We start from the raw sequence: 72,089 nt of genomic DNA on the forward strand, positions 1-72,089 counted from the left end.
GCATACCTAAAAATGAGGTGCCAACCTGGTGACGCTACAACTCAGGACTACATGCATGCTAAACAGCGGAAGCAACATGGTATAGACAGAGCTAAGCGATTCCACAACCAACGGATCAGATCAAAGCTCTGCAGTCCTGCCACATCCAGTCGTGAATGGTGGTGGACAATTAAACAACTAATGGGAGGAGGAGGCTCTGTAAACATCCCCATCCTCAATGATGGTGGAGTCCAGCACGTGAGTGCAAAAGACAAGGCTGAAGCGTTTGCAACCATCTTCAGCCAGAAGTGCTGAGTGGACGATCCATCTCGGCCTCCTCCCGATATCCCCACCATCACGGAAGCCAGTCTTCGGCCAATTCGATTCACTCCACGTGATATCAAGAAACGACTGAGTGCACTGGATACAGCAAAGGCTATGGGCCCTGACAACATCCCAGCTGTAGTGCTGAAGACTTGTGCTCCAGAACTGGCTGCGCCTTTAGCCAAACTGTTCCAGTACAGCTACAACACTGGCATCTACCCGACAATGTGGAAAATTGCCCAGGTAATACCTGTCCACAAAAAGTAGGACAAATCCAATCCGGCCAATTACCGCCCCATCAGTCTACTCTCAATCATCAGCAAAGTGATGGAAGGTGTCGTCGACAGTGCTATCAAGCGGCACTTACTCACCAATAACCTGCTCACCGATGCTCAGTTTGGCTTCCGCCAGGACCACTCGGCTCCAGACCTTATTACAGCCGTGGTCAAAACATGGACAAAAGAGCTGAATTCCAGAGGTGAGGTGAGAGTGACTGCCCTTGATATCAAGGCAGCATTTGACCGAGTGTGGCACAAAGAACCCTAGTAAAATTGAAGTCAATGGCAATCAGGGGGAAAATTCTCCAGTGGCTGGAGTCATACTGAGCACAAAGGAAGATGGTAGTGGTTGTTGGAGGCCAATCATCTCAGCCCCAGGACATTGCTGCAGGAGTTCCTCAGGGCAGTGTCCTAGGCCCAACCGTCTTCTGCTGCTTCATCAATGACCTTCCCTCCATCATAAGGTCAGAAATGGGAATGTTCGCTGATGATTGCACAGTGTTCAGTTCCATTCGCAACCCCTCAAATAATGAAGCAGTCCGAGCCTGCATGCAGCAAGACTTGGACAACATCCAGGCTTGCGCTGATAAGTGGCAAGTAACATTTGCACCAGACAAGTGCCAGGCAATGACCATCTCCAACAAGAGAGAGTCTAACCATCTCCCCTTGACATTCAATGACATTACCATCGCCGAATCCCCCACCATCAACATCCTGGGGGTCACCATTGACCAGAAATTTAACTGGACCAGCCATATAAATACTGTGGCTACAAGAGCAGGTCAGAGGCTGGGTATTCTGCGGCGAGTGACTCACCTCCTGACTCCCCAAAGCCTTTCCACCATCTACAAGGCACAAGTCAGGAGTGTGATGGAATACTCTCCACTTGCCTGGATGAGTGCAGCTCCAACAACACTCAAGAAGCTCGACACCATCCAGGACAAAGCAGCCCGCTTGATTGGCACCCCATCCACCACCCTAAACATTCACTCCCTTCACCACCGGTGCACAGTGGCTGCAGTGTGTACCATCCACAGGATGCACTGCAGCAACTCGCCAAGGCTTCTTCAACAGCACCTCCCAAACCCGCGACCTCTACCACCTAGAAGGACAAGAGCAGCAGGTACCTGGGAACAACACCACTTGCACGTTCCCCTCCAAGTCACACACCATCCCGACTTGGAAATATTTTGCCGTTCCTTCATCGTCGCTGGGTCAAAATCCTGGAACTCCCTTCCTAACAGCACTGTGGGAGAACCTTCACCACACGGACGGCAGCGGTTCAAGAAGGCGGCTCACCACCACCTTCTCAAGGGCAATTAGGGATGGGCAATAAATGCCGGCCTTGCCATTAATGCCCACATCGCATGAACGAATAAAAAAAATATTAACAGCGCAGATAGATATTAACAGTTATGATATCGTTGTGATTACGGAGACATGGCTGCAGGGTGACCAAGGATGGGAACTGAACATCCAGCGGTATTCAATATTTAGGAAGGACAGGCAAAAAGGGAAAGGAGGTGGGGTAGCGTTGTTAGTAAAGGAGGAAATCAATGCAATAGTGAGGAAGGATATTTGCTTGGAAAATCACGATGTGGAATCTGCGTGGGTGGAGCTAAGAAACACCAAGGGGCAGAAAACATTGGTCGGGTTTGTCTATAGGCCCCCAAACAGTAGTGGAGATGCAGGAGAGGGCATTAAACAGGAAATTAGAGACGCATGCAAGAAGGGTACAACTCTAATCATGGGTGACTTTAATCTACATATAGATTGGTCAAACCAAATTAGCAATAATACTGTGGGGGAGGAATTCCTGGAGTGTGTACGTGATGGTTTTCGAGACCAATACGTTGAGGAACCAACTGGAGATCAGGCGATCCTAGACTGGGTATTGTGCAATGAGAAAGGATTAATTCACAATCTTGTTGTGCGGGGTCCCTCAGGGAAGAGCGACCATAATATGATAGAATTCCTCATTATGATGGAGAGTGAAGTAGTCGAATCCGAAACTAGGGTCCTGAACCTAAATAAAGGAAATTACGAAAGTATGAAGTGTGAGTTGGCTATGATAGATTGGGGAACTTTACTAAAAGGGATGATGGTGGATAGGCAATGGCTAATATTTAAAGAACATCTGCAGGAATTACAACAATTATTCATTCCTGTCTGGCGCAAAAAGAAAAAAGGAAAGGTGGCTCAACCGTGGCTTACAAAAGAAATTCGGGATAGTATTAGATCCAAAGAGGAGACATATAAAATTGCCAGAAAAAGGAGCAAGCCTGAGGATTGGGAGCAGTTTAGAATTCAGCAAAGGAGAACAAAGAGATTGATTAAGAGGGGAAAAATAGAGTATGGGAGTAAACTAGCAGGGAACATAAAAACTGACTGTAAAGCTTCTATAAATATGTCAAGAGAAAAAGATTACTGAAGACAAATGTAGGTCCCTTACAGTCAGAAATGGGGGAAATTATAATCATAGAATCATAGAAGTTACAACATGGAAACAGGCCCTTCGGCCCAACATGTCCATGTCGCCCAGTTTATACCACTAAGATAGTCCCAATTGCCTGCACTTGGCCCATATCCCTCTATACTCATCTTACCCATGTAACTGTTCAAATGCTTTTTAAAAGACAAAATTGTACCCGCCTCTACTACTGCCTCTGGCAGCTCGTTCCAGACACTCACCACCCTTTGAGTGAAAAAATTGCCCCTCTGGAACCTTTTGTATCTCTCCCCTCTCACCTTAAATCTATGTCCCCTCGTTATAGACTCCCCTACCTTTGGGAAAAGATTTTGTCTATCTACCTTATCTATACCCCTAATTATTTAATAGACTTCAAGAAGATCACCCCTAAACCTCCTACTCTCCAGGGAAAAAAGTCTCAGTCTCTCCAACCTCTCCCTATAAGTCAAACCATGAAGTCCCGGTAGCATCCTAGTAAATCTTTTCTGCACTCTTAATAGTTTAATTATATCCTTACTATAATAGGGTGACCAGAACTGTACACAGTATTCCAAGTGTGGCCTCACCAATGCCCTGTACAACTTCAACAAGACATCCCAACTCCTGTATTCAATGTTCTGACCAATGAAACCAAGCATGCTGAATGCCTTCTTCATCACCCTATCCACCTGTGACTCCACTTTCAAGGAGCTATGAACCTGTACTCCTAGATCTCTTTGTTCTATAACTCTCCCCAACGCCCTACCATTAACGGAGTAGGTCCTGGCCCGATTCGATCTACCAAAATGCATCACCTCACATTTATCTAAATTAAACTCCATCTGCCATTCATCGGCCCACTGGCCCAATTTATCAAGATCCCGTTGCAATCCTAGATAACCTTCTTCACTGTCCACAATGCCACCAATCTTGGTGTCATCTGCAAACTTACTAACCATGCCTCCTAAATTCTCATCCAAACCATTAATATAAATAAGAAATAACAGCGGACCCAGCACCGATCCCTGAGGCACACCACTGGACACAGGCCTCCAGTTTGAAAAACAACCCTCTACAACCACCCTCTGTCTTCTGTCGTCAAGCCAATTTTGTATCCAATTGGCTACCTCACCTTGGATCCCATGAGATTTAACCTTATGTAACAACCTACCATGCGGTACCTTGTCAAAGGCTTTGCTGAAGTCCATGTAGACCACGTCTACTGCACAGCCCTCATCTATATTCTTGGTTACCCCTTCAAAAAACTCAATCAAATTCATAAGACATGATTTTCCTCTCACAAAACCATGCTGACTGTTCCTAATCAGTCCCTGCCTCTCCAAATGCCTGTAGATCCTATCCCTCACAATACCCTCTAACAACTTACCCACTACAGATGTCAGGCTCACCGGTCTGTAGTTCCCAGGCTTTTCCCTGCCGCCCTTCTTAAACAAAGGCACAACATTTGCTACCCTCCAATCTTCAGGCACCTCACCTGTAGCTGTCGATGATTCAAATATCTCTGCTAGGGGACCTGCAATTTCCTCCCTAACCTCCCATAACGTCCTGGGATACATTTCATCAGGTCCCGGAGATTTATCTACCTTGATGCGCGTTAAGACTTCCAGCACCTCCCTCTCTGTAATATGTACACTCCTCAAGACATCACTATTTATTTCCCCAAGTTCCCTAACATCCATGCCTTTCTCAACCGTAAATACCGATGTGAAATATTCATTCAGGATCTCACCCATCTCTTGTGGTTCCGCACATAGATGACCTTGTTGATCCTTAAGAGGCCCTACTCTCTCCCTAGTTACTCTTTTGCTCTTTATGTTTTTGTAGAAGCTCTTTGGATTCTCCTTTGCCTTATCTGCCAAAGCAATCTCATGTCCCCTTTTTGCCCTCCTGATTTCTGTCTTAACTCTACTCCGGCAATCACTATACTCTTCAAGGGATCCACTTGATCCCAGCTGCCTCTGCATGTCATATGCCTCCTTCTTCTTTTTGACTAGGGCCTCAATCTCCCGAGTCATCCAAGGTTCCCTACTTCTACCAGCCTTGCCCTTCACTTTATAAGGAATGTGCTTACCCTGAACCCTGGTTCACACACTTTTGAAAGCCTCCCACTTACCAGACGTCCCTTTGCCTGCCAACAGACTCTCCCAATCAACTTCTGAAAGTTCCTATCTAATACCATCAAAATTGGCCTTTCCCCAATTTAGAATTTTAACTTTTGGGCCAGACCTATCATTCTCCATAGCTATCTTAAAACTAATGGAATTATGATCACTGGTCCCAAAGTGATCCCTCACTAACACTTCTGTCACCTGCCCTTCCTTATTTCCCAAGAGGAGGTCAAGTTTTGCCCCCTCTCAAGTCAGGCCATCCACATACTGAATGAGAAATTCCTCCTGAATACACTCAACAAATTTCTCTCCACCCAAGCCCCTAATGCTATGGCTGTCCCAGTCAATGTTGGGAAAGTTAAAGTCCCCTACTATTACCACCCTATTTTTCTTGCAGCTGTCTGTAATCTCCTTACATATTTGCTCCTCAATTTCCCATTGACTATTTGGGGGTCTGTAGTACAATCCTATCAAAGTGATCTCTCCCTTCTTATTTTTCAGTTCTACCCATATAGACTCAGTGGGCGAACCCTCGGATATATCCCCTCTCACTACTGCCGTGATGTTCTCCCTAATCAAGAACGCAACTCCCCCTCCTCTCTTACCTCCTGCTCTATCTTTCCTATAGCATCTGTACCCTGGAACATTGAGCTGCCAGTCCTGCCCCTCCCTTAGCCATGTTTCAGTAATAGCTATAACATCCCAGTCCCATGTACCCATCCATGCCCTGAGTTCATCTGCCTTGCCCATTAGACTTCTTGCATTGAAATAAATGCAGTTTAATCTAGACTTCCCTTGGTCTTTGCCCTGCTTTCTCAGACCATCTGTCCGGTCATGTTCTGTACACTCTCCCTTACTGCCTTTTGTTTCTGTCACCACTTTACTTCCCACTGACTTCCTGCATCGGTTCCCATCCCCCTGCCACTTTAGTTTAAACCCTCCCCTACAGCACCAGCAAACACTCCCCCTTGGACATTGGTTCCAGTCCTGCCCAGATGCTTTGCACCATCTTGCACCATCTCTCAAGCCACGTATTCATCCTAGCTATCCTGTCATTCCTACTCTGACTAGCCCTGGGGAACAAAGAAATGGCAGAACAATTAAACACATACTTTGATTCTGTCTTCACAAAGGAGGACACAAATAACCTCCTGGAAATGTTAGGGAACCAAGGGTCTAGTGAGAAGGAGGAACTGAAGGAAATCAGTATTAGTAAATAAATAGTGCTAGGGAAATTAATGGGGCTAAAGGCTGACAAATCCCCAGGGCCTGATAATCTACATCCCAGAGTACTAAAGGAAGTGGCCCTGGAAATAGTGGATGCATTGGTGATCATCTTCCAAAATTCTATAGACTCTGGAACAGTTCCTACAGATTGGAGGGTGGCAAATGTAACCCCACTATTTAAAAAAGGAGGAAGAGAAAAAGCAGGGAATTGCAGACCAGTTAGCCTAACATCAGTAGTGGGGAAAATGCTAGAGTCTATTATAAAGGATGTGATAACAAAACACTTGGAAGACATTAATGGGATTGGACAAAGTCAGCATGGGTTTATGAAAGGGAAATCATGCTTCACAAATCTACTGGAGTTTTTTGAGGATGTAACTCGTAGAATAGATAGGGGAGAACCAGTGGATGTGGTGTACTTGGATTTTCAGAAGGCTTTTGATAAGGTCCCATACAAGAGGTTAGTGTGCAAAATTAAAGCACATGGGATTGGGGGGAATATACTGGCATGGATTGAGAATTGGTTGACAGACAGGAAACAGAGAGTAGGAATAAACGGGTCTTTTTCCGGGTGGCAGGCAGTGACTAGTGGGGTACCGCAGGGATCAGTGCTTGGGCCCCAGCTATTCACTGATCTCCTTGTCTGAGGAAGGATGTCCTTGCCACGGAGGGAGTGCAACGAAGGTTTACCAGACTGATTCCTGGGATGGCAGGACTGACGTATGAAGAGAGATTGGGTAGACTAGGCTTATATTCACTAGCGTTCAGAAGAATGAGAGGGGATCTCATCGAAACATATAAAATTCTAACAGGACTGGACAGACTAGATGCAGGGAGGATGTTCCCGATGGCTGGGGAGTCCAGAACCAGGGGTCACAGTCTCAGGATACGGGGTGTGCCATTTAGAACCGAGATGAGGAGAAATTTCTTCACTCAGAGGGTGGTGAACCTGTGGAATTCTCTACCACAGAAGGCAGTGGAGGCCAAGTCATTAGATGTATTCAAGAAGGAGATAGATATATTTCTTAATGCTAAAGGGATGAAGGGATATGGGGAAAAAGCGGGAACAGGGTACTGAGTTAGACGATCAGCCATGATCATTTTGAATGGCGGAGCAGGCCCAAAGGGCCGAATGGCCTACTCTTGCTCCTGTTTTCTATGTTTCTATGTTTCTATGACCCAGTGTAATAATACAGTGAGGGAGGGGTAAGTGACCCAGTGTAATAATACAGTGAGGGAGGGGTATTGGACCCAGTGTAATAATATAGTGATGGAGTGGTATGTGACCCAGTGTAATAATACAGTGAGGGAGTGGTATGTGACCCAGTGTAATAATACAGTGAGGGAGGGGTATGTGACCCAGTGTTATAATACATTGAGGGAGGGGTATAGGGCCCAGTGTAATAATACAGTGAGGGAGGGGTATGTGACCCAGTGTTATAATACAGTGAGGGAGGGGTATGTGACCCAGTGTTATAATACATTGAGGGAGGGGTATAGGGCCCAGTGTAATAATATAGTGAGGGAGGGGTATAGGGCCCAGTGTTATAATACAGTGAGGGAGGGTTTTTGGGCCCAGTGTTATAATACAGTGAGGGAACGGTATAGGGCCCAGTGTTATAATACAGTGAGGGAGGGGTATGTCCAGGTCATTGGAAACCTGATCAGCGGGCGGACTGCGCACCCGCATCATAGGCTGTCAGCTGGAGGAGCTCTACTTAAAGGGGCAGTCCTCCAATGCTACTCCTGCAGCAAACATCCAAAATTATAGAATGGAGCAGACCAGGGGAAAGGCTGTTCCCAGATTTACCGATGCCTCACTCCAGGTCCTACTGGATGGGGTGAGGAGGAGGAGGGAAATTTTCTACCCAGCCGACGGGAGGAAGTGGCCTCCCTCTGCCACCAGGAAGGCCTGGCTCGAGGTGGCAGAGGAGGTCACCAACAGCAGCAACATCTCCCACACCTGGATCCAGTGCAGGAAGCGCTTCAATGACCTAACTCGGTCAGTCAAAGTGAGTACACTTACTCATTCTCCTACACTCCGTCTGCCACATCACCGCCCCCACCCCACAACTCATTCTGCACTGCCAACACTACTCTATCACATCACTCCCCACACCCACTCAAAGCTCATCCTCAACTTACCTGCACTTCCTCACCTCCCCAGTACTCATCCCACCACTACCACTCACCCCAATCCTCATACAATCTCATGGCTCTGTCTCATACTCACCCTCTGATGCATCTCTTTCACGGTCGCCCTCACTCAACCTAATGCATTCAGCGGTTGGCCACGTCACCATCACTCACTCACGCCTCTCTACTTTCTCCCCTTATAGGAGAGAGCCCAGAATGCATGGGAGAGGGCGAAGACCGGAGGGGGGCCGCAACATCTGGTCGTCCTCACGGACGCGGAGCAGGAGGCTCTCGAATTGAGCCGCACCCTCGAGCGCCTGTCCGTCGGGGACGCTGAGACTGCCACCCGACAAACGGCTGGTGACAGAACTTTAACATTCAGCACTCACAATAGCAAATGATGTTAACCTGCCTTGCCATCTTCAGCACCTCAACATCTGTCATCATGCTTAATATTGCGTTCTGTTCTCTTACAGGGCCTTCAGCGACCGCCGTGACGGTGGAGGGCGATTCCTCAGAGGACCTGCCGGCCTCTGAGGGGCACCGTCACATCTGAGTGAGCCATCCACAGATACACACACCTCGGTGGGTCCCCATCCTCACTTAGTTGGTGTCGCACATAGTGAGTCACCACACACACAGGAGCACGAGCAGACACTGGTGGCAGGGGCAGCTGTGGAGAGTCCGAGTCGGTGGGAGCTCTCTTCTCCAGGCTCTACTCAGCTGGGCACAGATGCTGAACCCTGGGGGCCATCCATGAAAAGGAGAATGATCGAGGGGCAGCAGCACATTTGCGAGGTGCTGGAACAGGTGCCATGCGCACTCTCCACAATCGCGCAGAGGATGAGGAGTCCAACTCTTGCATGAGTGGAATGGTGGCACAGGTAAGGGAGGGAATCTGTGCGATACTGTCACAGGGACTTGAGGGAATCTCTGAGATAGTGTCACAGGGACGTGAGGGAATCTCTGAGATACTGTCACAGGGACGTGAGGGAATCTCTGAGATACTGTCACAGGGACGTGAGGGAATCTCTGAGATAGTGTCGCGGGTAAGTGCGGGAATGTCTGCGATGGAGGGAAGGCTAGCCTCCATCGAGCTTCGAGCACGGCTCAACAATGAGTCCATTAGAGGCCCTGACAACGGCCGTTTGGACTCAGGGTGAGCAACTTTCTGCCACTTTAAACAGGCAGGCAGATACTCTGGCACTGGCCTTACACATGTCCTCCAAACTGCCGTCCAGCAGGGTAGTAGGAGTGATGTGGGCCTGGCCCAGGGGAGGGATGATGGCGATAGGGGACATGAAAGTGGGGACGCCACTCAAAGCGCTCCCACGTCTCACCCATTTCCCCCCTCTCAACCAGTACCCCCAATGCTGCCTCCTCTCCAGGTGGCCGAGTCTGCCCCTGCACAGGTGCAGGTGGAGCAGTCTTTGGAGGGGCCCTCACGGGCACCGAAACCCAGAGGGCATAGGCCCAAGGCATCTAATTGGTCAGGGCATGAACAAGAGCAACCTGCCACCACCTCTGCTGCAGCCACAGGGGATGCACCACGTAGGAGTAGTCGGAAGTGTAATATGAAGGTTTTGTGAGCACAAAGGGGATGCACAAGGGTGTTTGACGGTTTGTCATGTTTTTTATTTATATTTGATTTTTGTTAATGGCACATTAAATATTATTATTGTCACCACTACTGCCACGTCTTAGCCATTCTTCACTGGCTTGTGTAATAAGTCCCTTTCATGAGGTTCACCATGAACACCCACACTTGATGCCACCCATTGGGACACTCTACAGTGGGTGTATGTGTCGTTGCACGACTATTTTGTGCAGGTGCCTGTGGTGCAGCACTGTGTTGTGGAGCTCCACGTGGCGGAGGTGGACGGCGTGCCTGGCGAGGCTGGTGATGTTGCTCCTCCGGGGATGAAGTGATGAATGCAGCAATGGCGCCCCCCATCCTGACGGTGTGAGTTTGAGCGAGTCCGCAAAGTCGGTGTTTGCACAGCAGAGTTTTGGGTATAAATTAAAAATTTTGAGTGGAAAGACAAAGGTGTCAAAACTTTGAAGTGACAGAGTTCCCTGCTGCAATAAATGAGGTTTTCCCCCCACCTGTCAAATAATCCTTTGCATCTCCCACTGGCTGCTGGCTGAAACACGTCTGCTCCAACAGGGAGTGTTTCCCACAGCACGGGAAACACGCTGAGGATCCTTCAAAATTTACCCCTGCCAAAATCTCCACTCAACGAGGTCTCTCAAGTACCTCAAGTATCTAAATAACTATGTGAATGATCATCCCGCCGGCTTTAATTGCCGGTGGGAGTCCCGCATGCGGGAGCTGTGTGCGCACCCGAACACATCACTGGGAACCCGGGGGTGAGCTGGTTGGAGCCGGGCTCAGAACCCGCTCAGGGATTCTGCCATTTTAGGAGCCCCCCCACCCCCAACACACCCGCTCTGCCATCCCAAAATCGGCCCCAGTGAAGTACTTTTTGAAGTGTAGTCACTGTTGTAATGTAGGAAACGCAGCAGCCAATTTGCGCACAGCAAGATCCCACAAACAGCAAATGAGATAAATGACCAGATAATCTGTTCTTGATCATGTTGGTTGAGGGAGTATTATTGGCCCCAGTCCCACTGTCTCCTGGCCTGTGGTGGTGGGGGTGGGGGGCGGTGGAAGAGTTCCCAATTTGGGGGTCCAGGTCAGCACCCCATAAAAAAGGTGATGCATTTTTTTAAATTTCTTGATCGACCCTCTTACCCTGACTGGGGTTTCGAGTGAGCTGGGTTGGCCAGTGAAGGGCAGGCACCAGATTTTCTGGCCACATGAAAATTAGTCACCCTCCCACTGATCCCAAGAACCCCAGCAGGGTCAGCTGAGGAGGGTAAAGACTGCCCCATTCCCAGCACAACCAGTAGAATCCCAGCATCATTGGTAGGATCCCAAAATCACCAGTAGGATCCCAAAATCACCAATAGGATCCCAGCATCACCAATAAAATCCCAGAATCACCAATGGGATCCCAGCATCACCAGTAGGATCCCAGCATCACCAATAAAATCCCAGCATCACCAGTAGGATCCCAGCATCACCAATAAAATCCCAGAATCACCAATGGGATCCCAGCATCACCAGTAGGATCCCAGCATCACCAGTAGGATCCCAGCATCACCAATAAAATCCCAGCATCACCAGTAGGATCCCAGCATCACCAATAAAATCCCAGCATCACCAGTAGGATCCCAGCATCACCAGTAGGATCACAATCCATCGATTCTCAGGGTCACAATATTAAACCAAGTTATAAAAAACATAGTAACGGTTTAAAACCAGATAGAGACTGTGCCACAAGCTTTTTATTGCATCGTACTTACAGTAACATAAGAGCATTGAGAATGAGGGCCAGACAAAGAATGAAGGACACTTCAAATTAAAACAAGCTAAACTCCGGACAGAGAACTAAAGATTTGTTTATAATTCAGATTAATTGGAATTACTGTCAGATAGCTTTGGGGTACAGTGGGAAAGGGTCAGTGTTTGACTGGGGTACAGTGGGAAAGGGTCAGGGTTTCACACTGGGGTACAGTGAGAAGGGGTCAGTGTGTTACACTGGGGTACAGTGGGAAGGGGTCAGTGGGTTACTTTGGGGTACAGTGAGAAGGGGTCAGTGGGGGTACAGTGGGTTCCTTTGGGGAACAGTGGGTTCCTTTGGGGTACAGTGGGTTCCTTTGGGGTACAGTGGGTTACTGTGGGGTACAGTGGGTCACTGTGGGGTACAGTGGGTTACTGCAGGGTATAGTGGGTTACTGTGGGGTACAGTGGGTTACTGTGGGTACAGTGGGTTACTGTGGGGTACAGTGGGTTACTGTGGGGTGCAGTGGGTTAGCACAATGTATAGGTCTTCCAGAAGAAGTTTTTGCAATTTTTCCGCTCCCTCATTCCCAGCTGACGATGCTGGAATTTCAGTGGTGTCTTGTGTTCCGCTGGAGTCTCAACTTCGGAGGTATCCAACTCGAGAGCCTTGCTGTCCGCATCAGCCACCATTTGTCGCAGCTGGACCATCGTGTCCTCCAGAAGATCCTTCAAGGAAGCATCAAATGTGTGGTCAAAGAGGGAAGTGTCGATCCTCTGTCTGTGTTTACATTGCCTGCACCACCTCGCCCTGGCATCAGGCACCTTATTCTTAGACATCCTTTAGTTCTACATTCTAATTCTGAATGTTAAAAAGGATAAAATTATTTCTCATTTTTCTCAATGGTGCAGTGAGTAATTGCCCCACCTGGGTTGTACCTGTGCTATACTGACCAAAAAATCCCAGGATCCATCGCCAGTCCGTACAGGTTAGAGCCAGGTGGTGGGGGGCTCGGGGAGGGCAGGAAATCAGCCAGGGTTCACATTCCTCGTCACTGTTCAATGACTTACGTGTGGATGTTTGGTGAGGATAGGGGTGTGTTCAGCTGTGGTGTCCCTCCACAGTTGAATAGCCTGCCAATTTTCCTTTGCGATACCGCTCAAAAATAGATGGGGTTGTGGCAGAAATGGCAAGAAAGTGTACACTCGCCACCATCATGGACTCTCAGCACCCATTTAATCACCTTCCACAGCCCATGTACACTCTCCCCTATCATGGACTCTACCAACCCATTTAAGCAAAAGCTAAATGTTGAGGTGGAAGATCAGCCATGATCTTGTTGAATGGGGGAGCAGGCTCGAGGGGCCGTGCGGCCTACTCCTGCTCCTATTTCTTATGTTCTTACTGCAGATGCTGGAAATCTAAAATAATTGTAGAAAATGCTGTGAGTGAGGCAGCTTCTGTGGAGAAAGAAACAGAGTTAACGCTTCAGGTCGAAGACCCTTCTTCAGAACTGGAAGATGTTAAAGATTAAACAGTTTTTAAGCAAGTACAGAGCGAGGGAAAGGGGGGTTGGGGGGGGAGATCAAAAGAGAAGGTCTCTGATAGGGGAGAGGGGAGGAATGATTACATTTTTTTTATTATTCGTTCATGGGATGTGGGCGTCGCTGGCGAGGCCGGCATTTATTGCCCATCCCTAATTGCCCTTGAGAAGGTGGTGGTGAGCCGCCTTCTTGAACCGCTGCAGTCCGTGTGGTGAAGGTTCTCCCACAGTGCTGTTAGGAAGGGAGTTCCAGGATTTTGACCCAGCGACGATGAAGGAACGGCGATATATTTCCAAGTCGGGTTGGTGCGAGGCAAGGAAGGTGGGAATGGGACAGGTAAAGAAACAAAGATGGGTCTAGAGAAGCTGTAAATGGCAACAGCAGAACCAGCACTTGCTGTCCGAAGAAATGGGAGCAGTGGTTATGATCTGAAGTTATTGCAATCAGTGTTGAGTCCGGAAGGTTGTAAAGTGCCGAAACGAAAGATATGGGGCTGTTCCTCGAGCTTACGTTGAGCTTCATTGGAACAGTGTCAGAGGCCGAGGACAGAGAGGTCAGAGTGGGAGTGGGCCGGGGAATTAAAATGGCAAGTGACCGGCAGGTCAGGGTCACATTTGTGGATAGAGCGGAGGTGTTCAGCAAAGCGATCACCCAATCTGCGTTTGGTCTCCCCAATGTAGAGGAGACCGCATCGTGAGCAGAGAATACAGTATCGTAAATTGAAAGAAGTACAAGTCAATTTCTGTTTCACCTGGAAGGAGTGTTTGGGGCCCTGGACGGTGGGAAGGGAGGAGGTGAAGGGGCAGGTGTTGCATCTCCTGCGCTCCCATGGGAAGGTGCCGTGGGGAGGAGGGCGGGTGTTGGGGGTGATGGAAGAGTGGACCAGGGTGTCGTGGAGGGAGCGGTCCCTCGGAATGCTGAAATGGGAGGGGAGGGGAAGATGTGTTTGGTGGTAGGATTGCGCTGGAGATGGCAGAAATGGCGAAGGATGATCCGTTGAATGTGGAGGCTGGTGGGGTGGAAGGTGAGGACAAGGGGGACCCTATCATGGTTCTGGGAGGGAGGGGAAGGGTGAGGGCAGAAGTGCGGGAAATGGGACAGACAGGATCGAGGGTCCTGTCAAATACAGTGGAGGGGAATCCTCGGTTGAGGAGAAAGGAAGACACATCAGAAGCACTGGTGTGGAAGGTGGCATCGTCAGAACAGATGAGACGGAGACGGAGAAACGGGGAGAAAGGAATAGAGTCTTTACAGGAAGCGGGGTGGGAGGAAGTGTAATCAAGGTGGCTGTGGGAGTCAGTGGGCTTATAATAGATATTGGTTAACAGCCTATCCCCAGAAATGGAGATAGAGAAGTCGAGGAAGGGAAGAGTCGGAGATGGACCATGTGAAGGCGAGGGAAGAGTGGAAATTGGAAGCTAAGTTGATGAAAAACCCTGGTTAGACTGCACTTGGAGTACTGTGAGCAGTTCTGGGCACCGCACCTTCGGAAGGACATATTGGCCTTGGAGGGAGTGCAGCGTAGGTTTACTAGAATGATACCCGGACTTCAAGGGTTAAGTTACGAGGAGAGATTACACAAATTGGGGTTGTATTCTCTGGAGTTTCGAAGGTTAAGGGGTGATCTGATCGAAGTTTATAAGATATTAAGGGGAACAGATAGGGTGGATAGAGAGAAACTATTTCTGCTGGTTGGGGATTCTAGGAGTAGGGGGCACAGTCTAAAAATTAGAGCCAGACCTTTCAGGAGTGAGATTAGAAAACATTTCTACACACAAAGGGTTGTAGAAGTTTGGAACTCTCTTCCGCAAACGGCAATTGATACTAGCTCAATTGCTAAATTTAAATCTGGGATAGATAGCTTTTTAGCAACGAAAGGTATTAAGGGATATGGGCTAAAGGCAGGTATATGGAGTTAGATCACAGATCAGCCATGATCTTATCAAATGGCGGAGCAGGCATGAGGGGCTGAATGGCCTACTCCTGTTCCTATGTTCCTATGAAATTTTCCAGTTCAGGGAGATAGCTGAAAACAGATACAGTCATCAGTGTACTGGAAAAAGAGGTGAGGGAGGGGCCCTGAGTAGGACTGGAACAAGGAATGTTCCACATATCCCACAAAAAGGCAGGCAGAGCTGGACACATACAGGTTCCCATAGCAACACCTTTTATTTGGAGGAAGTGAGTGGAGTCAAAGGAGAATTTATTCAATGTAAGAACAAGTTCAGCCAGGCGGAGGAGGGTGGTGGGAGATGGGGACTGGTTGGGCCTCAGTTGAAGGAAGAAGCGGAGGGCCCGCAGGCCGTCCTGGCGGGGGATGGAGGTGTAGAGGGACTGGGCGTCCGTGGTGAAAAGGGGACAGTTAGGGTCGGGGAACTGGAAACTGTTAAAATGGCGGAGGGCGTCAGAGGAGTCGAAGATGTAGGTCGGTAGAGACTGGGCAAGGGGAGAAAAAATAGAGTCGAGATAGGAGGAAATAAGTTCCGTGGGGGAAGAACAGGCTGAAACGATGGGTTTCCCGGGGCAGTCCTGTTTGTGGATCTTGGGGAGGAGGTAGAAGTGGGCTGTGTGTGGTTGGGAGACGATGAGGTTGGAGGCCGTGGGGGGAAGATCTTCAGAGTAGATGAGGTCAGTGACGGTCTGGGAAACTATGGCTTGATGTTCGGCAGTGGGGACATGGTCCAGGGGGAGGTAGGAGGAGTTGTCGGAGAGTTGGCGTTCAGCCTCCACGAGGTAGAGGTCTGTTCACCAAGCAACAACAGACTGCCCTCGTCAGCAGGTTTAATAACAATGTCAGGGTTGGACCTGAGAGAACGGAGTGCTGTGAGTTCAGAGGGAGGGAGGTTAGAGTGAGTGAGTGAGGGGAGTAGAGAGAGTGCTGTGAGTTCAGAGGGAGGGGGGTTAGGGTGAGTGAGTGAGGGGAGTAGAGAGAGTGCTGTGAGTTCAGAGGGAGGGGGGTTAGAGTGAGTGAGTGAGGGGAGTAGAGAGAGTGCTGTGAGTTCAGAGGGAGGGAGGTTAGAGTGAGTGAAGGGAGTAGAGAGAGTGCTGCGAGTTCAGAGGGAGGGAGGTTAGACTGAGTGAGGGGAGTAGAGAGAGTGCTGCGAGTTCAGAGGGAGGGGGGTTAGGGTGAGTGAGTGAGGGGAGTAGAGAGAGTGCTGTGAGTTCAGAGGGAGGGGGGTTAGGGTGAGTGAGGGGAGTAGAGAGAGTGCTGCGAGTTCAGAGGGAGGGAGGTTAGACTGAGTGAGGGGAGTAGAGAGAGTGCTGCGAGTTCAGAGGGAGGGAGGTTAGACTGAGTGAGGGGAGTAGAGAGAGTGCTGCGAGTTCAGAGGGAGGGGGGTTAGGGTGAGTGAGTGAGGGGAGTAGAGAGAGAGCTGTGAGTTCAGAGGGAGGGAGGTTAGAGTGAGTGAGTGAGGGGAGTAGAGAGAGTGCTGCGAGTTCAGAGGGAGGGAGGTTAGACTGAGTGAGGGGAGTAGAGAGAGTGCTGTGAGTTCAGAGGGAGGGAGGTTAGAGTGAGTGAGTGAGGGGAGTAGAGAGAGAGCTGTGAGTTCAGAGGGAGGGGGGTTAGGGTGAGTGAGTGAGGGGAGTAGAGAGAGTGCTGTGAGTTCAGAGGGAGGGGGGTTAGACTGAGTGAGGGGAGTAGAGAGAGTGCTGTGAGTTCAGAGGGAGGGGGGTTAGGGTGAGTGAGGGGAGTAGAGAGAGAGCTGTGAGTTCAGAGGGAGGGGGGTTAGGGTGAGTGAGGGGAGTAGAGAAATTGAGACGGCCGATGCCACACCTGTAGTTTGCAATGAAAAGATCAAGTAAGGGTCAGAGGCCAGAGGGAGGAATCGAGGTGGAAGGAGAATTCTGAAGACTGGAGAAAGGGTCTACTGTGCGGGAGGAAGATTCCTGGCCAAAGACAACGGGAAAAGAGCTCAGCATCGTGTCGAGCTCGAAATTCACTGAGGTGGGAGCACGAGGGGACGAAACTCAGGCCTTTGCTGAGGACTGATCGTTTGTGGTCAGAGAGGGGAAGGTCAGAGGGGATGGTGAAAGCACGACAAAGGGTGAGATTGGAGGGAGGGTTAGGGTCAGAGGAAAGAGAAGGGGAGGAAGGATGAGGAGGGGTGTTGGTATCTGAGAGTTGTTGAAGCTCGCGGTCCCTGACACCTGAAAGGAAGAAGAAAGGTTTTTGTTCAAGGGCCGGATGAGGTAAAGGATGAAATGGAACCGCGGAGCAGGGCAGCTCTGAGATAGAGTGAGTCGGTGCTTCTGGAGAGAGGGGCTGATCGCGTACATGGGGCAGCGCACGGCACGAGCGTGGATCTCCAGGAGCGGCGAGAGCAGCGGTTCGAGGAACACTGAATATCATGGAGATATCCGCAATCACGGGCGGATCCGAAACATGACAGGTTGAATATCAATTGGAATCCACGAGGAATAAGTCGGAGCCGGAGACGGTTGTTGAGGAGAGGGACATGGCTGTGAAAGCGAGTTTTAATAGAAAGCGGATTAAACTCGAGAAGGGAAACAGAAAGCAGTGAAGGTGAACAAGGTAAAAGAGACAAACGGAAATCCCGTCGGAGAGAAGAGCAGAACTTCTTCAAGGGGGGACAATCCTGGACGGGACGAGGCCGTGAATTAAACACTGAATCAAAAGCAAAATACGGCCAGTGCTGGAAATCTGAAATAAAAACAGGGGCGGAGCAATGAAAATTACCATCCAGCTGTGTTTGGTGAGGGGGAACAGTGGAGACTCAGGAAATTATGGAGTGCAATAAGTAATGGTGTTAGTCATTTAATCTCCCCCGCCCTGTGTAAACTCTCCCCGATCACAGACTCTCCCCACCCATTTAATCTCCCCCCCCCACCGTGTACACTCTCCCCGATCACAGACTCTCCCCACCCATTTAATCTCCCCCCCCCCACCGTGTACACTCTCCCCATCACAGACTCTCCCCACCCATTTAATCTCCCCCCCCCCACCGTGTACACTCTCCCCATCACAGACTCTCCCCACCCATTTAATCTCCCCCCCCCCACCGTGTACACTCTCCCCATCACAGACTCTCCCCACCCATTTAATCTCCCCCCCCACCGTGTACACTCTCCCCGATCACAGACTCTCCCCACCCATTTAGTCTCCACCCCCCCACCGTGTACACTCTCCCCATCACAGACTCTCCCCACCCATTTAGTCTCCCGCCCCCCACCGTGTACACTCTCCCCCCTATCATGGAATGAACCCCAAAGAGAGAAGTGAATTACCCATTTATTGAGGTGGAGATGCCGGTGATGGACCCGGCATGGATGTTAGGGAACTTGGGGAAATAAATAGTGATGTCTTGAGGAGTGTACATATTACAGAGAGGGAGGTGCTGGAAGTCTTAACGCGCATCAAGGTAGATAAATCTCCGGGACCTGATGAAATGTATCCCAGGACGTTATGGGAGGTTAGGGAGGAAATTGCGGGTCCCCTAGCAGAGATATTTGAATCATCCACCGCTACAGGTGAGGTGCCTGAAGATTGGAGGGTAGCAAATGTTGTGCCTTTGTTTAAGAAGGGCAGCAGGGAAAAGCCTGGGAACTACAGACCGGTGAGCCTGACATCTGTAGTGGGTAAGTTGTTAGAGGGTATTCTGAGAGACAGGATCTACGGGCATTTGGAGAGGCAGGGACCGATTAGGAACAGTCAGCATGGTTTTGTGAGAGGAAAATCATGTCTCACGAATTTGATTGAGTTTTTTGAAGGGGTAACCAAGAAGATAGATGAGGGCTGTGCAGTAGACGTGGTCTACATGGACTTTAGCAAAGCCTTTGACAAGGTACCGCATGGTAGGTTGTTACATAAGGTTAAATCTCACGGGATCCAAGGTGAGGTAGCCAATTGGATACAAAATTGGATTGACGACAGAAGACAGAGGGTGGTTGTAGAGGGTTGTTTTTCAAACTGGAGGCCTGTGACCAGCGGTGTGCCTCAGGGATCGGTGCTGGGTCCGCTGTTATTTGTTATTTATATTAATGGTTTGGATGAGAATTTAGGAGGCATGGTTAGTAAGTTTGCAGATGACACCAAGATTGGTGGCATTGTGGACAGTGAAGAAGGTTATCTAGGATTGCAACGGGATCTTGATAAATTGGGCCAGTGGGCCGATGAATGGCAGATGGAGTTTAATTTAGATAAATGTGAGGTGATGCATTTTGGTAGATCGAATCGGGCCAGGACCTACTCCGTTAATGGTAGGGCGTTGGGGAGAGTTATAGAACAAAGAGATCTAGGAGTACAGGTTCATAGCTCCTTGAAAGTGGAGTCACAGGTGGATAGGGTGATGAAGAAGGCATTCAGCATGCTTGGTTTCATTGGTCAGAACATTGAATACAGGAGTTGGGATGTCTTGTTGAAGTTGTACAAGACATTAGTAAGGCCACACTTGGAATACTGTGTACAGTTCTGGTCACCCTATTATAGAAAGGATATTATTAAACTAGAAAGAGTGCAGAAAAGATTTACTAGGATGCTACCGGGACTTGATGGTTCGACTTATAGGGAGAGGTTGGATAGACTGAGACTTTTTTCCCTGGAGAGTAGGAGGTTAAGGGGTGATCTTATAGAAGTCTATAAAATAATGAGGGACATAGATAAGGTAGATAGTCAAAATCTTTTCCCAAAGGTAGGGGAGTCTATAACGAGGGGGCATAGATTTAAGGTGAGAGGGGAGAGATTCAAAAGGGTCCAGAGGGGCAATTTTTTCACTCAAAGGATGGTGAGTGTCTGGAACGAGCTGCCAGAGGCAGTAGTAGAGGCGGGTACAATTTTGTCTTTTAAAAAGCATTTGGACAGTTACATGGGTAAGATGGGTATGGAGGGATATGGGCCAAGTGCAGGCAATTGGGACTGGCTTAGTGGTATAAACTGGGCGACATGGACATGTTGGGCCGAAGGGCCTGTTTCCATGATTCTATGATTTTATGATTCATTTATTGAGGTGGAGATGCCGGTGATGGCCCCATTTATTGAGGTGCAACAAAACAACTTAATGAACTGCCAGAATCGAAATGCCCGGCAAAACATTCCAGAAAATTCCGATTGATTGACTGCGAAAGTTCAACATTTTAAAATTTACTTCAGAAGAAGATTTTGAAGTGATGTGTTTGTGCAGAGTTTGGATTCAGCCGCACGGTGAGTGTGCCTCTTCCTAACAAATGCCCGGATGACACATCATCATTTTGTGCTGGATCCAGGGATCTGTGAGGCAATTCCATACAATCAGTGATTCAGGATCTGACCCACTGGTAACGGTTTATAATGGCCCAGAATTTGCTAAAAACTTGCCCGCATTAATGGCCTTTCAATGGTGTTGGCCATTGCTTTGGCGCAGATGTTCCAGGAAATTATGACATGAGTGACGAACATCATTACTGACACTCCTCGATAATTTCCTGAGTCTCCACTGTTACCCCACACCAAACACAGCTGGATGGTAATTGTCAGAACTCCGCCCCTGTTAAAATCAATGGCGATGGTGAATTTGCTGAATTTAAGCCATTCTTCACTTCACTGCCACTTGGACTGAAAGGGGATGAAGCTGGAGAGCTGGGAGCAGCCTGGTTTATATGTTTATTTAAGATGGTTGCAGCCGTGATATCCTTTCTGCTTCCGATGCCTCACTATGCACACTTAGCCCACATGAGAATCCCCAGACCCAATGGGGTTTTAATAACTTTTATCGCCGGGTGAAAATAGGGAGGTCCCAATTCGTGCCCCGTCTCACACCCCGGCCAATGAAAAAGAAAATGGATGAGGTGTAAAAGTGGCAGTCGATTGGCCATCACCCGGTCACCAGCGGTAAAAGTTAATATTACCTCCATTACCATAAATGGAATGACAGTTCCCACTTCTGAATGCAGCATCACAAAGTTCCACTTCGCAGCCCATAATTCACCAACGAAAGCTTTCTCATTGGGAAACATCACTCGGTATTGTAATCATTCCCATAGTAATAAGCATAAGGGAAATGAATTATGTTGCATCACTTTATTGGTGTTGAGTTAATCACTTCCATATTAACACATAACAAAGTAATCACACTCTTGGATCACCTCCTATCGACGCATTAAATTCTAATTTTCCAACGTTGACATTGTGATGATAAACATGGATTTGAATCAGACCACAGTGTGTAGTTATGTTCCTGATCTTCGCAATACTATATGTACAGGCAAGTTAACAAATAATAATAATCTGGATCAGACTGTGTGGAATGGCAAGCAGCGAGTCGCTCAAGAAGATAATTGAGATGTCAATAAAGTATAACAGAATAATCAATGGTACAGAATAACGGTGAGTGCGTAAATATCCCACTCTCTCCCCGTAGCCCTGTATCAATCCCAAACTAATCCCACTGACCCACTCTCTCCCCATAGCCCTGTATCAATCCCAAACTAATCCCACTGACCCACTCTCTCCCCATAGCCCTGTATCAATCCCCAAACTAATCTCACTGCCCCGCTCTCTCCCCATAGCCCTGTATCAATCTCAAACTAATCCCACTGTCCCACTCTCTCCCCATAGCCCTGTATCAATCCCAAACTAATCCCACTGTCCCACTCTCTCCCCATAGCCCTGTATCAATCCCAAACGAATCCCACTGTCCCACTCTCTCCCCATAGCCCTGTATCAATCCCAAACTAATCCCACTGTCCCACTCTCTCCCCATAGCCCTGTATCAATCCCAAACTAATCCCACTGCCCCGCTCTCTCCCCATAGCCCTGTATCAATCACAAACTAATCCCACTGTCCCACTCTCTCCCCATAGCCCTGTATCAATCCCAAATGAATCCCACTGTCCCACTCTCTCCCCATTGCCCTGTATCAATCCCAAACTAATCCCACTGCCCCACTCTCTCCCCATAGCCCTGTATCAATCCCAAACTAATCCCACTGCCCCACTCTCTCCCCACAGCCCTGTATCAATCCCAAACTAATCCCACTGTCCCACTCTCTCCCCATAGCCCTGTATCAATCCCAAACTAATCCCACTGCCCCACTCTCTCCCCATAGCCCTGTATCAATCCCAAACTAATCCCACCATCCCACTCTCTCCCCATAACCCTGTATCAATCCCAAACTAATCCCACTGCCCCACTCTCTCCCCATAACCCTGTATCAATCCCAAACTAATCCCACTGTCCCGCTCTCTCCCCATAGCCCTGTATCAATCCCAAACTAATCCCACTGTCCCGCTCCCTCCCCATAACCCTGTATAAAATCCCAAACCAATCCCACTGTCCCGATCTCTCCCCATAGTCCTGTATCAATCCCAAACTAATCCCACTGCCCCACTCTCTCCCCATAGTCCTGTATCAATCCCAAACTAATCCCACTGCCCCGCTCTCTCCCCATAGCCCTGTATCAATCCCAAACTAATCCCACTGTCCCACTCTCTCCCCATAGCCCTGTATCAATCCCAAACTAATCCCACTGTCCCACTCTCTACCCATAGCCCTGTATCAATCACAAACTAATCCCACTGTCCCACTTTCTCCCCATAACCCTGTATCAATCCCAAACTAATCCCACTGCCCCACTCTCTCCCCATAGCCCTGTATCAATCCCAAACTAATCCCACTGCCCCACTCTCTTCCCATAGCCCTGTATCAATCCCAATCTAATCCTACTGTCCCGCTCTCTCCCCATAGTCCTGTATCAATCCCAAACTAATCCCACTGCCCCGCTCTCTCCCCATAACCCTGTATAAAATCCCAAACTAATCCCACTGTCCCGCTCTCTCCCCATAGTCCTGTATCAATCCCAAACTAATCCCACTGCCCCACTCTCTCCCCATAACCCTGTATAAAATCCCAAACCAATCCCCCTGCCCCGCTCTCTCCCCATAACCCTGTATCAATCCCAAACTAATCCCACTGTCCCGCTCTCTCCCCATAGCCCTGTATCAATCCCAAACGAATCCCACTGTCCCACTCTCTCCCCATAGCCCTGTATAAAATCCCAAACTAATCCCACTGTCCCGCTCTCTCCCCATAACCCTGTATCAATCCCAAACTAATCCCACTGTCCCACTCTCTCCCCATAACCCTGTATCAATCCCAAACTAATCCCACTGCCCCACTCTCTCCCCATTGTCCTGTGTCAATCCCAAACTAATCCCACTGCCCCACTCTCTCCCCATAATCCTGTATCAATCCCAAACGAATCCCACTGACCCACTCTCTCCCCATAGCCCTGTTTCAATCCCAAACTAATCCCACTGTCCCACTCTCTCCCCATAGCCCTGTATCAATCCCAAACTAATCCCACTGCCCCGCTCTCTCCCCATAGCCCTGTACCAATCACAAACTAATCCCACTGCCCCACTCTCTCCCCATAGCCCTGTATCAATCCCAAACTAATCCCACTGTCCCACTCTCTCCCCATAGCCCTGTATCAATCCCAAACTAATCCCACTGTCCCACTTTCTCCCCATAACCCTGTATCAATCCCAAACTAATCCCACTGCCCCACTCTCTCCCCATAGCCCTGTACCAATCCCAAACTAATCCCACTGCCCCACTCTCTCCCCATAGTCCTGTATCAATCCCAAACTAATCCCACCATCCCACTCTCTCCCCATAACCCTGTATCAATCCCAAACTAATCCCACTGCCCCACTCTCTCCCCATAACCCTGTATCAATCCCAAACTAATCCCACTGTCCCACTCTCTCCCCATAGCCCTGTATCAATCCCAAACTAATCCCACTGTCCCACTCTCTCCCCATAGCCCTGTATCAATCCCAAACTAATCCCACTGCCCCGCTCTCTCCCCATAACCCTGTATCAATCCCAAACTAATCCCACTGTCCTGATCTCTCCCCATAGTCCTGTATCAATCCCAAACTAATCCCACTGCCCCACTCTCTTCCCATAGCCCTGTATCAATCCCAAACGAATCGCACTGTTCCACTCTCTCCCCATAACCCTGTATAAAATCCCAAACTAATCCCACTGTCCCGCTCTCTCCCCATAACCCTGTATCAATCCCAAACTAATCCCACTGTCCCACTCTCTCCCCATAACCCTGTATCAATCCCTAACTAATCCCACTGCCCCACTCTTCCCCATTGTCCTGTATCAATCCCAAACGAATCCCACTGCCCCACTCTCTCCCCATAATCCTGTATCAATCCCAAACGAATCCCACTGCCCCACTCTCTCCCCATTGCCCTGTTTCATAAGAACATAAGAAATTGGAGCAGGAGTAGGCCAATCGGCCCCTCGAGCCTGCTCCGCCATTCAATAAGATCATGGCTGATCTGATCCCAACCACAAATCTAAAGAACACAAGAAGTCGGAGCAGGACCCGGCCACATAGCCCCTGGGCCCTCTCCGCCACCCACAGGGCATTGACCGATCCGAACTCAGCTTCATGTCCAATTTCCTGCCCGCTCCCCATAACCCCTAATTCCCTTTACTTCTAGGAAACTGTCTATTTCTGTTTTAAATTTATCTAATGATGTAGCTTCCACAGCTTCCTGGGGCAGCAAATTCCACAGACCTACCACCCTCTGAGTGAAGAAGTTTCTCCTCATCTCAGTTTTGAAAGAGCAGCCCCTTATTCTAAGATTATGCCCCCTAGTTCTAGTTTCACCCATCTTTGGGAACATCCTTACTGCATCCACCCGATCAAGACCCTTCACAATCTTATATGTTTCAATAAGATCGCCTCTCATTCTTCTGAACTCCAATGAGTAGAGTCCCAATCTACTCAACCTCTCCTCATATGTCCGCCCCCTCATCCCCGGGATTAACCGAGTGAACCTTCTTTGTACTGCCTCGAGAGCAAGTATGTCTTTTCTTAAGTGTGGACACCAAAACTGTATGCAGTATTCCAGGTGCGGTCTCACCAATACCTTATATAACTGCAGCAATACCTCCTTGTTTTTATATTCTATCCCCCTAGCAATAAAAGCCAACATTCCGTTGGCTTTCTTGATCACCTGCTGCACCTGCATACCAACTTTTTGATTTTCTTGCACTAGGACCCCCAGATCCCTTTGTACTGCAGTACTTTCCAGTCTCTCGCCATTAAGAAAATAACTTGCTCTCTGATTTTTCCTGCCAAAGTGCATAACCTCACATTTTCCAATATTATATTGCATCTGCCAAATCTCCGCCCACTCACCCAGCCTGTCTATATCCCCTTGCAGGTTTTTTATGTCCTCCTCACTCTCTACTTTCCCTCCCATCTTTGTATCATCTGCAAATTTTGATATGTTGCACTCGGTCCCCTCCTCCAAATCGTTAATATAGATTGTAAAGAGTTGGGGACCCAGCACCGACCCCTGTGGAACACCACTGGTTACTGGTTGCCAGTCCGAAAATGAACCATTTATCCCAACTCTCTGCTTCCTGTTCGATAACCAATCCTCCACCCATGCCAGAATATTACCCCCAATCCCGTGATTTTTTATCTTAAGTAATAATCTTTTATGTGGCACCTTGTCGAATGCCTTCTGGAAGTCTAAATACACTACGTCCACTGGTTCCCCTTTATCCACCCTATACGTTATATCCTCGAAGAACTCAAGCAAATTTGTCAGACATGACTTCCCCTTCATAAAGCCATGCTGACTTTGTCCTATTAAATTATGCTTATCTAAATGTTCCGTTACTGTCTCCTTAATAATAGACTCCAAAATTTTACCCACCACAGATGTTAAGCTAACTGGCCTATAATTTCCAGCCTTCTGCCTACTACCCTTTTTAAATAACGGTGTTACATTAGCAGTTTTCCAATCTGCCGGGACCTCTCCTGAGTCCAGGGAATTTTGGAAAACTATCACCAAAGCATCCACAATCCCTACTGCCACTTCCCTCAAGACCCTAGGATGGAAGCCATCAGGTCCAGGGGATTTATCCGCCTTGAGTCCCATTATTTTACTGAGTACCATCTCCTGAGTGATTTTAATCGTATTTAGCTCCTCCCCCCCGAGAGTCCCCTGTTTGTCCAGTGTTGGGATATTCTTAGTGTCCTCTACTATAAAGACTGAAACAAAATATTTGTTCAGCATTTTTGCCATCTCCATGTTTCCCACCATTAATTTCCAGGTCTCATCCTCTAAGGGACCTATGTTTGCCTTAGCCACCCTTTTTCTTTTTATATAACTATAGAAACTCTTGCTATCTGTTTTTATATTTTTTGCTAATTTCTTTTCATAATCTAACTTCCCTTTCTTAATCAATCCCAAACTAATCCCACTGTCCCACTCTCTCCCCATAGTCCTGTATCTTCTTCTGCTTCAAATATTTTTCCACTTTTCCCTTACAGATGTGATGGTCTCTGACTCAATCACGCTCTGTCGCAAACATTCCAAGCTCCTCCAACTCTCTGTGTGAAGACATTTCTCCTCACCTTTCTCCTCACTCTGTTAGTGAGAATTTTAAATTGATGCTCCCCCATCACTGACCCCCCAACCAGAGGAAATAGTCTTTCCCTATTCATTCGATCAAAACGCTTCATAATTTTAAAAACCTCCATTAAATCTCCTCTTAGGCATTTCTGTTCCAGTGGAAACAGTCCCAGTATCTCAAGTCTCTGCTCATAACCAGTTTCCGTCCCTGGCATCATCCTTGTGAATCTACACTGTACGCTCGCTATGGACTGAATGTCCTTCCGTTAATGAGGGGTCAGTACTTTAACCAATGTTGTGTGCAAATGTATCATTACTTCTTTACTCTTGTTCTCTATGCCTCTATTCATCATAGAATCATGGAATCATACAGCACTGGCGGAGACCTTTCGGCCCATCGTGCCTGTGCCAGTTCTTTGAAAGAGCTATCCAATTAGTCCCATTTCCCTGCTCTTTCCCCATAGGCCTGTAAATTTCTCCTTTTCAAGTATTTATCCAATTCCCCTTTTGAAAGTTATTCTTGAATCTGCTTCCACCGCCCTTTCAGGCAGCGCATTCCAGATCATAACAACTCGCTGCGTAAAAAAATTCTCCTCCTCTCCCCCCTCATAATTTTGAACACCTCCATTAAATTTATAAAACTCAAAATGCTGTTGGCCACTTTATTAACCACCTGCGAGAAAATCCGAGCACTGTTTCATTTCCCCAGATCTCCCTGGGCCACCCACTGCTTTGACTGGGAGGACAGGACAGACAAAAGCCTCTTCAAACACTCACATGATGGAGACAAAGCAATGACTCTCTATTGGCTCCTCTTGAGGTCTCCTCTGACTTCAAATCAATGCCTCGTGCCAGGAAGCGACGATGACACAGGGAACTGAGTGAAGCAGCGAAGCAGCCCGTACCCCTCAATCTATGGTCATTGCTCGATACTGCCCGTTAGCTGCTGCAGCAGGCCTGGAGCACACAGTGTCACCAAGCCGCTAATAAAATTAGAGTTTGAGGTATTTATATTGTAACTTCATTGCACATATCTCAGTGGCAAACAAAGCATGTCCATAGTTCTCAGTGAGTAAATCCATCACATCATAATGAATCAATGAAAACTGACTGGTAATTTTGTACCCAATCAAGGTAAAGATAAACCTCGATGATCGCAATGGTAAAGATTATCATTAAGGGCCTGTGTAATGTGCACTAAAAAAGCTTAATACAAAAAACTGAAAATGGGCGAATGGTGAATTATCACCTGACCTGGGAGGGACCTTCCAGTCAAACAGCGAACTCTGATAAACAACTGCCCACCTCTGGGATCAGTCCCAGCAGACAAGGATCCAGAGATTAGCTCAGCACCTGCAGATGGCAGAGCTGTAATCAGTACCATCTGTGTCAGTGCAATATAGTAAGGAGTCTTACAACACCAGGTTATAGTCCAACAGTTTTATTTGAAAATCACAAGCTTTCGGAGCTTTCCTCCTTCATCAGGTGTGTGAAGGGTTCCATAAAGGCACCACATATATAGTCACAGAACAATGCCTGATGATTACAGATAATCTTTCCGTTATCACACCTCTGCAGATAGGTAATCACAGCAATCAACGGAGTGGATACATCGAGGGCATCCTGAAACCCATCGTACAGGGAACCCCCAGCTTCTGTCGCGACACTACAGACTTTCTACAAAAACTCAGTACCCACGGACCTGTTGAACCAGGAACACTTCTCAACACGTTGGACGTCTCGGCACTCTACACCAGTATCCTCCACGATGACGGCATCGCTGCGACAGCATCAATACTCAACACCAACAACAGCCAATCTCCAGACGCCATCCTACAACTCATCCGCTTCATCCTGGATCACAATGTCTTCACCTTCGACAACCAGTTCTTTACCCAAACACACGGAACAGCCATGGGGACCAAATTCGCACCCCAATACGCCAACATTTTCATGCACAAGTTTGAGCACGACTTCTTCACTGCACAGGACCTCCAACCAACACTATACACCAGATACATCGATGACATTTTCTTCCTATGGACCCACGGCGAAGAATCACTGAAGAGACTACACGATAACATCAACAAGTTCCATCCCACCATCAAACTCACCATGGACTACTCCTCAGAATCAGTTTCTTTCTTGGACACACGAATCTCCATCAAAGACTGGCACCTCAGCACATCACTCTACCGCAAGCCCACGGACAACCTCACGATGCTCCACTTTTCCAGCTTCCACCCCAACCACGTCAAAGAGGCCATCCCCTATGGACAGGCCCTGCGAATACACAGGATCTGCTCAGACGAGGAGGAACGCGATGGACACCTACAGATGCTGAAAGACGCCCTCGTAAGAACGGGAGATGACGCTCGACTCGTCCATCGACAGTTCCGACGGGCCACAACGAAAAATCGCATAGACCTCCTCAGAAGACAAACATGGGACACAACCAACAGAGTACCCTTCGTTGTCCAGTACTTCCCCGGAGCGGAGAAACTACGCCATGTTCTCCGCAGCCTTCAACGTGTCATCGATGACGACGAACACCTCGCTAAGACCATCCCCACACCTCCACTACTCGCCTTCAAACAGCCACCCAACCTCAAACAGACCATCGTTCGCAGCAAATTACCCAGCTTTCAGGAGAACAGCGTCCACGACACCACACAACCCTGCCACGGCAACCTCTGCAAGACATGCCAGATCATCGATACAGATACCACCATCACACGAGAGGACACCACCCACCAGGTACATGGTTCATACTCCTGTGACTCGGCCAACGTTGTCTACCTCATACGTTGCAGGAAAGGATGCCCCAGAGCATGGTACATCGGCGAGACCATGCAGATACTGCGACAACGGATGAACGGACACCGCACAACAATCGCCAAACAGGAGGGTTCCCTCCCAGTTGGGGAAGACTTCAGCAGTCAAGGACATTCAGCCACCGATCTTCGGGTAAGCGTACTCCAAGGCGGCCTTCGAGACACACGGCAACACAAAATCGTCGAGCAGAAATTGATAGCCAAGTTACGCACCCATGAGGACGGCCTCAACTGGGATCTTGGGTTCATGTCACGCTACACGTAACCCCACCAGAGGAAAAAAAGTTATCTGTTTTTAATACAACTGGTCATTCTCTCTCTCTCTCTCTCTGTCTTTGTAATCTGACCGCTTGTGTATTCAGTAGTCTGGGATGTAATGTTCCCCTGTCTGAACACCATCCACTCCGTTGATTGCTGTGACGATCTCTCTGCAGAGGTGTGATAACGGGCAGTTGGAAAGATTATCTGTAATCACCAGGCATTGTTCTGTGACTATATATGTGGTGCCTTTATGGAACCCTTCACACACCTGACGAAGGAGGAAAGCTCCGAAAGCTTGTGATTTTCAAATAAAACTGTTGGACTATAACCTGGTGTTGTAAGACTCCTTACATTTGTCCACCCCAGTCCATCATCGGCATCACCACATCAGTGCAATATAGCACATGGGTAAGAGTGTACACTCACTACAGAGTACACAGAGAGTACACTCACTACAGAGTACACAGAGAGTACACTCACTACAGAGTACACAGAGAGTACACTCACTACAGGGTACACAGAGAGTACACTCACTACAGAGTACACAGAGAGTACACTCACTACAGGGTACACAGAGAGTACACTCACTACAGGGTACACAGAGAGTACACTCACTACAGGGTACACAGAGTGTACACTCACTGCAGGGTACACAGAGAGTACACTCACTACAGGTTACACAGAGAGTAGACTCACTACAGGGTACAGAGGGAATACGCTCACTACAGGGTACACAGAGCGTACACTCACTACAGGTTACACAGAGAGTAGACTCACTACAGGGTACACAGAGAATACGCTCACTACAGGGTACAGAGGGAATGCGCTCACTACAGAGTACACAGAGAGTACACTCACTACAGGGTACACAGAGAGAACACTCACCACAGGGTACACAGAGAGAACACTCACCACAGGGTACACAGAGAGAACACTCACCACAGGGTACACAGAGAGTACACTCACTGCAGGGTACACAGAGAGAACACTCACCACAGGGTACACAGAGAGAACACTCACTGCAGGTACACAGAGAGAACACTCACTGCAGGGTACACAGAGAGTACATTCACTACAGGCTACACAGAGAGTACATTCACTACAGGGTACACAGAGAGCATACTCACTACAGAGTACACAGAGAGTACACTCACTACAAGGTACACAGAGAGTACACTCACTACAGGGTACACAAAGAGTATGCTCACTACAGGGTACACAGAGTACACTCACTACAAGGTACACAGAGAGTACACTCACTACAGGGTACACAAAGAGTATGCTCACTACAGGGTACACAGAGAGTAAACTCACTACAAGGTGCACAGAGAGTACACTCACTACAGGATACACAGAGAGTACGCTCACTAAAGGGTACATAGACAATGCACTCACTACAGGGTACACAGAGAGTACACTCACTAAAAGGTACACAGAGAGTACGCTCACTACAGGGTACACAGAGAGTAAACTCACTACAAGGTACACAGAGTGTATACTCACCACAGGGTACACAGTGAGTACATTCACTACAGGGTACAAATGTGCACACTCACTATAGGGTACACAGACAGTACACTCACTACAGGATACACAGAGAGTACACTTACCAAAGAGTACACAGAGAGTACACTCACTACAGAGTACACAGAGTGAACACCCACTAAAGGGCACACAGAGAGTAACACTCACTACAGTATACACAGAGTACATACTCACCACAGGATATACAGAGTGCACACTCACTACAGGGTACACAGAGTGCACACTCACGACAGGGTACACAGAGTGCACACTCACGACAGGGTACACAGAGTGCACACTCACCACAGGGTACACAGAGAGTACACTCACTACAGGGTGCACAGAGAGTACAGCACTACAGGATACACAGAGAGTACACTCACCACAGGGTACACAGACAGTACACTCACTACAGGATACACAGAGAGTACACTTACCAAAGAGTACACAGAGAGTACACGCACTACAGGGTACACAGAGAGTACACTCACTACAGAGTACACAAAGTGAACACCCACTAAAGGGCACACAGAGAGTAACACTCACGACAGTATACACAGAGTACATACTCACCACAGGATATACAGAGTGCACACTCACTACAGGGTACACAGAGTGCACACTCACTACAGGGTACACAGAGTGCACACTCACTACAGAGTACACAGAGTGCACACTCACTACAGGGTACACAGAGAGTACACTCACTACAGGGTACACAGAGTGTACACTCACTACAGGGTAGGAACATAGGAACAGGACTAGGCCATTCAGCCCCTCATGCCTGCTCTGCCATTTGATAAGATCATGGCTGATCTGTGATCTAACTCCATATACCTGCCTTTGGCCCATATCCCTTAATACCTTTGATTGCCAAAAAGCTATCTATCTCAGATTTAAATTTAGCAATTGAGCTAGTATCAATTGTCATTTGCTGAAGAGAGTTCCAAACTTCTACCACCCTTTGTGTGTAGAAATGTTTTCTAATCTCACTCCTGAAAGGTCTGGCTCTAATTTTTAGACTGTGCCCCCTACTCCTAGAATCCCCAACCAGCGGAAATAGTTTCTCTCTATCCACCCTATCCGTTCCCCTTAATATCTTATAAACTTCGATCAGATCACCCCTTAACCTTCGAAACTCCAGAGAATACAACCCCAATTTGTGTAATCTCTCCTCGTAACTTAACCCTTGAAGTCCGGGTATCATTCTAGTAAACCTACGCTGCACTCCCTCCAAGGCCAATATGTCCTTCCGAAGGTGCGGTGCCCAGAACTGCTCACAGTACTCCAGGTGCGGTCTAACCAGGATACACAGAGAGTACACTCACTACAGGGTACAAATGTGCACACTCACTACAGGGAACACAGGCAGTTCACTCACTGCAGGATACACAGAGAGTACACTCAATAGAGGGTACACAGAGAGTACACTCACTACTGGGTACACAGAGTGTACACCCACTACAGGGTACACAGACAGTTCACTCACTGCAAGATACACAGAGAGTATACTCACTGCAGAGTACACAGAGAGTACACAGAGTGAACAACCACTAAAGGGTACACTGAGTGTACACTCACTATGGGGTACACAGAGAGTACACTCACTACAGGGTACACAGAGTGTACACTCACTACAGGGTACACAGAGAGAACACTCACTGCAGGGTACACTGAGTGTACACTCACCGTAGGATACGCAGAGAGTACACTCACTGCAGGGTACACAGAGAGTACACTCACCGCAGGATACGCAGAGAGTACACTCACTGCAGGATACATAGAGAGTACACTCACTACAGGGTACACAGAGTGTACACTCACTACAGGGTACACAGAGTGTACATTCACTACAGGGTACACAGAGAGTACACTCACTGCAGGATACATAGAGAGTATTCTCACTGCAGGGTACACAGAGAGTGCACTCACCACAGGGTAAATGGAATCCTAGAATCATAGAAAGTTACAGCACAGAAGGAGGCTATTCGTCCCATTGTGTCCATGCCGGCCGAAAAAGAGCTATCCAGCCTAATCCCACTTTCCAGCACTTGGTCCGTAGCCCTGTGGGTTTCGGCACTTCAGGTGCACATCCAGGTACTTTTTAAATGAGTTGAGGGTTTCTGCCTCTCCCACCCTCTCAGGCAGTGAGTTCCAGACCCCCACCACCCTCTGGGTGAAAACATTTCTCCTCAGCTCCCCTCTAATCTTAAATCTATGCCCCCTGGTCACTGACCCCTCTGCTAAGGGAAATAGGTCCTCCCTATCCACTCTATCTAGTCCCCTCATAATTTTATACACCTCAATTAAATCTCCCCTCAGCCTCCTCTGTTCCAAAGAAAACAGCCCCAGCCTATCCAATCTTTCCTCATAGCTAAAATTCTCCAGTCCTGGCAACATCCTCGTAAATCTCCTCTGCACCCTCTCTAGTGCAATCACATCCTTCCTGTAATGTGGTGACCAGAACTGTACACAGTACTCAAGCTGCGGCCTAACTAGTGTTTTATGCAGTTCCAGCATAACCTCCCTGCTCTTATATTCTATGCCTCAGCTAATAAAGGAAAGTATCCCATATGCCTTTTTAACCACCTTATCGACCTGTCCTGCTACCTTCAGGGATCTGTGGACATGCACTCCAAGGTCCCTCACTTCCCCTACACCTCTGGTGATTTATCCACTTTCAAAGATGCTAATCCCCTTAATACTTCTTCTCTCCCATCCAATATTTCACACTCTTCCTCCTTAAATACAATCTCTGCATTCCCCCTACCCCGCTCTTTTATGAAAACAGACGCAAAATATTCATTAAGAACCAGACCCATATCTTCCACCTCCACACACAAGTTACCTTTTTGGTCTCTAATCGGCCCTACTCTTTCCTTAGTTATCCTCTTGTTCTTAATGTATTTATAAAACATTTTTGGGTTTTCCTTGATTTTACTTGCCAGTATTTTTTCATACCCTCTCTTTGCTTTCCTAATTTCCTTTTTAATTTCACCCCTGCACTTTTTATACTCCTCTCGGCTTTCTGTAGTATTGAGCTCTCGGTGTCTGACATAAGCTTTCCTTTTCTGCCTTATCTTACCCTCTATGCTCCTTGTCATCCAGGGGGCTCTAGATTTGGCAGCCCCACCCTTTTTCTTTGTGGGAACATGTTTACTCTGAACCCCTTGAATCTTCCCCTTGAAAGCCTCCCACTGCCCCGACACTGATTTACCTTCAAGTAGCTGTTTCCAGTCCATTTTTGCTAAATCACTTCTGAGCTTAGTAAAATTGGCCTTTCCCCAATTGGGAACTTTAACTCCTGTTCGATCTTTGTCCTTTTCCATAACTATGCTAAAACTAACTGAATTATGATCACGACCACCAAAATGCTCTCCCACTGATACCCCTTCTACCTGCCCAGCTCCATTCCCTAAAACTAAATCCAGAACTGCCCCTTCTCTTGTTGGGTTTGCTTCGTACTGGCTAAAAAAGTTCTCATGAATGCAATTTAAGAATTCTGCACCCTCTATACCATTCACACTGATTGTATCCCAGTTAATATTAGGGTAGTTGAAATCCCCGACTATTACTGCCCTATTGTTTTTGCACTTCTCAGAAATTTGCCTCCATATTTACTCTTCTATCTCCCTCTGTACAGAGAGTATACTCACTGCGGGGTACACAGAGAGTGCACTCTTTGCAGGATACACAGAGAGAACACACTCACCGCAGGATACACAAATATTGGCTATGTGGGAGAGTTAAGGGTTAGTAATCGAATTGATCTGTATAACTGGTACTAGTCATGGAGCAACAAGCTTTTGAAGATAAACAGGAAGCCAGTGGGGTTTCTCGGAGAAGGAAGGATAGATTATATGGTCTGATAATGATCCACAAGGGATGCCTGTACAAAGAAATAGTGACTGGGACGACATCGACCATGAGTGAATAGTGTATAACTTTAATGACTAGTGCAATAAACATAGGCAGAGGGATCAATTAACCATGGGATAGACTGGATGTTTAGTTAAATAAGCTGTCAATAAACTGTTCTTGAAAGAGTCAGAGAACAGATGGGTCAGGAAGTCTTGTTCACGCACTCCACCCTTCGAAGTAAGCAATCGGGACAGATTACGTAAATAAGCTGTTCTTGAAAGAATCCAAGAATAGATAATTCATTAAGTCTAATAGAATCATAGAATCATAGAAGTTTACAACATGGAAACAGGCCCTTCGGCCCAACATGTCCATGTCGCCCAGTTTATACCACTAAGCTAGTCCCAATTGCCTGCACTTGGCCCATATCCCTCTATACCCATCTTACCCGTGTAACTGTCCAAATGCTTTTTAAAAGACAAAATTGTACCCGCCTCTACTACTGCCTCTGGCAGCTCGTTCCAGACACTCACCACCCTTTGAGTGAAAAAATTGCCCCTCTGGACCCTTTTGTATCTCTCCCCTCTCACCTTAAATCTATGCCCCCTCGTTATAGACTCCCCTACCTTTGGGAAAAGATTTTGACTATCTACCTTATCTATGCCCCTCATTATTTTATAGACTTCTATAAGATCACCCCTTAACCTCCTACTCTCCAGGGAAAAAAGTCCCAGTCTATCTAACCTCTCCCTATAAGTCAAACCATCAAGTCCCGGTAGCATCCTAGTAAATCTTTTCTGCACTCTTTCTAGTTTAATAATATCCTTTCTATAATAGGGTGACCAGAACTCTGAATTGTACCTTTGAAGTCGGCAAACTGAGGTGTAGAGAAGGGTAGGTTTTTCCAGGGTTAGTAGGAGAGCTCGAAAGAGAGAGAAACTCAAAGCTACTCCTGTGAATGGTATAGATTGATCACCCATGCTGCATATGAATAAAGTCTGTTCCGTATATTCCATTATCAAGTGTCTCGTACTTACTCGAAGTGAGATGTTGTGAACGATGTCAACAACAAAGAGTACACCCACTGCAGGATACACAGAGAGTACACCCACTGCAGGATACACGGAGAGTACATAAGAACATAAGAACATAAGAAATAGGAGCAGGAGTAGGCCAATCGGCCCCTCGAGCCTGCTCCGCCATTCAATAAGATCATGGCTGATCTGGTCCTAACCTCAAATCTAAAATCATGTCCAATTTCCTGCCCGTTCCCCGTAACCCCTAATTCCCTTTACTTCTAGGAAACTGTCGATTTCTGTTTTAAATTTATTTAATGATGTAGCTTCCACAGCTTCCCGGGGCAGCAAATTCCACAGACCTACCACCCTCTGAGTGAAGAAGTTTCTCCTCATCTCAGTTTTGAAAGAGCAGCCCCTTATCCTAAGATTATGCCCCCTCGTTCTAGTTTCACCCATCCTTGGGAACATCCTTACCGCATCCACCCGATCAAGCCCCTTCACAATCTTATATGTTTCAATAAGATCGCCTCTCATTCTTCTGAACTCCAATGAGTAGAGTCCCAATCTACTCAACCTCTCCTCATATGTACGCCCCCTCATCCCCGGGATTAACCGAGTGAACCTTCTTTGTACTGCCTCGAGAACAAGTATGTCTTTTCATAAGTATGGACACCAAAACTGTATGCAGTATTCCAGGTGCGGTCTCACCAATACCTTATATAACTGCAGCAATACCTCCCTGTTTTTATATTCTATCCCCCTAGCAATAAAAGCCAACATTCCGTTGGCCTTCTTGATCACCTGCTGCACCTGCATACTAACTTTTTGATCTTCTTGCACTAGGACCCCCAGATCCCTTTGTACTGCAGTACTTTCCAGTTTCTCGCCATTAAGATAATAACTTGCTCTCCGATTTTTCCTGCCAAAGTGCATAACCTCACATTTTCCAACATTGTATTGCATCTGCCAAATCTCCGCCCACTCACCCAGCCTGTCTATATCCCCTTGTAGGTTTTTTATGTCCTCCTCACTCTCTACTTTCCCTCCCATCTTTGTATCATCTGCAAACTTTGATATGTTACACTCGGTCCCCTCCTCCAAATTGTTAATATAGATTGTAAAGAGTTGGGGACCCAGCACCGACCCCTGCGGAACACCACTGGCTACTGGTTGCCAGTCCGAGAATGTACCATTTATCCCAACTCTCTGCTTCCTGTTAGATAACCAATCCTCCACCCATGCCAGAATATTACCCCCAATCCAGTGATTCTTTATCTTGAGCAATAATCTTTTATGTGGCACCTTGTCGAATGCCTTCTGGAAGTCTAAATACACTACATCCACTGTTTCCCCTTTATCCACCCTGCACGTTATATCCTCAAAGAACTCAAGCAAATTTGTCAGACATGACTTCCCCTTCGTAAAGCCATGCTGACTTTGTCCTATTAAATTATGTTTATCCAAATGTTCCGCTACTGTCTCCTTAATAATAGACTCCAAAATTTTACCCACCACAGATGTTAGGCTAACTGGTCTAAAATTTCCAGCCTTCTGCCTACTACCCTTTTTAAATAAGGGTGTTACATTAGCAGTTTTCCAATCTGCCGGGACCTTTGCCGAGTCCAGAGAATTTTGGAAAATTATTACCAAAGCATCCACAATCCCCACTGCAGGATACACAGAGAGTACACCCACTGCAGGATACACGGGGAGTACACCCACTGCAGGATACATGGGGAGTAAACCCACTGCAGGATACATGGGGAGTAAACCCACTGCAAGATACACGAAGAGTACACTCACTGCAGATTACACGGAGAGTACACTCACTACAGAGTACACGGAGAGTACACTCACTGCAGAGTACACAGAACGTACATCCACTGCAGGATATGCGGAGAGTACACTCACTGCAGAGTACACGGAGAGTACACTCACTGCAGAGTCCACGGAACGTACACTCACTGCAGGATACACAGAGAGTACACTCACTGCTGAGTACACGGAGAGTACACCCACTGCAGGATACATGGAGAGTACACTCACTGCAGGATACACGGAGAGTACACCCACTGCAGGATACATGGAGAGTACACTCACTGCAGGATACATGGAGAGTACACTCACTGCAGGATACACGGAGAGTACACCCACTGCAGGATACATGGAGAGTACACTCACTGCAGGATACATGGAGAGTACACCCACTGCAGGATACATGGAGAGTACACTCACTGCAGGATACATGGAGAGTACACTCACTGCAGGATACATGGAGAGTACACCCAATGCAGGATACATGGAGAGTACACTCACTGCAGGATACATGGAGAGTACACTCACTGCAGGATACATGGAGAGTACACCCACTGCAGGATACATGGAGAGTACACTCACTGCAGGATACATGGAGAGTACACTCACTGCAGGATACATGGAGAGTACACTCACTGCAGAGTACACAGAGTGTACACCCACTGCAGGATACACGGAGAGTACACTCACTGCAGAGTACACAGAACGTACATCCACTGCAGGATACGCGGAGAGTACACTCACTGCAGGGTACACAGAGTGTACATTCACTGCAGGGTACACAGAGAGTATAGAATCATAGAATGATATAGTACAGAAGGAGGCCATTCGGCCTTTCATGCCTATGCCGGCTCTTTGAAAGAGTTATCCAATTAGTCCCACTCCCCCGCTCTTTTTCTATAGCCCTGCTAAACATTTCCTCTTCAAGTATTTATCCAATTCCCTTTTCAAAGTTATTATTGAATCTGCATCTACCATCCTTTCGGGCAGTGAATTCCAGATCAGAAGAACTCGCTGTGTAAATTTTTTTTTCCTTATGTCGCCTCTGTTTTTTTTGCCAATTAACTTAAATCTGTGTCCTCTGGTTACCGACCCATCTACCACAAGAAACAGTTTCTCCTTATTTACTCTATCAAAACCCTTTGTGATTTTGAACACCTCTATCAAATCTGCCCTTAACCTTCTCTGCTGTAAGGAGAACAATCCCAGCTTCTCCAGTCTCTCCACATAACTGAAGTCCCTCATCCCTGGTACCATTCTAGTAAATCTCTTCTGCACCCTCTCTAAGGCCTTCACTTTCTTCCTAAAGTGTGGTGCCCAGAAATAAACACAATACTCCAACTGGGGCCTAACCAGTGTTTTATAAAGGTTTGGTATGACTTCCATATTTTTGTGCTCTATGCCTCTATTACAAAGCCCAGAATCCCATATTCTTTTTTAACAGCCTTCTCAACTTGTCTTGCCAACTTCAAAGATTTGCATACGTACACCCCCAGGTCTCTCTGTTCCTGCACCCTCTTTAAAATTGTGCCATTTAGTTTATATTACCTCTCCTCATTTTTCCTATCAAAATGAATCACTTCACACTTCTCTGCAGAAGCACAGAGCGGGCATCGAACAGAGTGGGTGGTGAACCGAGTGGGAACTTGAGAATTTGGTGAGAGTGGAAATTCGGTGTAGAAGGGGAAGGAGGTGCTAATTTTTTTTTAAAAAGCAAAATAAACCAAAACAGACCAAAAAGTAATTATCGATAAATAAATATAGACTAAGATATGGCAGAGCAGGTTGTGTGTCTGGACTGCAGTATGTGGGAGTTTATGGACATCGAGAATGTCCCGAGCGAACACATCTGCAGTAGGTGTCTCCACTTCGAATCTCTGCAGCTCAGAATCATTGAGCTGGAGTGCGAGTTGGAGACACTCCGACACATAAGGGAGGGGGAGGAGTATCGGGACAGTTTGCTCCAAACCTCGATCTCACCTCGTAGAGAGGTACAGGATCAGAACCGAGTTGGTGTGATTGATAGTGTACAGGATAAGGGGAACCCAGGTGAGATCGAGAACAAGGATCCACAGAAACTTATCCCATCCAACAATGTACTTGCTACCTGTGAGGATAAGGATAAAGACTGTCGGAAGGACAGCCAGATTGCTGACCATGGAACCCTGGAGCAGGAGGCTGTCCAAAGGGGGGGAGGAGGAGGAGCAGCGTCATGTGGAAGTTGTAGGGGATTCGATAATTAGGGGGACAGATAGCATCCTTTGTAAGCAGGATCGAGAGTCCCACATGGTATGTTGCCTACCTAGCGCCAGGGTGAGGGACATCTCCAACCAGCTTGAAAGGATATTGGCGAGGAAGGGGGAGGATCCAGTCATTGTGGTCCATATTGGGACCAACAACACAGGAAATAAGAACATAAGAAACATAAGAAATAGGAGCAGGAGTAGGCTATTCGGCCCCTCGAGCCTGCTCCCCCATTCAGTAAGATCATGGCCGATCTTCGACCTCAACACCACTTTCCCGCCCGATCCCCATATCCCTTGATTCCCCTAGAGTCCAAAAATCTATCGATCTCAGCCTTGAACATACTCAATGACTCAGCATCCACAGCCCCTTGGGGTAGAGAATTCCAAAGATTCACAACCCTCTGCGTGAAGAAATTCCTCCTCATTTCAGTCTTCAATGACCGACCCCGTGTCCTGCGATTATGCACCGGAGTTCTAGACTCTCTAGCCAGGGGAAACAATCTCTCAGCATCTACCCCTCAAGCCCCCTTATAATCAATATGTTTCAATGAGATCACCTCTCATTCTTCTAAACTCCAGAGAGTGTATCGGCCCATTCTACTCAAGCTCTCTTCATAGGACAACCCTCTCATCCCAGGAATCAATCTAGTGAACCTTTGTTGCACCGCCTCTAAGGCAAGTATATCCTTCCTTAGACAAGGAGACCAAAACTGTACACAGTACTCCAGGTGAGGTCTCACTAAAGCCGTGTACAACTACAGTAAGACTTCCTTACTCTTGTACTCCAACCCCCTTGCAATAAAGGCCAACATGCCATTTGCCTTCCTAATTGCTTGCTGTACCTGCATGCTAACTTTTTGTGTTTCTTGTACGAGGACACTCGAGTCTCTCTGAACACCAACATTCAATAGTTTCTCACCATTTAAAAAATATTCTGTTTTTCTATTCTTCCTACCAAAGTGAATAACCTCACATTTCCCCACATTATACTCCATCTGCCACCTTCTTGCCCACTCACTGAACCTGTCTATATCCCTTTGCAGACTCTTTGTGTCCTCCTCACAAGCTTTCCCACCTAGCTTTCTATCGTCAGCAAACTTGGATACATTACACTCAGTCCCTTCATCTAAGTCATTAATATAGATTGTAAATAGCTGTGGCCCAAGCACCAATCCTTGTGGTACCCCACTAGTTACAGCCTGCCAACCTGAAAATGACCTGTTTATCCCTACTCTCTGTTTTCTGTCCATTAACCAATCCTCTATCCACGCGAATATATTACCCACAACTCCATGAGCCCTTATCTTGTGTAACAACCTTTTATGTGGCACCTTATCGAATGCCTTTTGAAAATCCAAATATACGACATCCACTGGTTCCCCTTTATCTACCCTGCTAGTTACATCCTCAAAAAACTCTAATGAATTTGTCAAACACGATTTCCCTTTCATAAAACCATGTTGACTCTGGCTAATCATATTATGATTTTCTAAGTGCCCTGTTACCACTTCCTTAATAATGGATTCCAGCATTTTCCCGATGACTGATGTCAGGCTAACTGGCCTGTAGTTCCCTGTTTTCTCTCTCCCTCCTTTCTTGAATAACGGGGTTACATTTGCTGCCTTCCAATCCACTGGGTCTGTTCTAGAATCTAGGGAATTTTGGAAGATCATAACCAATGCATCCACTATCGCTTCCATTTTACATACTTGTAGCAGCTCTTACAATCCGTTTTTATATCTCTTGCTAGTTTACTTTCATATTCTATTTTCTCCTTTTTTATCAATTTTTTGGTCGTCCTTTGTTGGTATCTAAAACTCTCCCAATCCCCAGGCTTATTACTCTTCCAGGCAACATTATAGGCCTTTTGTTTCAATCTAATCCTCTCCTTAACTTCTTTAGTTAGCCGCGGGTGGATCATTCTTCCCGTGGAGTTTTTATTTCTCAATGGAATGTATATTTGTTGAGAATATTGAATTTTTTTTTAAATGTTTGCCATTACTTATGAACTGTCAAACCCTTTAACTTAATTTCCCAATCTACCTTTGACAACTCACCCACCTATGTAATTGGCTTTATTTAAGTTTAAGACTCTAGTTTCTGACTTAAGTACGTTACTTTCAAACTCAATGTGAAATTCTATCATATTATGATCACTCTTCCCCAGAGGTTCTTTTACTGTGAGATTACTAATTAACCCTATCTCATTACACAACACAAGATTTAAAATAGCCTGTTCCCTGGTTGGTTCTATGACGTATTGCTCTAAGAAACCTTCTCGAATACATTCCATGAACTTGTCCTCCAAACTATTTGCCAATTTGATTTGTCCAGTCTATATGCAGATTAAAGTCCCCCACTTGTTATATATTAGCTTGGATTGAGGATTGGTTAATGGACAGAAAACAGAGAGTAGGAATAAATGGGTCATTTTCAGGTTGGCAGGCTGTAACCAGTGGGGTGCTGCAAGGATCAGTGCTTGGGCCTCGGCTATTTACAATCTATATTAATGACTTAGATGAGGGGACCGAGTGTAATGTATCCTTGTTTGCTGACAATATAAAGCTGGGTGGGAAAGTAAGCTGTGAGGAGGATCCAAAGAGTCTGCAAAGGGATATCAACAGGTTGAGTGATTGGGCAAGAAGGTGGCAGATGGAGTATAATGTGGGGAAATGTGAGGTTATTCACTTTGGTAGGAAAAATAGAAAAACAGAGTATTTTTTAAATGGTGAGAAACTATTAAAAATGTGGTCGTCAGAGGGATTTGGGTGTCCTTGTACATGAAACACAGAAAGTTAACATGCAGGTACAGCAAACAATTAGGAAGGCAAATGCTATGTTGGAAGGGGGTTCTCCTTTGTACTCCAACCCCCTTTATTGCAAGGGGGTTGGAGTACAAGAGTAAGGAATGTCTATGGATGTTGTTTATATGGACTTCCAGAACGCATTCGATAAAATCCCTCATAAGAGACTGTTAGCTAAAGTTGAAGCTCATGGAATTGAGGACAAATTATTGACGTGGTTAGGAAATTGGCTGAGCGGCAGGAGACAGAGAGTCAGGATAATGGGCAGGTACTCAAATTTACAGGATGTGACCAGTGGTGTCCCACAGGGATCTGTGTTGGGGCCTCAACTATTCACTGTATTTATTAATGATTTAGATGACGGGATAGAGAGTCACATATCCAAGTTTGTTGATGACACAAAGATAGGCAGCATTGTAAGCAGTGTAGATGGAAGCATAAAATTACAGAGAGATATTAATAGATTAAGTGAATGGGCAAAACTGTGGCAAATGGATTTCAATGTAGGCAAGTGTGAGGTCATCCACTTTGGACCTAAAAAGGATCAATCAGAGTACTTTCTAAATGGTGAAAAGCTCAAAACAGTGGAGGTCCAAAGAGACCATGGGGTCCATGTACATAGATCATTAAAATGTCATGAACAGGTACAGAAAATAATCAAAAAGGCTGTTGGAATGCTGACCTTTATATCTAGAGGACTGGAGTACAAGGGGGCAGATGTTATGCTGCAGCTATACAAAACCCTGGTTAGACCACACCTGGAGTACTGTGAGCAGTTCTGGGCACCGCACCTTAGGAAGGAAATATTGGCCTTGGAGGGAGTGCAGCGTAGATTTACTAGAATGATACCTGGACTGCAAGTGTTAAATTACGAGGAGAGATTCCACAAACTAGGGTTATATTCCCTGGAATTTAGAAGATTGAGAGGTGATTTGATTGAAGTTTTCAAGATATTAAGGGGAACTGATCGGGTAGATAGAGAGAAACTATTTCCGCTGGTTGGGGAGTCTAGGACTCGGGGACACAGCCTAAAAATTAGAGCCAGGACTTTCAGGAGTGAAGTTAGGAAACGCTTCTACACACAAAGGGTGGTAGAAGTTTGGAACTCTCTTCCGCAAACTGCAGTTGATGCTCGCTCAATTGTTAATTTCAAATCTGAGATTGATAGATTTTTGTTAAGCAAAGGTATTAAGGGATATGGGGCCATGGTGGGTATATGGAGTTAGATCACAGATCAGCCATGATCTCACTGAATGGCGGAACAGGCTCGAGGGGCTAAATGGCCTACTCCTGTTCCTATGTTCTCGGCGTTAAATTGCATCTGCCCTGTGTCTGCCCATTTCACTAGTTTGTCTATGTCCTCCTGAAGTCTGTTACTATCCTTATCACAGATTACAAAATGTTTGAGTTTCGTGTCATCTGCAAACTTTGAAATTATACCCTCTATACCCAAGTCCAGGTCACTAATGTATATTAAAAAGAGCAGTGGTCCTAATACTGACCCCTGGGGAACACCACTGTAAACTTCCCTCCAGTCTGAAAAACAACCGTTCACCACTATCTGCTTTCTGTCCAATTTTGTATCCACGCTGCCACTGCCCCTTTAATCCCATGGACTTTCATTTTGCTAACAAGTCTATGATGTGGCACTTTATCAAATGCGTTCTGAAAGCCAATATATACAACATCAACCACACTACTCTCATCAACCCTCTCTGTTACTTCATCAAAGAACTCAATCAAATACAATTTCTCTTTAACAAATCCGTGCTGACTTTCATTTATTGGCCCAGACTTTTCCAAGTGCCAATTAATTTTGTCCCGGATTATTGTCTCTAAAAGTTTCCCCATCACTGACGTTAGGCTGACTGGCCTGTAATTCATAGAGTTTATCCCCCTCCCCTTTTTTGAACAGGGGCGTAACATTTACAATCCTCCAGTCCTCTGGCACCGTCCCCATATCTAAGGAGGATTGGAAGATTGTGGCCAGAGTCTCCGCAATTTCCACCCTTACTTCCCTCAGTGACCGAGGATGCCTCACATCTGGACCGGGTGACTTTTCTACTTTGAGTACTGCCGATCTTTTAAGCACCTCCTCTTTATCTATTTTTATCCTATCCAATATCGCTGCTCCCTCCTCCTTTACTGCTACAATGGCAGCATCCTCTTCTCTAGTGACGACCGATGTGAAATATTCATTTAGTGCCTCAACCCCACCCTCTGCCTCCACAAGAAGATTTCCTTTTTTGTCCCTAATCAGCCCCACCCTTCCTTTGACCACCCTTTTACTATTTCTATGTTTATAAAAAGATTTTTGGGTTCCCTTTTATGTTAGCCGTGAATCTATTCTCATACTCTCCCTTTGCCCCTCTTATTCCCTTTTTTAGATCTCCTCTGTACTTTCTGTATTCAGCCTGGTTCTCTACTCTATTATGAACCTTATATTCATCATAAGCTTCCTTTTCCTGTTTCATTTTAATCTCTGTATCTTTAGTCACCCAGGGAGCTCTAGCTTTGGATGCCCTTCCTTTCCCCCTCCTGGGAATGTGTCCACTCTGTACCCGAACGAACTCCTCCTTGAAGGCCTCCCATTGTTCATTTACTGTTTTACCACCCAATCATTGATCCCCTTTCAACTCATTGAAATTAGCCCTCCTCCAGTTGGGTATTTTTATTGTTGATTGTTCCTTGTCCTTTTCCATAACTATTCTAAACCTAATGATATTATGATCATTGTTCCCCAAATGCTCCCCCACTGAAACATACTCCATCTGCCCCCCTTCATTCCCCAGAACTAGATCCAGCACTGCTTCCTCCCTCATTGGGCTGGAAACACATTGTTCCAGAAAGTTCTCGTGTACACATTTCAGGAATTCCTCCCCCTCTTTGCCCTTTACACTGATCCTGTCCCAGTCTATATTGGGATAATTGAAGTCCCCCATTATCACTACTCTAAAGTTCTTGCATTTTTCTGCAATTTGCCTGCAAATTTGCTCCTCTATCTCCTTCCCACTATTTGTTGGCCTATAGTATACACCCAGTAGAGTAATAGCTCCTCTATTGTTCCTTAATTCTAACCAATAGATTCTGTCTTTGAACCCTCAAGTACATCATCCCTTTCCAGTGCTGTAACAGTATCTTTAATCAATACTGCCATCCCGCCTCCTTTTCTTTCCTTTCCTATCTTTCCTAAATACCATGTAACCAGGAATATCAAGTTCTCAATCCTCCCCTTCCTTGAGCCAGGTCTCTACTATTGTCATTATATCACAATCACATGTGGCTACTTGTGCCTGAAGCTCACCAACCTTATTTACCACACTCCATGCATTTACACACATGCACACCAAATCCACTTAGTCTGCTTTGCATTTCTCCCCTGTTTGATCCCTCCTATTTCTGAACTATTCTTTACTCTAGTGCTACTTGTCCCTCCCAGTCCTCTGTGTACCTTGTTTCTCCCCTCAAATGCTTCATCCTAGTGCCCATCCCCCAGCCAAATTAGTTTAAACCCTCCCCCACAGCACTAGTGAACCTCCCCGCGAGGACATTGGTCCCAGCTCTGTTACGGTGCAACCCGTCCATCTTGAACAGGTCCCTCTTGCCCCAGAATTGGTCCCAATGCCCCAGGAATCTGAAGCCCTCCCTCCTGCACCATTGCTCCAGCCTCATTGCAGGGTACACAGAGAGTACACTCACTGCAGAGTACACAGAGAGTACACTCACTGCAGAATACACAGAGAGAGCACTCACTTCAGGGTACACAGAAAGTGCACTCACTCCGACTTAATTCAGCACAAGGGTGAGTGAAATATTCATGATCGACCCTTGTTTTGTGTAAATGAGGAAACTAGGTCCATCTCATGCACCATTTTATTGGGTTAATTGAATGCACTTTATCTCTGATTCGTCCTGTGACTGAAGAAATAGAATATTTACTTTTATTTGAGCAACAGCTGAGCGAATAAGAACAATTTTGACATTTATTTCCTCAGTTGAGCATTTATTTACTGAGCTCTTCAGTAAGTGGGCAGAACTGAGTAAAGGACACTTCACACATGGAATTTCAGCTCACTGCAATCCACTGATCTCTAACTGTTCCAGTTAATAGCTGCAGGAAGTGTGAGCTCAGTGAGAAATATTTGCTGACCTCCCATACTGTACCTCATTGTTCACGGTGATGTGGATATTGCATTCTTAAGTAAAATTATAAACTCTAGAGAATTAAGTAAAATTCTAAACTCTAGAGAATACAGGCCTAGTGTGCTCAATCTCTCCTCATATGACAATCCCAGAAATCAGTCTGGTGAACCTTCCCTGCACTCCCTCTATGGCAAGTATATCTTTTCTTAGGTAAGGAGACCAAAATTGTACACAATACTCCAGGTGTGGTCTCACCAAGGCCCTGTATAACTGCAGTAAGACATCCTTGCTCCTGTACTCAAATATACCATTTGCCTTCCTAATTGCTGGCTGAATCGGCATGTTAGTTTTCAGTGACTGGTGTACAAGGACACCCAGGTCCCTTTGAACATTAACATTTCCCAATCTCTCACCATTTAAAAAATACGCTGCATTTCTGTTTTTCCTACCAAAGTGGATAACTTCACATTTTTCCACATTATATTCCATCTGCCATGTTCTTGCCCACTCACTTAGCCTGTCCATATCCCCGAGAAGCCTCTTTGCATCCTCCTCTCAACTCACATTCCGACCTAGTTTTGTGTCAGCAGCAAACTTGGAAATATTACATTTGGTTCCCTCATCCAAATCATTGATATATATTGTGAATAGCTGGGGCCCAAGCACTGATCCCTGCGATACCCCACTAGTCACTGTCTGCCAACCTGAAAAAGACCCGTTTATTCCTACTCTCTGTTTTCTGTCTGTTAACCAATTCTCAATCCATGCCAGTATATTTCCCCCAATTCCATGTGCTCTAACTTTGTTCACCAACCTCCTGTGTGGGACCTTATCGAAAGCCTTCTGAAAATCCAAATACACCACATCCACTGGTTCCCCCTTATCTATTCTACTAGTTACATCCTCAAAGAACTCCAATAGGTTTGTCAAACATGATTTTCCTTTCATAAATCCATGTTGACTCTGCCAAATCCTATAATTAATTTTTAATGCCCATAAGACCAAAAGAGATAGGAGTAGGAGTAGGCCATTCGGCCCCTCGAGCCTGCTCCTCCATTCAGCGACATCATGTCTGATCTGATTTTGACCTCAAATCCACATTCCCGCCCTTTCCCCATATCCTTTAACTCCCTTTTGTCTAACTCAGCCTTGAATGTATTCAATGACTCAGCCTCCACAGCTTTTTGGGGTAAAGAATTCCAAAGATTCACGACCCTCTGGGAGAAGAAATTACTCCTCATTTCCGTCTTAAACGGGCGACCCCTTATTCTGTGACTATGGGGGAAAGATTGGATAGGGCCTGTTTTTGGGCGGGGGCAGCACGATCCCAGCGCCCAATGGTCCCTGTGCAGGCAGGACGAGGTTTTCGTCAGGCCTGAGGACTCACCTGCGATCTGCGTTGGAAATCAGCGTTGATCGAGCATTCCATGCAATTCACACTTTCCACCAGCAGGGGGTGCTCCAATCTCTTAAAGGCAGGCTGACTGTTAGAAATCTCTTAAAGGTAGCTGGTACCTGTTAGTTGCTGAATGTAACAGCCTGCTGTCTGCACGGAGTCTGAACGGAGATCAGACATCACACACGTAAAGCACAGATGCAGCTCCCATCCCTATGTTTACACACTGATGAGTTATGTTAAAATATTGAATAAAGGTTGTGCACCACAAAATCCCACATCCTCCAATCTGCTTGCCAGACCTCACCAATCTGCCGATCTGAGAGTCCGTACAGCAAGGTTCTCTGCTGATGCATCAGAGGCCTTGGTGCAAGAGATGGACAGAAGGAGGGACATCCTACATCTGCCGGGGGAGGGGGGGGGCAAGAGGCCCTCCAGACATGCACCCAAAAGGCAGTGGGAGGCAGTAGGGGATGAAGTCAATGCCAGGCTCACAGCATCATGAATATGGATGCAGTACAGGAGGAAGTTCAATGCTTTGACATGAGTGGTTAAGGTGAGTGAGGTCAACTGTCAAGTGGCATCTCCTACCAACTGCACCACGAGCCGCACCCACTCCTCCACGGACTAAACCCCCCAACACCCACCCACCAACAAACTCTTTCCACCAGAACTCAACTCTTCAAATCAGATGCTTCCTCTCACCCTCACACATTGCCACTGTTGCAAGCCACCGAACCACAACTCACAGGCCACACACACTGGCAGCTATTCATAAATGACAGGCACATCACCCAGACCCACGTCCTGCTTTCTTGCAGGAGGAGATAGCGCTAAATTGGGCCGCGTAACGCCCGTTGTTTCAGCACTACACGGCCTCTCCCACATCCAAGATGGCGTCTTGGATGCGCACGCACGTTTCCAGTGTGACGTGCGCCAGACGCCATCTTGGTATAGGAGTTAGCGCAGGCGCCGATAACGAACTCTGGAAACGTGTAAAGTGGGGAGAAAATGGCTTCAATCAGTGTACAACGCTGATTTAAAGTGATAGACACCATTTTGGGACTTAACGCTGAACTCAACGCACAGTCTTAACCACGACCATCTGAACATGTATTAGAGTGCCTGGAGGACCCCCCACCAGCGCTATTTAAAGGGACCATGCAGGATTTACAGGTTAGTGGCTGGATTATTGCTTCTGGCTGCCGAGATATTTGTAACTGTTTTTGGAGGTCTCCTAGACTTGAACATGAGGACGCAGGGACATAGCCTAATATTTAGAGCCAGGACGTGCAGGAGTGAAGTTAGGAAATGTTTCTACATGAAAAGGGAGGGAGAAGTTTGGGAAGCTCTTCTGTAAACGGCAGTTGATGCTCGCTCAATTGTGAATTCTAAATTTGAGATTGATAGATTTCTGTGAACCAAGGATATTAAGGGATATGGGGCTAAGGCGGGTATATGGAATTAGGTCACAGATCCACCATGATCTCATTGAATGGCGGAACAGGCTCAAGGGGCTGAATGCCGCTGCCACTTGCTGCCTGCTGATATGCGCCACCTTCTCCTGCAAGAAGGCGGGACGTGGGTCTGGGCAAAGTGCCTGTCATTTATGAATCATAGAATCATAGAAACACAGAAAATAGGAGCAAGGGTAGGCCATTCGGCCCTTCGGGGCTGCTCCGGCATTCAAAATGATCATGGCTGATCGTCTAACTCAGTACCCTGTTCCCGCTTTTTCCCCATATCCTTTGATCCCTTTAGCATTAAGAAATATATCTATCTCCTTCTTGAATACATCTAATGACTTGGCCTCCACTGCCTTCTGTGGTAGAGAATTCCACAGGTTCACCACCCTCTGAGTGAAGAAATATGAGTCTCCAAATGTCCTGCTACTACTTCCTTAATAATGGATTCTAGCATTTTCCCAATGACAGATGTTAGGCTAACTGGTCTATAGTTACCTGCTTTCTGTCTCACTCCCTTCTTGAATAGGGGTGTTACGTTTGCGGTTTTCCAATCCGCTGGGACCTTTCCAGAATCTGGTGAATTCTGGAAGATTACAACCAATGCATCCACTATCTCTGTAGCCACTTCCTTTAAGACCCTCGGATGCAAGCCATCAGGTCCAGGGGACTTGTCAGCCTTTAGACCCATTAGTTTACCTAGTACTTTTTCTCTAGTGATAGTGATTGTTTTTAGTTCCTCCCTCCCCTTTGCCCCTTGATTTTCTCCTATTATTGGTATATTATTAGTGTCTTCTACTGTGAAGACAGATACAAAATATCTGTTCAATTCCTCTGCCATCTCCTTGTTTTCCATTATTATTTCTCCAGTCTCATCCTCCAAGGGACCAATGTTTACTTTAGCTACCCTCTTCCTTTTCATATACTTGTCGAAGCTTTTACTGTCAGTTTTTATATTTCTTGCTAGTTTACTCTCATAATTTATTTTCTCCCTCTTTATTATTCTTTTAGTCATCCTTTGCTGGTTTTTAAAGTTTTCCCAATCTTCGGGTTTACCAGTAATCTTTGCCATGTTGTATGCTTTTTCTTTTAACCTGATACCATCCTTGACTTCCTTAGTTAGCCATGGTCAGTTCACCCTTTTTGTGGAGTCTTTCCTCCTCACAGGGATATATTTTTGTTGCGAGTCATAAAATATCTTTTTAAATGTTTGCCACTGCTTATCCACCATCATACCATCTAATCTGTTTACCCAGTCCACTTTAGCCAATTCCACCCTCATTCCTTTATAATTGCCCTTATTTAAGTTTAATACAGTAGTTTCAGACCCAAGATCCTCGCTCTCAAACTGGATGTGAAATTCTATCATGTTATGATCACTGCTTCCCAAGGGATCCTTTACTTTGAGATCATTAATTAATCCTGTTTCGTTACCCATTACCAGATCCAAAATGGCCTGTTCCCTGGTTGCTTCCCCGACGTATTGGTCTAAAAAACAGTCCCTAATACATTCTATGAACTCCAATTATATTTGTCCAATCTATGTGAAAGTTAAAATCGCCCATGATTATTGCATTACCTTTTTTACAAGCCCCCCTTATTTCCTGATTTATATTTTGCCCTACAGTGTAGCTACTGTTAGGGGGCCTATATACTACTCCCACCAGTGATTTCTTTCCCTTGCTATTTGTCCTGTTATCGCATCCTTAATAACAGATTCTTGCAATTCCCTGCTACTGATGTCAGGCCAATAGGTCCGTAGTTCCCTGTTTTCTCTTTCCCTCCTTTCTTAAATAGTGGGGTTACATTTGCTACCCTCCAATCTGAAGGAACCATTTCAGAATCTATAGAATTTTGGAAGATGATCACCAAGAGGCGATCTTATTGAAACATATAAGATTGTGAAGGGGCTTGATCGGGTGGATGCGGTAAGGATGTTCCCAAGGATGGGTGAAACTAGAACTAGGGGGCATAATCTTAGAATAAGGGGCTGCTCTTTCAAAACTGAGATGAGGAGAAACTTCTTCACTCAGAGGGTAGTAGGTCTGTGGAATTTGCTGCCCCAGGAAGCTGTGGAAACTACATCATTAAATAAATTTAAAACAGAAATAGACAGTTTCCTAGAAGTAAAGGGAATTAGGGGTTACGGGGAGCGGGCAGGAAATTGGACATGAACTTAGATTTGAGGTTAGGATCAGATCAGCCATGATCTTATTGAATGGCGGAGCAGGCTCGAGGGGCCGATTGGCCTACTCCTGCTCCTATTTCTTATGTTCTTATGTTCAATGCATCCACTATCTCTATAGCCACCTCTTTCAAAACACTGGGATGTAGATCATCAGGTCCTTGGGATTTATTGACTTTCTCTGGTATTGTTTTTTTACTAATACTAATTTCTTTCAGTTCCTCATTCTCGCCAGACCCTTGGTTCTCCAGAATTTCCGGGAGGTTTTTTGTGTCCTCTTCCGTGAAGACAGACACAAAGTATTTGTTTAATTTCTCTGCCATTTCCATATTCTCCATTATAAACTCTCCCGTCTCTGTCTGTAAGGACCCACATTTGCCTTCGCCAGTCTTTTCCTTTTTCCAGTGGTGTGCCACAGGGCTCAGTGTTGGGTCCCTTGCTGTTTGTGGTATATATTAATGATTTGGACTTGAATGTAGGGGGCATGATTGGCAAATTTGCAGACGACACAAAAATTGGCCGTGTAGTTGATAGTGAAGAGGATAGCTGTAGACTCCAAGAAGATATCAATGGGTTGGTGGAGTGGGCGGAAAAGTGGCAAATGGAGTTCAACCCGGAGAAGTGTAAGGTAATGCACTTAGGGAGGGCAAACAGTAAAAGGGAATACACAGTAAACGGGAATATATTGAGAGGGGTAGAGGAAGTGAGAGATCTTGGAGTGCATGTGCACAGGTCCCTGAAGGTGGCAGTACAGGTAGATAAGGTTGTGAAGAAGGCATACGGAATGCTCTCCGTTATTAGCCGAGGTATAGAGTACAAAAGCAGGGATGTAATGATGGAACTGTATAAAACGCTGGTAAGGCCACAGCTGGAGTATTGTGCACAGTTCTGGTCACCACATTACAGGAAGGACGTAATTGCTCTGGAGAGAGTGCAGAGAAGATTTACAAGAATGTTGCCAGGGCTTGAAAATTGCAGCTCCGAGGAGAGATTGGATCGGCTGGGGTTGTTTTCCTTGGAGCAGAGGAGGCTGAAGGGAGACATGATTGAGGTGTACAAAATTATGATAGAGTATACAGGAAGTACCTGTTTCCCCTAGCGGAGAGTTCAAGAACTAGAGGACACAGATTTAAGCTGATTGGCGGAAGGATTAGAGGGGACATGAGGAAAAACTTTATTACCCAGAGGGTGGTGGGTGTATGGAATTCGCTGCCCGAATTGGTGGTAGAGGCAGGGACCCTCAACTCTTTTAAAAAGTACCTGGACCTGCACCTAAAGTGCTGTAAGCTGCAGGGCTACGGACCGGGTGCTGGAAGGTGGGATTAGAATGGGCACCTGGTTGTTCTTCGAGCCAGCACGGACACGATGGGCCAAATGGCCCCCTTCTGTGCTGTATCTTTTCTATGCTTCTATGGTTTTACATACCAAAAGAAACTTTACAGTCCATTTTTATGTTTCTCGCTAGTTTACTCTCATATTCTATTTTCCCTCTTTATCAATTTCTTGCTCCTTCTTTGCTGAATTCTAAAATGCTCCCAATCCTCAGGCTTACAGCTTTTTCTGGCAACTTTATTTGCCTCTTCCTTTGATTTAATACTATCTTTAATTTCTGTTGTTAGCCACGGTTGGACCACTTTTCCTGTTTGTTTTTTGTGCCTTAAAGGAATATATATTTGTTGCAAATTATGTATTAATTCTTTAAATGCCAGCCATTGCCTGTCTATCATCATACCTTTTAATGGAGTTCCTCAATCAACCACAGCCAACTTGTGCCTCAAACCTTCGTAGTTTCCTTTGATTTAAGACCCTAGTTTTGGATTGAATTACATCACTTTCAAACTTAATGAAGAATTCTATCATATTATGGTCACTCTTCCCTAAGGGCTCCTTTACAACAAGATTATTAATTAACCCTTTCTCATTGCACAATACTAGATCTAAAATAGTCTGTTCCCCAGTTGGTTCCTCAACATACTGATCTAGAAAACCATCTCATGTACATTCCAGGAATTTGTCCTCCACAGTATTAGTGCTAATTTGGTTTGCCCAATCTACATGTAGATTAAAGTCCCCCATGATTACTGTATTACCCTTGTTACACGCACTTCTAATTCCCTGCTTTATACCGTGCCTCACATTACCACGACTGTTTGATGGCCTATAAACAACTCCCACCAATGTTTTCTGCCCCTTGCTGTTTCTTAGCTCCACCCAAACTGATTCTACATCTTGATCTTCTGAGCCAAGATCCTTTCTCACTATTGCACTGATCTCATCCTTTATTAACAGCACTACCCCACCTCCTTTTCCTTTTTGCCTGTCCTTCCTAAATGTCGGATATCCTTGAATATTCAGTTCCCAGCCTTGGTCACCCTGCAGCCACGTCTCTGTAATGGCAATTAGATCATACCCATTTACTGCTATTTGTGCCCTCAATTTATCTACCTCTATCAGCGTCTGGGAGAGACAGAGATCCAGGCTAGTGTTTGGGTCAGTTCCTTTCAAACACTTGACAGTTAACCATCCTTGTTCGGTGTCTGCCGTGGCTCAGTGGGCAGCATTCTCACCTCTGAGTCAGAAGGTTATCGGTTTGGGTCCCACTCCAGAGACTTAAACCCAATAACCCAGGCTGATACCTGAGTTCAGTACTGAGGGAGTGCTGTAATGTCAGAGGTGCCAACTTTCAGATCAGACATTAAACCGAGGCCTGTCTGCCCTCTCAGGTGGATGTAAAAAATCCTACGGCCACTTTTTATCCCTCAAACAACATCACCAAAACAGATTATCTGGTCATTATCCCTTTGCTGTTTGTGGGATCTTGCTGTGCGCAAATTTGCTACTGCATTTCCTACATTACAACAGTGACTACACTTCAAAACATACTTCATTGGCTGTAAAGCGCTTTGGGACGTCCTGAAGTTGTGAACAGGCGATATAGAAATACAAGTCTTTCTTTTTTTGTCTTTCAGATATTGACGGACTTCCTGCACATTTCATGCATTGTTGTTTTAATCAGCCCCAAACGCAGCTGGAGTTTTAAAGCTTTATTTAATCCGTCAGTTGGGGGCCACTGTTTGCCTCACAGTTGAGGTGGGCGGGGTTACATTTAAAGCCCGCCCCCTTACTGAGCTGTATTCAAATTCGAGCCGTCTCTGTTCTGAGGATTCCACATCGAACAAAATGTCAGATTCTAACATTTATTTAATTGGATTATAAACTTTAAAAAAAAAATTGAGACCGAGTCCAGGTGTTGAGGATTCCTGAGCCCTTTTCATTAAATACAATTACAGTCCAATCAAAGTGTTCAAACTCATCGGGATTTGAACCAATAGGACTGGCTGTGATCCAGGCAAACTATTACCGGGGAAGGGGGGAAATAATCATAATCCAAGTGACTGTACAAGATTGAGTACAACATGGGATTATCAGCGGTGGTTCAGTGGGTGACTCTCTCACCTCCGAGAGTTCAAATCCCACTCCAGGGATTTGAGCACAAAATCCAGGCTGACCCTCCAGTGCAGTATGAGGGAGTGCAGCACTGTCAGAGGGTCAGTACTGAGGGAGTGCTGCCCTGTCAGAGGGTCAGTACTGAGGGAGGGCCGCACTGTCGGAGGGTCAGTACTGAGGGAGTGCTGCCCTGTCAGAGGGTCAGTACTGAGGGAGTGCTGCCCTGTCAGAGGGTCAGTACTGAGGGAGGGCCGCACTGTCGGAGGGTCAGTACTGAGGAAGCGCTGCACTGTCGGAGGGTCAGTACTGAGGGAGTGCTGCCCTGTCAGAGGGTCAGTACTGAGGGAGTGCTGCACTGTCGGAGGGTCAGTACTGAGGGAGTGCTGCACTGTCAGAGGGTCAGTACTGAGGGAGTGCTGCCCTGTCAGAGGGTCAGTACTGAGGGAGTGCAGCACTGTCGGAGGGTCAGTACTGAGGGAGTGCTGCATTGTCAGAGGGTCAGTACTGAGGGAGTGCTGCACTGTCGGAGGTGCTGCATTTCGGATGAGATGTTAAACCGAGGCCCCATCTGCCCTCAGGTGGATGTAAAAGATCCCATGGCCACTATTTTGAAGAAGAGCAGGGGAGTTTTCCCCAAAGTTCTGGCCAATATTTATCCCTCAACCAACATCACTAAAGACAGACTATCTGTTTATTATCACATTGCTGTTTGTGGGATCTTTCTGTGTGCAAATTGACTGCTGCATTTCTTACTTTACAACAGTGACTACACTTCAAAAGTACTTCATTGGCTGTAAAGTGCTTTGGGGCATCCTCGGTCGCTATATAAATGCAATCTTTCTTTCTTCTTTCTTTTAGTAACCTGTGATAGACTAATGTGGCTGTTGTACATTTTATTCATTAGAATCTGGATACAATCCATCGTCACCAGCTGCTCGATTTGAAGGTTTGGATTTTCTGGTGGATTATATATCAAATTATTGTTACTCTTACAATAGAAATATTTGTCCTGCTGGCAGATATTGTGAGATCGATGAGTTCGAGACTCTTTCTTACCTGAGCCATTGATTTCTGGAGGGTTTTGCGATTCCTGCTGTCTGTGGGAGCCGCGTTGATGCTCAGCGCTGCCAGGGCGATGGAGAGGAGGGTGAGACCACATTGAATACGGCTGCTCCACATCTCGGAACAAGGAGGTCGAAGGAAGCACAGGCTGTAAACGGTTTGAATGGTGCCAGGAGCTTCAGCACTCAGACTGTGGGCAGCTCTGCTCCTTCTGTCCTTTTAAACCCACTCTCACACCCTGATCACACAGCAGGAGGAGGGGTCCAGAAAGTTTCCATCCATTAACAAACCATTTCCCTTTCTCAAACACATCAATTATCTAAAGTGACAAAAACCACCATCTGGACAATTGTACAATCTCCGAACTGCCGCCCCCTTGCGTGGTCGGTCTTTAAGACTTTGGGTTGGAGACTATCTCAGTGCCATAGTACCATAGTAGGTTACAACACAGAAGGAGGCCATTCGGTCCATCATGCCTGTGCTGGCTCTTTGAAACAGCTATCCAATTAGTCCCATTCCCCTGCTCTTTCCCCAAAGCCCTGCAAATTTTTTCCCTACAAGTATTTATCCAATTCCCTTTTGAAAGTTATTATTGAATCTGCTTCCACCGCCCTTTCAGGCAGCGCATTCCAGATCAGAACAACAACTCACTGCGGAATATTTTTTTCCTCGAGTCACCTCTCGCTCTTTTGCCGATCACCTTAAATCTGTGTCCTCTGGTTACCGACCCTCCTGCCACTGGAAACAGTTTCTCCTTATTTACTCTGTCAAAACCACTCATGATTTTGAACACCTCGATCAAATCTCCCCTTAACCTTCTCTGCTCTAAGGAGAACAATCCCAGCTTCTCCAGTCTCTCCCCATAACTGAAGTCCCTCATCCCTGGTACCATTCTAGTAAATCTCCTCTGCACCCTCTCTAAGGCCTTCACATCCTTCCTAAAGTGTGGTCCCCAGAATTGAACACAATACTCCAACTGAGGCCTAACCCAGTGTTTTATAAAGGTTTAATCTGATGGCAAATTGTCTCCAGTGACTCTGGCTCTTCGTGTTACACCCTCCAGTGACTCTGGCTCTTCGTGTTACACCCTCCAGCGACTCTGGCTCTTCAAGTTTCACCCTCCAGTGACTCTGGCTCTTTGTGTTACACCCTCCAGTGACTCTGGCTCTTTGTGTTACACCCTCCAGTGACTCTGGCTCTTTGTGTTACACCCTCCAGTGACTCTGGCTCTTCGCGTTACACCCTCCAGTGACTCTGGCTCTTCGTGTTACACCCTCCAGTGACTCTGGCTCTTCGCGTTACACTCTCCAGTGACTCTGGCTCCTGGTGTCAGACCCTCCAGTTGTCAGAAAGTCCAATGCATTTTAGTAAATCAGGAACGACCCATTGATGTGATTGGCTGTGGACGTTTAATATTTGAGGAGACCGAGCAGAGCTTGGGACACAATCCAGAAAAGGAAGCAGGAATCACCAACTATTGATCTGATATTTGTAAATACCCCTCTGTCTGTGACATCTTCCACTCTGCCTCAAACTTGAGGCACTTTTGAAAAAGTTCCATCGGTTTCTTTGCCTTCCTCAGTACCCGAGCTCGGAAACCCAACTTCAGCCTCACTAAACCAGTACTTCCCGATTTATCCACTCTCCCCCCTTACTCCATCCCCCAGGGTCTTGCACTCTCGGTGAGTTTCCTTCCCCTACCACCTCCTCATACAGTAGTGTAGAGGTTCTGTTACTGGACCAGTAATCCAGAGAATGTGAGTTCAAATCCCACCAGGCCAGTTTGAGAATTTAAATCCAGTTTTAAAAAATCTGGAAATAAAATGTTGGTCTCAGTAAAAGTGACCATGAAGCTGTTGGATTGTCGTAAAAACCCAACTGGTTCACTAATGTCCTTTAGGGAAGGAAACCTGCCGTCCTTACCCGGTCTGGGCCTATATGTGATTCCAGACCCCACACCAATGTGGTTGACTCTTAACTGCCCTGTGAAGTGGTCGAGCGAGCCACTCAGTTTGTATCAAACCACTACCAGTGGTTCAAGAAGAAGGCCCAGCACCGCCTTCTCAGGGCAACTAGGGATGGGCAATAAATGCCGGCCTTGCCAGCAACGCCCACACCCTGAAAAGGAACAACAAAAAAAAAAGGTGAGCTTCCCTGCCCGCCCCATCTCCAGGTGAGTTTATACCTGATCGGTAAACCTAGGCTACTATTGAAAGGCTCCTCTCCATCTGCTTACCTGGGGACAGTCTGCCTGTGACCTGCTCCAGTCATTGGCCAATTAGTGTTAGGGCACATGTTCCAGTGCCACCTTGGTGCACTCTGACAGTGGGTATCCCTGTAATGGAAGGAAAATCACAGAGTCAGCCAAGCTGCAGTATCTCCGACTGCTGTGTGTCAGACTGTTACCACAGAGATATTTTAGTCCTTTGTGCTTGCGTTTCATTCAGGCTATTCTCTGAGGATGAATTTACATCTCAATTTCCTGCTCTCTCCTTCCCCTTTTATATTCTCCTTTCAGAACCTTTTTCAATGCTGCACTGAATTTACCATCAATCACCACTTGTGTCAAAACAATGGGAATTATCGATCTGTGTTCACCTTGTCTATTCCTTGCCTCATTTCTCATCCCTCCCCCACCCCAGGCTTCTCACTTTCAGAGAACTTAGGTGGAGTTACTCTCACCTTCCTGTGTGACTCCGGCCCTTTATCTCTGGGATCATCCTGGGGAATCTGTGTTGCTCTTTCTCCAGGGTTGGTATATCCTTCCTCTGTTGAGGGAGTGGCAGCAGTCCCCATTGCATTGAGAAATGTCTCATTGAAAGTATATTTCCATTCCTTATTTTTTTGGAAATTGTATCATAGAACCATAGAAAGGTTACAGCAAGGAAGGAGGCCATTCGGCCCATTGAGTCCACGCCAGCTCTATGCAAGAGCAATCCAGCTAGTCTCACTCCCCCGCCCTTTCCCCGTAGCCCTGCAAATTTTTCCTTTCAAGTACTTATCCAGTTCCCTTTTGAAGGCCATGATTGAATCTGCCTCCACCACCCCCTCGGGCAGTGCATTCCAGATCCTAACCACTCGCTGTGTAAAAAAGTTTTTCCTCATGTCACCTTAAATCTATGTCCTCTGGTTCTTGACTCTTCCGCCAATGGGAACAGTTTCTCTCTATCTACTCTGTCTGGACCCTTCATGATTTTGAATACCTCGATCAAATCTCCTCACGACCTTCTCTGTTCCAAGAACAATCCCAGCTTCTCCAGTCTATCCACTTAACTACAGTCCCTCATCCCTGGAATCATTCTAGTAAATCTCTTCTGCACCCTCTCTAATGCCTTCACATCTTTCCTGAAGTGCGGTGCCCAGAATTGGACACAATACTCCAGTTGTGGTCGAACCAGTGTTTTATAAAGGTTCATCATGACTTCCATACTTTTGTACTCGATGCCTCTATTTATAAAGCCCAGGATCCCGTATGCTTTTTTAACCACTTTCTCAACCTGCCCTGCCACCTTCAACGATTTGTGCACATATACCCCCAGATCTCTCTGTTCCTGTACCCCTTTTAGAGTTGTGCCCTCTAGTTTATATTGCCTCTCCTCGTTCTTCCTACTGAAATGTATCACTTCGCATTTTTTGGCGTTAAATTTCATCTGCCACGTGTCTGCCCATTACCTCCCATTTTCCTGTGTTAACCTGTATCCGCCCACTCTCCTTGCCTCTTTATGCCCTCCTGTTGTCTCCCACATTCTCCTCCCAGTTTGGTATCGTCGGTATCCTTTAACGTCCAACCTTTGGGGTAGATTTCCCTCAGCCCGCCCTCAGTAGGTCGGGATGGAATTTCCACCCAATGCCCTGGCTCTGGCCTAGTTTCTCCCTGGGGCCTGTTTAATAAGCAGGGTAGGCTCCCAGCGAGATCTCTGTCACCAAGATGGAGTCCACCCACCTCAATCCCAGGAGAGACCACCCACCTCAGTCCCAGAGAGACCACCCACCTCAGCCCCAGAGAGACCACCCACCTCAGCCCCAAGAGAGACCACCCACCTCAGCCCCAAGAGAGACCACCCACCTCAGCCCCAGAGAGACCACCCACCTCAGCCCCAGGAGAGACCACCCACCTCAGTCCCAGGAGAGACCACCCACCTCAGCCCCAAGAGAGACCACCCACCTCAGCCCCAAGAGAGACCACCCACCTCAGCCCCAAGAGAGACCACCCACCTCAGCCCCAGAGAGACCACCCACCTCAGTCCCAGGAGAGACCACCCACCTCAGTCCCAGGAGAGACCACCCACCTCAGCCCCAAGAGAGACCACCCACCTCAGCCCCAGAGAGACCACCCACCTCAGTCCCAGGAGAGACCACCCACCTCAGCCCCAGAGAGACCACCCACCTCAGTCCCAGGAGAGACCACCCACCTCAGTCCCAGAGAGACCACCCACCTCAGTCCCAGGAGAGACCACCCACCTCAGTCCCAGAGAGACCACCCACCTCAGCCCCAGAGAGACCACCCACCTCAGTCCCAGGAGAGACCACCCACCTCAGTCCCAGAGAGACCACCCACCTCAGCCCCAGAGAGACCACCCACCTCAGCCCCAAGAGAGACCACCCACCTCAGCCCCAAGAGAGACCACCCACCTCAGCCCCAGAGAGACCACCCACCTCAGCCCCAGAGAGACCACCCACCTCAGCCACAGAGAGACCACCCACCTCAGCCACAGGAGACACCAGTGCCACCATTAGAGAAGCAGAAGTGTCCTGGAGATTAATGTTTAAGGTTTGGTCGTTGCTCTCCAGGGACCTGGGAACAGAGGTCAGCGGCCGAGAGAGAGAGAGAGAGAAAGGGAGAGAGAGAGAGAGAGTGAGAGAGAGTGAGCGAGTGAGAAAGGGAGAGAGAGCGGGAGTGAGAGAGAGAGAGAGAGTGGGCGAGTGAGAGAGGGAGAGAGAGAGTGAGAGAGAGAAAGTGAGAGAGTGAGAGAGGGAGAGAGAGAGAGAGTGAGAGAGAGAGAGAGAGTGGGCGAGTGAGAGAGGGAGAGAGAGAGAGTGAGAGAGAGAAAGTGAGAGAGGGAGAGAGAGAGTGGGCGAGTGAGAGAGGGAGAGAGAGAGAGTGAGAGAGAGAAAGTGAGAGAGTGAGAGAGGGAGAGAGAGACAGTGTGGGAAAGAAAGAGGATGAAGGAGAGAGAGGGAGAGAGAGAGAGTGAGAGAGGGAAAGAGAGGGAGAGAGAGAGTGAGAGATGGAGGGAGGGAGAGAGCGAGATAGAGAGGGAGACAGAGAGGGAGAGAAGAAGGGAGAGTGAGAGGGAGGGGAGAAGGAGGGAGTGAGAGAGAGGGGAGAGGGAGGGAGAGTGAGAGAGGGAGGGAGAGGGAATGAGAGTGAGAGAGGGAGGGAGAGGGAGGGAAAGTGAGAGAGTGAGAGAGGGAGAGAGAGACAGTGAAGGAAAGAAAGAGGATGAAGGAGAGAGAGAGGGAGAGAGAGAGAGTGAGAGAGGGAAAGAGAGGGAGAGAGAGAGTGAGAGATGGAGGGAGGGAGAGAGCAAGATAGAGAGGGAGACAGAGAGGGAGAGAGGAAGGGAGAGTGAGAGGGAGGGGATAGGGAGGGAGAGTGAGAGGGAGGGGAGAGGGAGGGGAGAGTGAGAGGGAGTGAGAGAGGGAGGGAGAGAGAGGGAGAGTGAGAGGGAGGGGAGAGGGAGGGAGAGTGAGAGGGAGGGAGAGGGAGGGAGAGTGAGAGGGAGGGAGAGGGAGGGAGAGTGAGAGAGGGAGGGGGAGGGAGGGCGAGTGAGAGAGGGAGGGAGAGGGAGGGAGAGTGAGAGGGAGGGAGAGGGAGGGCGAGTGAGAGAGGGAGGGAGAGGGAGGGAGAGTGAGAGAGGGAGGGGGAGGGAGGGCGAGTGAGAGAGGCCCACTAATAGGCCTTTCCCTCCTATATGCTGCTCAGCGGGGTTGCTGCTGCCTCCTGCTCTGCCACTACCTCCCTCTCCTGGTGGTCCCTTGGATAAAAGGCTGTCAGTGAGATGGTGGGTCCCACCTGCTTAAAGCGGGGTACTGAAGGCCTGGTAGTGGATCTCCCTGCTCGGGTGGGGGAGGATAGTTTAGGCGAGGGCGGGGATATGACACTAGGCCCCACACCATTTTCTGCTACCGTACCGCCCAAAAATCGAGGCCTTTATGTTTAAATCCAAATCATTTCTATATGTGGAGAGTAAACGTGTCCCCAACACTGACCCCTGGGGTACCCCACTCCCAGTACTGACCCCTGGGGTACCCCACTCCCAGTATTGACCCCTAGGGTACCCCACTCCCAGTACTGACCCCTGGGGTACCCCACTCCCAGTACTGACCCCTGGAGTACCCCACTCCCAGTACTGACCCCTGGGGTACCCCACTCCCGACACTGACCCCTGGGGTACCCCACTCCCAGTACTGACCCCTGGGGTACCCCACTCCCAGTACTGACCCCTGGGGTACCCCACTCCCAGTACTGACCCCTGGGGTACCCCACTCCCAGTACTGACCCCTGGAGTACCCCACTCCCGACACTGACCCCTGGGGTACCCCACTCCCAACACTGACCCCTGGGGTACCCCACTCCCAATATTGACCCCTGGGGTACCCCATTCTTTTTTTTTATTCGTTCATGGGATGTGGGCATCGCTGGTGAGGCCAGCATTTATTGCCCATCCCTAATTGCCCCTTGAGAAGGTGGTGGTGAGCCGCCTTCTTGAACCGCTGCAGTCCGTGTGGTGAAGGTTCTCCCACAGTGCTGTTAGGGAGGGAGTTCCAGGATTTTGACCCAGCGACGATGAAGGAACGGCGAAATATTTCCAAGTCGGGATGGTGTGTGACTTGGAGGGGAACGTGCAGGTGGTGTTGTTCCCATGTGCCTGCTGCTCTTGTCCTTCTAGGTGGTAGAGGTCGCGGGTTTGGGAGGTGCTGTCGAAGAAGCCTTGGCGAGTTGCTGCAGTGCATCCTGTGGATGGTACACACTGCAGCCACAGTGCGCCGGTGGTGAAGGGAGTGAATGTTTAGGGTGGTGGATGGGGTGCCAATCAAGCGGGCTGCTTTATCTTGGATGGTGTCGAGCTTCTTGAATGTTGTTGGAGCTGCACTCATCCAGGCAAGTGGAGAGTATTCCATCACACTCCTGACTTGTGCCTTGTAGATGGTGGAAAGGCTTTGTGCCTAGACTGTTCCCGAACCATCTCCTCTTTAAAGGCCGCCCACTGTTCAATTACAGTTTTGCCTGCCAATCTTTGATTCCAATTTACCCGGGCCAGATCTGTTCTCATCCCATTGAAATTGACCCTCCTCCAATTGAGTATTTTTATTTTAGAGTGGGTCCGTGTCCTTTTCCACAACCTTTTGATTCTATGATCGCTGTTCCCTAAATGCTCCCCCACTGACACTTGCTCCACTTGGCCCACCTCGTTCCCTGGAACCAAGTCCAGCAATGCCTCCTTCCTCGTTGGGCCGGAAACGTACTGGTCAATAAAGTTATCCTGAGCACACTTCAAAAATGTCTCCCCCTCTTTGCCCCTTATATTATTATTGTTATATCAGATGGTTTTGAATCTTCGGAATTCTCTATCCCAGAGGGCTGTGGATGCTCAGTCATTGAATATATTCAAGACTGAGATTGATGGATTTTTGGACTCTAGGGGAATCAAGGGATATGGGGATCGGGTAGGAAAGTGGAGTTGAGGTTGAAGATCAGCCATGATCTGATTGAATGGTGGAGCAGGCTCGAGGGGCCGAATGGCCTACTCCTGCTCCTATTTCTTGAATTCGTATGTTCTTATGTACCCAGAGGTACCCCACCCCCAGTACTGACCCCTGGGGTACCCCACTCCGAACACTGACCCTGGGGTACCCCACTCCCGACACTGACCCCTGGATTACCCCACCTCCAGTACTGACCCCTGGGGTACCCCACTCCCAACACTGATCTCTGGGGTACCCCACTCCCAACACTGATCTCTGGGGTAGCCCACTCCCAACACTGACCCCTGAGTTACCCCACTCCCAGTAATGACCCCTGGGGTACGCCACTCCCAGTACTGACCCCTGGGGTCCCCCACTCCCAGTACTGACCCCTGGGGTACCCCACACCCAGTACTGACCCCTGGGGTACCCCACACCCAGTACTGACCCCTGGGGTACCCCACTCCCAGTACTGACCCCTGGGGTACCCCACTCCCAGTACTGACACCTGGGGTACCCCACTCCCAGTACTGACCCCCGGGGTACCCCACTCCCAGTACTGACCCCCGGGGTACCCCACTCCCAGTACTGACCCCCGGGGTACCCCACTCCCAGTACTGACCCCTGGGGTACCCCACTCCCAGTACTGACCCCCGGGGTACCCCACTCCCAGTACTGACCCACAGGTCTCTCTGCCTGATGGTCTCAACAACATCGATTGTCTGCAATCCCGACCCTGCTCTCTGGCCCAGGCTCACAGTATCTGTTGGTCATCCAGTGACACCTGCTGGTTAGTGTGACCAAGTCCCACGATCAGTCTGGAAAGAAAGAGGAAAACTGAGGACCAATCACAGAATCGTAGAAAAATTACGGCACAGAAGGAGGCCATTCGGCCCATCGTGTCCGTGCCGGCTGAAAACGAGCCACCCAGCCTAATCCCACTTTCCAGCACTTGGTCCGTAGCCCTGTGGGTTACAGCACTTCAGGTGCACATCCAAGTACTTTTTAAATGAGTTGAGGGTTTCTGCCTCTCCCACCCTTTCAGGCAGTGAGTTCCAGACCCCCACCACCCTCTGGGTGAAAACATTTCTCCTCAGCTCCCCTCTAATCCTTCTACCAATCACTTTAAATCTATGCCCCCTGGTTATTGACCCCTCTGCTAAGGGAAATAGGTCCTTCCTATCCACTCTATCTCGGCCCCTCATAATTTTGTACACCTCAATTAAATCTCCCCTCAGCCTCCTCTGTTCCAAAGAAAACAACCCCAGCCTATCCAATCTTTCCTCATAGCTAAAATTCTCCAGTCCTGGCAACATCCTCGTAAATCTCCTCTGCACCCTCTCTAGTGCAATCACATCTTTCCTGTAATGTGGTGACCAGAACTGTACGCAGTGCTCAAGCTGTGGCCTAACCAGTGTTTTATACAGTTCCAGCATAACCTCCCTGCTCTTATATTCTATGCCTCGGCTAATAAAGGAAAGTATTCCATATGCCTTTTTAACCACCTTATCTACCTGTCCTGCTACCTTCAGGGATCTGTGGACATGCACTCCAAGGTCCCTCACTTCCTCTACACCTCTCAGTATCCTCCCATTTATTGTGTATTCCCTTGCTTTGTTTGCTCTCCCCAAATGCATTACCTCACACTTCTCTGGATTGAATTCCATTTGCCACTTTTCTGCCCATGTGACCAGTCCATTGATATCTTCCTGCAGTCTACAGCTTTCCTCCTCACTATCAGCCACGAGGCCTATCTTTGTGTCATCCGCAAATTTCTTAATCATGCCCCCTTACATTTAAGTCTCAATCGTTAATATATATCACAAAAAGCAAGGGACCTAGCACTGAGCCCTGTGGAACCCCACTGGAAACAGCCTTCCAGTCGCAAAAACATCTGTCGACCATTACTCTTTGCTTCCTGTCACTGAACCAATTTTGGATCCAATTTGCCACTTTCCCTTGGATCCCATGAGCTTTTACTTTTTTGACCAGTCTACCATGTGGGACCTTGTCAAAAGCCTTGCTAAAATCCAAGCAGGAGAACTTAGAAAAAACATGAGACTGAGAGTTCAATGGACCAGAACAAAATGCTAATTTTCTAACCCATTAAACGGACTTGATATGCTCAATTTAACAAAACAGGTTTGGAGAAATTTCCTATTAAACTCACCTGCTCTATGTAACTAATTGCTGCTGTTCTCATTAAACATTATTTCATTTGAGTTTCAGTCCCGCATCCCCCCATTAAACTCTTTGGTCGAATTAACAGTAATGATCCTTTTCCCTGTAAAAACCTGCTGCATCAGCATTGTCCAATAACGGAGCACAGACACTCGCTAAATGACGATTATTTTTTCCTTCCAGTTCCCTCCGCCCCAGAGATGCTGACTCTCCCTGGGGTACAGTTCCTGAAGGTGCTGACTCTCCCTGGGGTACAGTTCCTGAAGGTGCTGACTCTCCCTGGGGTACAGTTCCTGAAGGTGCTGACTCTCCCTGGGGTACAGTTCCTGAAGGTGCTGACTCTCCCTGGGATACAGTTCCTGAAGGTGCTGACTCTCACTGGGATACATAGGAACATAGGAACAGGAGTAGGCCATTCAGCCCCTCGTGCCTGCTCCGCCATTTGATAAGATCATGGCTGATCTGTGATCTAACTCCATATACCTGCCTTTGGCCCATAGCCCTTAATACCTTTGGTTGCCAAAAAGCTATCTATCTCACATTTAAATTTAGCAATTGAGCTAGTATCAATTGCCGTTTGCGGAAGAGAGTTCCAAACTTCTACCACCCTTTGTGTGTAGAAATGTTTTCTAATCTCGTTCCTGAAAGGTCTGGCTCTAATTTTTAGACTGTGCCCCCTACTCCTAGAATCCCCAACCAGCGGAAATAGTTTCTCTCTATCCACCCTATCTGTTCCCCTTAATATCTTATAAACTTCGATCAGATCACCCCTTAACCTTCGAAACTCCAGAGAATACAACCCCAATTTGTGTAATCTCTCCTCGGAACTTAACCCTTGAAGCCCGGGTATCATTCTAGTAAACCTACGCTGCACTCCCTCTAAAGCTAATATGTCCTTCCGAAGGTGCGATGCCCAGAACTGCTCACAGTACTCCAGGTGCGGTCTAACCAGGGTTTTGTATAGCTGCAGCATAACTTCTGCCCCCTTGTACTCAGCAAACTTGGAAATATTGCATTTGGTTCCCTCGTCAAAATCATTGATAAATATTGTGAATAGCTGGGGCCCAAGCACTGATCCCTGCGGCACTTTAGGTCCAGGTACTTTTTAAAAGAGTTGAGGGTCCCTGCCTCTACCACCAATTCGGGCAGCGAATTCCATACACCCACCACCCTCTGGGTAAAAACGATTTTCCTCATGTCCCCTCCAATCCCTCCGCCAATCAGCTTAAATCTGTGTCCTCTAGTTCTTGAACTCTCCGCGAGGGGAAACAGGTACTTCCTGTCTACTCTATCTGGGCCCCTCATAATTTTGTACACCTCAATCAAGTCTCCCCTCAGCCTCCTCTGCTCCAAGGAAAACAACCCCAGCCGATCCAATCTCTCCTCGGAGCTGCAATTTTCAAGCCCTGGCAACATTCTTGTAAATCTTCTCTGCACCCTCTCCAGAGCAATTACGTCCTTCCTGTAATGTGGTGACCAGAACTGCACACAATACTCCAGCTGTGGCCTTACCAGCGTTTTATACAGTTCCATCATTACATCCCTGCTTTTTTATTCTATACCTCGGCTAATAACGGAGAGCATTCCGTATGCCTTCTTCACAACCTTATCTACCTGTACTGCCACCTTCAGGGACCTGTGCACATGCACTCCAAGGTCTCTCACTTCCTCTACCCCTCTCAATATATTCCCGTTTACTGCGTATTCCCTTTTACTGTTTGCCCTCCCTAAGTGCATTACCTCACACTTCTCCGGGTTGAACTCCATTTGGCACTTTTCCGCCCACTCCACCAACCCATTGATATCTTCTTGGAGTCTACAGCTATCCTCTTCACTATCAACTGCACGGCCAATTTTTGTGTCGTCTGCAAATTTGCCAATCATGCCCCCTACATTCAAGTCCAAATCATTAATATATACCACAAACAGCAAGGGACCCAACACTGAGCCCTGTGGCACACCACTGGAAACGGATTTCCATTCGCAAAGACATCCATCGACTTTTACCCTTTGTTTCCTGTTACTGAGACAATTTTGGATCCAATTGGCCACATTTCCCTGCATCCCATGGGCTTTTACCTTTCTGACCAGTCTGCCACGTGGGACCTTGTCAAATGCCTTACTAAAATCCATGTAGACAACATCCACTGCACTACCCTCATCAATCCTACTTGTCACTTCCTCAAAGAATTCAATCAGATTTGTAAGGCATGTCCTTCCCTGAACAAATCCATGCTGACTATCCCTGATTAAACCTTGCCTTTCCAAGTGACAGTTTATCCTATCTCTCAGTATTGATTCTAATAGTTTGCCCACCACCGAGGTAAGACTGACCGGTCTATAATTGTTCGGCCTTTCCCTCGTACCCTTTTTAAACAACGGTACTACGTTTGCAGTCTTCCAGTCCTCCGGTACCTCCCCTGTATCTAGTGAGGATTGGAAAATGATCCTCAGAGCATCCGCTATTTCCTCCCTGGCTTCCTTCAATCGCCCAGGAAACAATCCATCCGGCCCTGGTGACTTATCAACTTTCAAGGATTCCAGTCCCTCCAGTACTTCCTCTCTCGTTATGTTTACCTTATCCAATATTTCACACCTCTCCTCTTTAACTACTACGTCCGGATCATCCCTTTCCTTTGTGAATACGGAGACAAAATATTCATTTAAAACCCTACCCACATCCTCTGCTTCTACACACAAGTTACCCTTATCATCCCTGATAGGTCCCACCTTTTCCTTAGCTATCCTCTTGTTCTTAATGTACTGATAAAACATCTTTGGGTTTTCTTTAATCTTACTGGATAATATTTTTTCATGCCCTCTCTTTGCTTTCCTTATTTCCTTTTTTACATCATCCCTGTACTTTCTATACTCCTCGAGGCTTTCTGCAGTATTTAGTTTTCTGTGACAGTCATAAGCTTTCTTTTTCTGCTTTATCTTGCCCCGTATACTTCGAGACAACCAGGGGGCTCTAAATTTGGCAGTGCCACCCTTTTTCTTTGATTGTCAGTGTAAAAGCCCCAATGACCAGCCCAGACGCGCAGGGCTACGGGGAAAGGGTGGGGGAGTGGGACTAGCTGGATTGATGTAGCAGGGAGCCGGCACGGACTCGACAGGTCGAATGGCCTCCTTCCGTGCTGTAATTTCTCCTTGATTCTATGCAATTGTTGGTCTAGGCTGAGCTTGGATGATCCTGAATTTATACCTGACCCTAACTGGGCTGTCCCCTCTTCATTAACCCTCACAGCTCGACCTGCCTGAATACAGGGGTTTGGGCACCACCAGTCAGCCCACTCAGTCCCTGTCTGCAAAGGGCTGGACTTGCATCAGGAGCACTCTGGGTTCATGATAGGAACCCCGGGGCTCCTGGGTCTGGCTGGGGTCGCACCTCGCACACGGCTCCTCTCTGGCCGGGCAAGTGAGGGGGGAGAGGGGGAGCAGAGAAATCCATCCCGAAACTGTCCTCTGAACTGGCCCAACAAATCTGTCTGCTCCACAAATGATCGTTACTTCAAAGATAAGGTTCACCACCAGTTTCTCAAGGCCCCCAGGGATGGGCAATAAATGCTGGCCTAGCCCACATCCCAAGAACAAATTAAAACATTATCCTCTCCCCTCCTTTCTTATTCCATTTTGGAGGTGGGGACAATTTTTTTAAAATTGGCCTTTAAGGTTGATTGTGCAGGAAACAAACCAGAGTGTGGAGATTGACAGGACAAGGAGGAGGGGAGAAGTCAAAAATTGTGTCAAACCAGACGGGGACTGAGTGGGCTGACTGGTGGTGCCCAAACCCCTGTATTGTTCACGGAAGGAGGCCATTCGGCCCATCGAGTCCGTGCCAGCTCTATGCAACAGCAATCCAGCTAGTCCCACTCCCCCGCCCTTTCCCCGTAGCCCTGCAAATTTTTTCCTTTCAAGTACTTATCCAGTTCCCTGTTGAAGGTCATGATTGAATCTGCCTCCACCACCCCCTCGGGCAGTGCATTCCAGATCCTAACCACTCGCTGTGTAAAAATGTTTTTCCTCATGTCACCTTTTGTTCTTTTGCCAATCACCTTAAATCTATGTCCTCTGATTCTTCAAAGAATCATAGAATCATAGAAAGTTATGACACAGAAGGAGGTCATTCGGCCCATCGTGTCCGTGTCGGCTGAAAAAGAGCTATCCAGTTTAATCCCACTTTCCAGCACTCGGTCCGTGGCCCTGTGGGTTTCGGCACTTCAAGTGCACATCCAAGTACTTTTTAAATGAGTTGAGGGTTTCTGCCTCTCCCACCCTTTCAGGCAGTGAGTTCCAGACCCCCACCACCCTCTGGGGGAAAAGATTTCTCCTCAGCTCCCCTCTAATCCCTCTACCAATTACTTTAAATCTATGCCCCCAGTTCACTGACCCCTCTGCTAAGGGAAATAGGTCCTCCCTATCCACTCTATCTAGTCCTGTTATAATTTTGTACACCTCAATTAAATCTCCCCTCAGCCTCCTCTGTTCCAAAGAAAACAACCCCAGCCTATCCAATCTTTTCTCTTGGCCATAATTCTCCAGCCCTGGCAACAGCCTCGTAAATCTCCTCTGTACCCTCTCTAGTGCAATCACATCTTTCCTGTAATGTGGTGACCAGAACTGTGCGCAGTACTCAAGCTGTGGCCTAACTAGTGTTTTATACAGTTCTCGCATAGCCTCCCTGCTCTTATATTCTATGCCTCGGCTAATAAAGGAAAGTATCCCGTATGCCTTTTTAACCACCTTATCGACCTGTCCTGCTACCTTCAGGGATCTGTGGACATGCACTCCAAGGTCCCTCACTTCCTCTACACCTCTCAGTATCCTCCCATTTATTGTGCACTCCCTTACCTTGTTTGCCCTCCCCAAATGTATTACCTCACACTTCTCTGGATTGAATTCTGCCCACCTGACCAGTCCATTAATATCTTCCTGCAGTCTACAGCTTTCCTCCTCACAACAACCACACGGCCAATTTTTGTATCATCTGCAAACTTCTTGATCAAGTCCCCCACATTCAAGTCCAAATCATTAATATGTACCACAAAAAGCAAGGGACCTTGTACTGAGCCTTGTGGAACCCCACTGGAAACAGCCTTCCAGTCACAAAAACACTCGTTAACCATTACCCTTTGCTTCCTGCCACTGAGCCAATTTTGGATCCAACGAGCCACTTTCCCTTAGATTCCATGGGCTTTTACTTTTTTGACCAGTCTGCCATGTGGGACCTTGTCAAAAGCCCTGCTAAAATCCATATAGACTACATCAAATGCACTACCCTCATTGAGCATCCTTGTTACCTCCTCAAAAAATTCAATCAGGTTAGTCAGACACGACCTTCCCTTAACAAATCCGTGCTG

The 72,089-nt window shown here is 47.3% G+C and overlaps 1 protein-coding gene across 1 annotated transcript; it reads right to left on the minus strand.

Annotated features, from left to right (window-relative positions):
• Positions 1–11,867: 11,867 nt before the first annotated feature.
• On the minus strand, positions 11,868–57,073 carry LOC137330959 (somatostatin-1-like). The gene is made up of 2 exons (XM_067994539.1): positions 56,854–57,073; positions 11,868–12,597 (listed from the first exon to the last, which is right to left on the minus strand). The coding sequence occupies exons 1-2, from the start codon at positions 56,974–56,976 to the stop codon at positions 12,400–12,402; spliced, it is 321 nt and encodes a 106-aa protein (XP_067850640.1). The 5' UTR covers positions 56,977–57,073; the 3' UTR covers positions 11,868–12,399.
• Between the last annotated feature and the right edge of the window lie 15,016 nt (positions 57,074–72,089).

Source organism: Heptranchias perlo, chromosome 13, assembly GCF_035084215.1.
Source record: "Heptranchias perlo isolate sHepPer1 chromosome 13, sHepPer1.hap1, whole genome shotgun sequence".
NCBI lineage: Eukaryota > Metazoa > Chordata > Chondrichthyes > Hexanchiformes > Hexanchidae > Heptranchias > Heptranchias perlo.

Bases quoted from the DNA above. Each gene is read 5' to 3' on its own strand.
- LOC137330959 (XM_067994539.1), bottom strand. From the start codon at position 56,976: ATGTGGAGCAGCCGTATTCAATGTGGTCTCACCCTCCTCTCCATCGCC. The intron at 12,598-56,853 runs GTAAGAAAGAGT...GCTTCCTTGAAG, and splicing joins TCCAGAAATCAATGGCTCAG to GATCTTCTGGAGGACACGAT.